The sequence below is a fragment of the Lolium rigidum genome, chromosome 5, assembly GCF_022539505.1.
Source record: "Lolium rigidum isolate FL_2022 chromosome 5, APGP_CSIRO_Lrig_0.1, whole genome shotgun sequence".
Taxonomy (NCBI): Eukaryota; Viridiplantae; Streptophyta; class Magnoliopsida; order Poales; family Poaceae; genus Lolium; species Lolium rigidum.
This window is the reverse complement of record NC_061512.1, coordinates 233,353,019-233,425,107: the sequence shown is the minus strand read 5'-3', so window position 1 is coordinate 233,425,107 and position 72,089 is coordinate 233,353,019. Positions and strand designations below refer to the sequence as shown.

The window sequence follows — 72,089 nt, the reverse complement described above, 5'->3', positions numbered from 1 at the left end:
GCTTTTCTTTAAAGTGTGTATCAAGTATTATCAAGAGATGAAGCATCAACATCATAATTTGTTCTAATAATAGAATCATAAGGTACCTTTATTCTCTTTCTAGGGAAGTGTTCCATACCTTTCTTGAGAGGAAATTGATATTTTATATTGCCTTCCCTCATATCAATAATAGCACCAACAGTTCGAAGAAAAGGTCTTCCCAATATAATGGGACCAGATGCATTGCATTCAATATCCAAGACAACAAAATCAACGGGAACAAGATTATTGTTAACGGTAATGCGAACATTATCAACTTTACCCAAAGGTTTCTTTGTAGAATGATCAGCAAGATTAACATCCAAATAACAATTTTTCAGCGGTGGCAAGTCAAGCATATTATAAATTTTCTTAGGCATAACGAAATACTTGCACCAAGATCACATAAAGCATTACAATCAAAATCTTTAACCTTCATCTTAATGATGGGCTCCCAACCATCTTCTAGCTTTTTAGGAATAGAGGCTTCGCGCTCTAGTTTCTCTTCTCTAGCTTTTATGAGAGCATTTGTAATATGATGCGTGAAAGCCAAATTTATAGCACTAGTATTAGGACTCTTAGCAAGTTTTTGCAAGAACTTTATAACTTCAGAGATGTGGCAATCATCAAAATTCAAATCATTATAATCTAAAGCAATGGGATCATCATCCCCAATGTTGGAAAAAATTTCAGCAGCTTTATCAAAGGCAGTTTCAGCAGTTTTAGCAGTTTCGAGCAGTTTTTCGCGCTTTGCATTAGAAGTGGAAACATTGCTAACACCAATTCTTTTATTAGTATGAGTAGGAGGTGCAGCAACATGTGTAGCATTAGCATTACTAGTGGTGGTAATAGTCCAAACTTTAGCTATATTCTTCTCTTTAGCTAGTTTTTCATTTTCTTCTCTATCCCACCTAGCACGCTAGTTCAGCCATTAATCTTATATTCTCATTAATTCTAACTTGAATGGCATTTGCTGTAGTAGCAATTTTATCATCTAAATCCTCAGGTTTAGCAGCCATTTTATTGATTAAAGAAGATTGTGATGCGGACATGTATGAGATTCGGGTTTCAGCACTAGCAAGTTTAGTTTGCAACCCCGAGATTTCCCTATTCAGATTTTCAAGTTGATTTCCTATATTCTTCAATAAGATAGATTGCTCATTTATAGTTTTAGTAAACAATTGATTTTGCTCATATTGCGATTGCATAAAGTTTTTAGTGGATCTTTCAATATCTAGCATCCTTCCCTCATATCTACCATAAGTATTACCATTAGCAGGATATGGCCTAGAATTTTGAGCAACTAATGAAGCTAACGGAACATTATTAGGATCAATATTAGTCCTATTATTTACAAGCATAGACATAATAGCATCAATCTTATCATTCAAGGAAGAGGATTCTTCAACAGAATTTACCTTCTTACCTTGTGGAGCTCTTTCCGTGTGCCATTCAGAGTAGTTGATCATCATATTATCAAGAAGCCTTGTTGCTTCACCAAGAGTGATGGACATAAAGGTACCTCCAGCAGCTGAATCCAATAAATTCCGCGAAGAAAAATTTAGTCCTGCATAGAAGGTTTGGATGATCATCCAAGTAGTCGATCCATGGGTTGGGCAATTTTTAACCGAGAGATTTCATTCTTTCCCAAGCTTGAGCAACATGTTCAGTATCTAATTGTTTAAAATTCATTATGCTACTCCTCAAAGATATAATTTTAGCAGGGGGATAATATCTACCAATAAAAGCATCCTTGCATTTAGTCCAGGAATCAATACTATTCTTAGGCAGAGATAGCAACCAATCTTTAGCTCTTCCTCTTAATGAGAAAGGGAACAGTTTTAGTTTAATAATATCACCATCTACATCTTTATATTTTTGCATTTCACATAGTTCAACAAAATTATTAAGATGGGCAGCAAGCATCATCGGAACTAACACCAGTAAAATTGATCTTTCATAACAAGATTCAGTAAAGCAGGTTTAATTTCAAAGAATTCTGCTGTAGTAGCAGGTGGAGCAATAGGTGTGCATAAGAAATCATTATTATTTGTGGTTGTGAAGTCACACAACTTAGTATTTTCAGGGGTAGCCATTTTAGCAATAGTAAATAAAGCAAACTAGATAAAGTAAATGCAAGTAAACTAATTTTTTTGTGTGTTTTCGATATAGCAAACAAGATAACAAGTAAAGTAAAACTAGCAACTAATTTTTTTGTATTTTGATTTAGTGCAGCAAACAAAGTAGTAAATAAAACTAAGCAAGACAAAACCAAAGTAAAGAGATTGAGAAGTGGAGACTCCCCTTGCAGCGTGTCTTGATCTCCCCGGCAACGGCGCCAGAAATTTTATGCTTGATGGCGTGTATTTCACACGTTCGTTGGGCAACCCCAAGAGGAAGGTATGATGCGCACAGCAGCAAGTTTTCCCTCGGAAAGAAACCAAGGTTTATCGAACCAGGAGGAGTCAAGAAGCACGTTGAAGGTTGATGGCGGCGAGATGTAGTGCGGCGCAACACCGGGGATTCCGGCGCCAACGTGGAACCCGCACAACACAACCAAAGTACTTTGCCCCAACGAAACAGCTGAGGTTGTCAATCTCACCGGCTTGCTGTAACAAAGGATTAACCGTATTGTGTGGAAGATGATTGTTTGCGAGAAAACAGTAGAACAAGTATTGCGAGTAGATTGTATTTCGAGTAAAGAGAATTGGACCGGGGTCCACAGTTCACTAGAGGTGTCTCTCCCATAAGACAAGCAGCATGTTGGGTGAACAAATTACAGCTTGGGCAATTGACAAATAAAGAGAGCATGACCATGCACATACATATTATGATGAGTATAGTGAGATTTAATTGGGCATTACGACAAAGTACATAGACCGCCATCCAACCGCATCTATGCCTAAAAAGTCCACCTTCGAGGTTATCATCCGAACCCCTCCGGTATTAAGTTGCTAACAACGGACAATTGCATTAAGTATTGCGCGTAATGTAACTAGTGACTACATCCTTGAACATAGCACTAATGTTTTATCCCTAGTGGCAACAAGCACATCCATAACCTTAGTGGTTCTTGTCACTCCTCCAGATTCACGGAGGCATGAACCCACTATCGAGCATAAATACTCCCTCTTGGAGTTACTAGCATCAACTTGGCCAAAGCATCTACTAATAACGGAGAGCATGCAAGATCATAAACAACACATAGACATAGTCTTGATAATCAACATAACAAGTATTCTCTATTCATCGGATCCCAACAAACGCAACATATAGAATTACGGATAGATGATCTTGATCATGTTAGGCAGCTCACAAGATCCGACAATGATAGCACAATGGGGAGAAGACAACCATCTAGCTACTGCTATGGACCCATAGTCCAGGGGTAGACTACTCACACATCACACCGGAGGCGACCATGGCGGCGTAGAGTCCTCCGGGAGATGATTCCCCTCTCCGGCAGGGTGCCGGAGGCGATCTCCGGGATCCCCCGAGATGGGATCGGCGGCGGCGGCGTCTCAGTAAGGTTTTCCGTATCGTGGCTCTCGGTACTGGGGGTTTCGTCACGGAGGCTTTAAGTAGGCGAAGGGGTAGGTCAAGAGGCGGCACGAGGTGCCCAGACCATAGGGCCGCGCGGCCAAGGGGGGGGCCGCGCCGCCCTAGGGTGTGGCCCCCTCGTGGCCCCTCTTCGTCTCGTCTTCGGTCTTCTGGAAGCTTCGTGAGAAAATAGGCCTCTGGGCTTTTATTTCGTCCAATTCCGAGAATATTTCTTTACTAGGATTTCGAAACCAAAAACAGCAGAAAACAACAATCGGCACTTCGGCATCTTGTTAATAGGTTAGTTCCAGAAAATGCACGAATATGACATAAAGTGTGCATAAAACATGTAGATAACATCAATAATGTGGCATGGAACACAAGAAATTATCGATACGTTGGAGACGTATCAAAGGCCCATGGGCCAGCACCCGCTATCCAGGAGGTTTCCTCTTTTAGAGACTTCTCGTCTTTCCTCTACGAGAAAAAATCTATTCCTTCCTTTGTCGCTTCTGCCTCCTCGCATTCACCGCTCTCGACATCTCCGAAACCGCCTCCGCCATTACAAGCAGTTGCAGAGCAGTCGGAGGTACGCCCTCCGACAATGGCCAACATCCCCATTGATCCAAGGCCTTTTGTGCCCCAGGGATACCAGATTCAGCACATCACGGGGAGGGTAGGCGTCAAACGAGTGGTGGTTCCTCGGCGCCCCAAGGAGCATGAACAGTATGCAATCGCCACCATTGAGTCGTTCCCCGAAGGTTTGGTTCCTTTCCAGAATGTTCGAGATGTTCTCCAAGAGTATTTTACAGAATTTGCTAGAGTGGGCTTTGTTAGTTTCCATTCTTGCCCGTTTGGTGCCGCGTATGTGCAGTTCAGAAATGTCAGTGATAGGGACAGACTCATTGCTTCTAGCCCTAATCAGTTTGGGGATGTCAATATTTCCTTTGTTAAACATGATGAGGGAATTAATTGGAGAGGTGTTACTTTCAATAGAGATGTCTGGTTGCTTCTTGTTGGCCCACCTCTAGATCACATGACTACTGAAGATCTTAATGCATGTTTTGCTGATTTTGGTTCTGTGTTACTCTGGGAAAAAGATCCAAACAGAAAAGGAAGAGTTCTTGTTAAAGTTAGGGTCACTGACCTTATGGACATTCCCAAGAGCATTAGGATGACTGAGAGTTCCAGGCCAGAGGCACAGTCCTGGACTTTTCTTGTTGAAATTCTGTTAGATAACCTGCTTGGTGGTGGGCCTGCAGCTGAAGATCCTCTGCCAGATGATGGTGTGGACCCACACCCTCTCCCTGGGCATGATTTACCTGTGCCTCAATTTAATCCTGCTCCTGTGATTCCAGCTGCTCAAGATGACCAAGATAACAATGAGGGATGGGGTCACTGGGCTATGGGGGTACAACAAGACCAACCCCAACCAATGGAGATAGAGCAACAGCAACCATATCAGCAGGAAGAAATGGCTATGGAAGATCAGCAACTTGGACCTCCTCTTCTTGATATAGACAGCATGGTTAATGTTTCATCATCTAGTTCTGAGAACTCTGCTACTATTGATCCCTCTACTGCTGTTGGTCAGTCTGGTGGCTCTATTGATCAAGCACAATCTGCAACCTCTGAACAACAGATGGATCAGCCTTCCTTGTCTTTGGGAGAGGGATTATTAAATATCCTTCAAGCTTATTCTGCTCAGGAAGATTCTGTGCCTAATGCTCCAGAGGAGGTTGCTGGACCCTCTTCTCTTGATCAGAATACACAAACCTTGTCTACTGTAGATGATGGTTTTTTTCTTCCTTCTGATGTCAACATTGCCTCACCAAATGAAGCTCATTTACAGTTAACCTTGGGCAGAGTGCACACTTTTTTCTCCCCTGTTCCTGAGGAGCATGATCTGTCAAAAAGGATTTCTGCTGAAGGCATGGCCTTATGGGAAAAATACTTTGCCCCAAAATCTGATGATATTGCACATAATGATAGTTCATCACTGGTAGACATCCCTGCTAGTTGGTTCAATTTCATAACTCTTATGCTTGTTACCCCTGAAAAATTTGATTGGGCTAAAGGCTTTCTGTCATCACAGCTTTGGGATATCATGAAGGAGCCTATGCACAAGGAAACATCTATTAAATTTGCAATCCCTGATAAATGTGTTACCTCAAAAGCTCCTACATGCTTTTCTCTCACTGAATTGGTGGAGGAGCCCCCTGTGTCTTCTGTGGGTACTCCCAGCACTCCTAAAAGGAAAAGAAGGGATAGTAAGATTGCTCTTGTTGAGTCTGAGGTAAGAAGGAGTCCCAGACTTGTTCTGCTAAATGATGGATATAAAAATCATGACAATTGCTCTGACAAGTATTGTCTCAACTGTAATGCTGCTCCTCCTATTACCAACACCAAAGTGGTTAAGAATTTAGCCATGTCTTTTTGTAAGGTCTCTGAAGATGCTGTGGAAAAAAGAATCCTGAAGAAAGGAAAGAGCACCTTAGAGGAGAGCAAGGCAGCTGCACCCCATGGAGTGATTGGAAGCAAGAAGAGCAAGGCCCCTCCCTCAAGTTCTCTGAAAATCAATGAAAAGGGGCAACAAAAGGCTGTTGTCCTTACACAGCAGGCCAAGAAAAAATCCTCCAACTAGTTCCTAATGTATTCACATATATGTACTTTTGGCTCCTTTGGGGCTTGCTTGATTCCACTGGGGTTCCAAGACTTGTTAAGTTATGACCTTGTCATGTGGCTATTGTACTCTGTGAATCTTTTGAGTTTCTATGTTAATGTTGGAGTCATGACAATTGTGTTGATCTTCCTGATGCCTAAAGTACCTCTTTACTTTGGGAAATTTATAATCCTATCACCTGGTTTTTATGGATAATTAGAAATCTTGGAAAATTATGAACTGGAATTTAAGAGGCATTAATTCAGAGAAAAAATGGGTAGCTTTATCCAATAAAATTGAAGAATCAGGCTGTGATATCATTTGCCTACAAGAAACAAAGAGGGAGTCCTTTGATCTATCATACATTAAAAAATTTTGCCCCAAGAAATTCACAAGGTTTGAATTTGTGCCATCTGTGGGGGCCTCTGGTGGTCTGATTATTATTTGGAATGGCTCTCTTTTCAAAGGGGAATTGGCATTTCATAATGAATTCTCCCTTTCTGTGAACTTTCAATGTAACTTATCCAATGATTCCTGGATTGTAACTAATATCTATGGACCATGTCAATCTGAGAAAAAAGCTGCGTTTATAGACTGGTTTGCCAATATTGACATGCCTCAAGATTCTGATTGGTTAATCATGGGGGATTTCAACTTCATTAGAAGTCCATCAGATAGAAACAAACCTGGAGGTGATTTAAATGACATGCTGCTTTTTAATGAGGCAATTAGTAACCTTGGCATTGTGGAGCTGCCACTAAAAGGAAGAAAATTTACTTGGAGTAACATGCAGAAAGACCCCCTGCTTGAAAAATTGGATTGGTTCTTCACTTCTGCCTCTTGGACCCTTTCATACCCTGCAACATTTGCTTATCCTCTGGTGAAACCCACCTCAGATCATGTCCCATGTGTTGTGGTGTTTAATACAAAAATTCCCAAGGCCAAAGTCTTCAGAATTGAAAATCACTGGATGCAGCACAGTGAATTTAAACAGATTGTTGAGGCTGCTTGGAACATTCCAGTCAATTACAAGGATAGTGCCAAAAACATCAATGCAAAGTTCAAAAATCTGAGAAGTGGCTTGAAGTTATGGGCAAAAAATCTTCCCTGTCTAAAGAATCTGATCAACAAGGTAAATGAAGTGATATCTTTGGTGGATACTGTAGAAGAATTTAGAACTTTGACAGTGTCTGAATGGGATTTAAGAGATGTCCTCAAAGCACACCTCCTCACACTCGTTGCAAAATCAAAAATCTTATTGGCAACAAAGAGGAAAAATTAAGTGGGTCAAACTCGGGAGATGCAAATACTAGGTTCTTCCACTCAAAAGCCACCATAAACTACAGACACAATTACATCTCTATGCCACAGAATTCAGATCAAGCAGAAATTCATGATCATGAAGGAAAGGCTGCTATTTTATGGCATGCTTTTAAGGAAAGGATGGGAAATTCTGATAACCCTGATATGCAGTTTAATCTTGAGGGCATTCTGGAATCCAATGTCACTGAAGAAATGAACAATACTCTACAAGCACCTTTTTCAGATAAAGAAATAGAAGATGTTATCAAAAATTTGCCAAATGATAAATCACCTGGACCTGATGGCTTCAATAATGAGTTTGTCAAGTGTTGTTGGTCAATTATTGCCCCAGATGTCAAAAAACTGATTAGTGATTTTCATGCTGGAAACATTTCTTTGGAAAGTATCAATTCCTCCTATATTACATTAATTCCAAAAACAGATAATCCTATGACTCCTGGTGATTTTAGACCCATCTCCTTACTGAACTGTGTCCTTAAGATCATCACCAAACTGCTGGCTAACAGATTACAAGACATCATTCTCTCTCTTGTGCACAAAAATCAATATGGATTCCTCAAGAAAAGATCCATACAAGACTGTCTTGGTTGGGCATTTGAATATCTTTATCAATGTCATCAATCAAAAGAGGAAATTTTAATCTTGAAGCTGGATTTTGAAAAAGCTTTTGACAAAATTGAACACTCAACAATTCTTCATATCCTTAAAGCAAAAGGATTTGGTGACAAATGGTTGCAATGGATATCTATGATCCTTAGCTCTGGGACATCTGCAGTCATGTTGAATGGGGTTCCTGGAAAGAAATTTTATTGCAAGAGAGGAGTGAGACAAGGGGATCCTCTATCACCTCTGATTTTTGTGTTAGCAGCAGATTTCTTACAATCTGTTTTGAACAAAGCTATGGAGATGAACCTAATGACAAGACCTATTCCTTGTGCATCATGTCCAGACTTTCCTGTGATTCAGTATGCAGATGATACCCTTCTTATTATGAAAGCAGATGCAAATCAATTACTCTGCCTTAAAGCTATTCTACACTCTTTTGCTGCATCCACTGGTCTCAAAGTAAACTATCTGAAATCAAATATGATGCCAATTAATATGTCTGCAGAAAGGTTGGCCCACTTTGCTGCTACTTTAAATTGCAAAATTGGATCACTCCCTTTCACATACCTAGGGCTTCCTCTTGGGATCACAAAACCATCTCTGGAATTCTTCCTTCCCATGGTTCATAGAGTGCAAACAAGACTTGGTGGAATTGCAGACTTTCTCAATTATGGAGGAAAATTACAAATGGTGAAATCAGTACTAGCTTCCCTTCCAATCTTCTATATGTGCTGCCTGGATGTACCAGTGACAATCAAGGATCAGGTTATTAAATACATGAGGCATTGCCTTTGGAGAAAGAAAAACAATGATGTGCAGGCAAAAGGGAATGCTCTTGTCTCTTGGAAAAAAATCTGCAGACCAAAAGAACAGGGAGGTTTGGGAGTTCTTAACTTGGAGATTCAGAATAAGACTTTGCTACTCAAGAATTTAGATAAATTCTTCAATAATCTTGACATTCCTTGGGTGAATCTCATAAGGGACACATACTATGATGAAGACAATATACCAGGAATTAAAATGCAAGGATCATTCTGGTGGAAATCACATTTGAAACTCATTGATACTTATAAAGCCCTAGCAAGATGTAACTTGGGCAATGGAAAAACTGCTTTTTTCTGGACAGATTTGTGGGGAGATTATTGTCTGCATCAGAAATTCCCTCATCTCGTCTCATTTGCTAAGAAAACTGATATCTCTGTAAATAAAGTGATGCAAATGGAATTTCTCCAGGACTTGTTTCATCTTCCTCTTTCTCAACAAGCATTTGCTGAGTTTGAACAGTTGGAAGAATTATGTGACTCTATACAGATCAATCTGCTTCAACCTGATTCATGGAGTTATATTTGGGGTTCAAACAAGTATTCTACTGGGCAAGCTTACAAAGTTTTAATTGGAACTCAGCATTCTCCTAAATTTTTCACCTGGTTATGGGAATCCTCCTGTCAGCCAAAACACAAATTCTTCTTCTGGCTGCTGTTACATGATAGACTCAACACAAGGAATCTACTCCGGAGGAAAAACTGTAATTTACAAACTTATAACTGTGCAACATTACAATGTAACCAGGAAGAAACTTTAGCTCATCTTTTCTGGAGTTGCCCATTTGCATAGCAATGCTGGTCTTCTATCTGCCCACACATTTCGAATCAGCAATCAATCATGGAAGCCCTATATGATGTCAAGGACAAGCTGAACTTACCATTTGCAGTGGAAATTATTATGATTGCTTCATGGTCCATCTGGATAATCAGAAACAGGAAAATCTTTGAAGGACAAACACCATCTTTACAAGCCTGGAAGGCAGTATTCAAACAAGAGATCTTTTTGCTTTCGTTCAGAATGAAGAAAAAGTGGGACAATCATTTCAAGACTTGGCTTCATAGCTTCATGAGTTCTTAGCTTTCTTTCTTTCTTTCTTTCTTTCTTTCTTTCTTTTTTTCTTCTGTACACCTTGTACACATGTAACTTCTTAAATTATTAATAAAAATTGCAGTGGGGGCTTTTTTCCCCACTGTTGACCCTTCAAAAAAAATATGAGCAGTAGTAACAGCGCCAGAAAAGTGCTTGCTGACGTGCAGTTGATGGTAGTAATATTGCAGGAAGTAAACATGCAGTAGAACAGTAAACAAGCGGTGTTTGCAGTATTGGAAACAAAGCCTAGGGATCATACTTTCACTAGTGGACACTCTCAACATTGATCACATAAATAAATATGTTCTCTTCCTTTGTGCTACATATACTCTTGTTTGATAATGAACACCATTCGTTGCGTAGGGCTACTAGAGCACCTCAATGCCGGAGTTAACAAGCTCCACAACATTCGATATTCATGTTTAAGTAACCTTAGAGCATAATAGATCTTTGCAATCTAAACCGAGTACTAACATAGCATACACACTCGTCACCTTTACACTATGAAGGGGGAATAAATCACATCAATACTATCATAGTAATAATTAACTCCATAACCTACCGGAGATTATGATCATAACCTATGCCAAGTACTACACGATGCACACACTCGTCACCATTACACCGTGAAGGAGGAATAGACTACTTTAATAACATCACATGAGTAGCACATAGACTAATAGCGATACAAAGCTCATCATATGGATCTCAATCATGCAAAGCAATTCCTGAGATCATTGTATTGGGGTACACAGAGAGAGATTAACCACATAGCTACCGGTACAGCCCTTAGCCTCGATGGAGAACTACTCCCTCCTCATGGGAGACAGCAGCGGTGATGAAGATGGCGGTGGTGTTGATGGAGGAGCCTTCCGAGGGCACTTCCCCGTCCCGGTGGCGTGCCGGAACAGAGACTCCTGTCCCCCAGATCTTGGCTTCGCGATGGCGGCGGCTCTGGAAGGTTTCTCGTATCGTGGCTTTTCCGTCTCGAAGATTTAGGTCAGGGACCTTTAAATAGGCGAAGAGGCGGAGTCGGAGGGCTGACGAGGCGGTGACACAATAGGGGGTGCGGCCCAGGCCCTGGCCGCGCCGCCCTGTCATCTGGTGGCCCTGTGGCCCCCCTCTGCCGGCTCTCGGGTGTTCTGGAAGCTTCGTGGAAAAATAGGATGCTGGGCATTGATTTCGTCCAATTCCGAGAATATTTTCTTACTAGGATTTCTGAAACCAAAAACAGCAGAAAACAGGAACTGGCACTTCGGCATCTCGTCAATAGGTTAGTGCCGGAAAACGCATCAAAACGATATAAAGTGTGAACAAAACATGTAGGTATTGTCATAAAACTAGCATGGAACATAAGAAATTATAGATACGTTTGAGACGTATCACATACCATGTAATGTTGTAGTTGCAAATGCAAAAACGTTGGAGCTTGACATTGACTGCAAAGTGCAGCCATTATCAGATAACAGAATTGGGTCAGAAGGAGAATAGGCACGATCATGTGTAAGATCATTCAGTGAATTGGGCTTGCTACATATTGTTGCATGCCAAAACCCACCGGCGAGCAGTGGTTAAGCAACACGAAGAGCCGGGAGACTCCCAAGACTGCTAAGTGGGCCCTGGTGCCTCGCGTCGTCCCGCAAAGTCCCAACACACGTCCTGGCGGTTGCAAGGGCGTGCCACCTGACCTATACCTGATCAGGAAGGTGTTGGATTGCTTCGATTAGTCTCCTGCATGGTAGACACGTAAACATTAAATACGAGCCCTATCGGCTCTCAGGTTGCCCTGTGGATCGGCTCAAAGAGCCGATCGCCCCATAGATCACGTTGGATTTACGATGACATGGGGATCCTGCTTGATCAAAACAAAGCTAAACCAATCTACGACAGTTTAGGGTTTTCACCGCATAATCGAAACATCCTACGCGTAGTTGGGCCTAGCAGATATGATGATGGAAACTATTCCTAAAAGAGGCCTAAAAACCAACATTAAGTCAATTCCCGGAACATCCCTTGTAGGAACGGTAAAACAACACCTCACGCACTACCGGATCATCCAACCCCAGCATAAGGCCTAATCATGCAGATATTAAACTAATCCTTGAAGAACAAGGAACGACTATAACGGATCGGATCTACTAAGTAACGAACAAGCAGGGTGCTGCCCAGCATTGCTAAGCAAATATGCGTAAGAAAAGCATCAATGCAAGCCCCAAGACATCTATGATAAGTAGTGCTACTCGCCATCAACAACGCTTCAGCACGAGTAACACCAGGTAACAAATAAACGTATACTGCCTAGATCGCAAGATGCGATCTAGGCAGCATGATGCTTACCCAGAAGAAACCCTCAAAATAAGGGGTGGCGATGCGCCTGGTTTGTGTTTGTTGTGAACGTGATTGTCCTACTTTCTCAATAACCCTAGGTACATATTTATAGTCCAAGGGACTTTCTAAATCAGAAGTACACCTAACCGTGTACGAGCTAAACTCTATCTTTCAATTCTAACCGACACGATCTAATAATTTACAGATACACGGGCAATTCAGCCCAAACTCTTCGTGCAAGGCCGCTTCAGAGACGCTCCACGTGTACATCCTTCAAGCCCATCTCAATCACGGCCCATATCCTGATTTGGCTAAAATCTGGTGATAACACATGCCCCCCTGGTTTTGGCAATGATAATTTCAAAACCACTCTATTTTTCCTTCGAAGGGTCATGTCGTGGCAGAGCAGAACCGTTGCAGTATCCTTTGTCATGATACCCTGTCTTCTCAACTTCTGCACGATTGATAATTTTGGCACCGCTTCCTCGGAAATCACCACAGCATTAAATTTCCATTATATCCCCCTTTACTTAACCACATCGAGCAGTTCGCTTCTTCATCCTCTTGCCCCATACTAGCCATCAAAAAACCCTCCTCCACCATGGACTCATCCTCCTCCTCTGCTACATCGGCTCTCTCCTTCCAATCTTCCTCCTCAGACGAGCCGATGCCAGGGCCCGACCAATGGGATGAGCCGGAGTGGGACTTCGACTATGTGCCGGATGGCCCACCCGAGGCCCTCGTCGGGTCAGATGGCGACCTGCCCCTGACCGATGGGGAGGACGACCTCCGGTTCCTCATCGACGGGGAACTGGTGGCGGAGAGCGAGGATGACTTCCTCTCCTGGGGTAGCTTTGCCCCCTCCGACGAAGACGAAGAAGAAGAGGATGAGGAGGACGACGCCTCCTCCAACGAGGAGGAAGAGGATGGCGACACCTCCTCCGACGAGCCGCCAGCGAAGTGCTTCCGCGGCTGGGCCTGGTCGGATGACGACGAAGACGACGATGATGAGGAGGATGAAACCCCCATTGAGGACTACGACAGTAGCGACGAGGAGCCCGCCAGCAGCAGCACCGGCGGCGGCTACAGTGGTGACGACGAGGCCAGCGAGGATTAGTAATGTAGGATTAGTAGTTCCTGAGCAATCGGCTCTTCTTTTGTTCTTCCCCCTTGAGCAATCGGCTCCTCATTGTAAAAAACCCCTCTTATTAATGAAGAAGTGCTTCCAGTTAATTTTGCCGATAGTCAAAGTCAAACAATCCCCAAAAGAGCCGATGGTATCGCATCGGCCTCTACCATAAAACACGAGTAAGGCCAACCTAATTGCCCCTCCAAACGGTAACCTGCAACCTCCATATGAGAAAGCAAACTCAGATCCCCAAAATCGCCGCCCAAGCAGCTCCACGAATCTCAGATCTCAACCGCGCCGTCCCAACTCCACAGCGCATTGATACGTCCCCGACGTATCCATAATTTCTGTCGTTCCATGCTTGTTTTATGACAATACTTACATGTTTTGCTTGCACTTTATGATGATTTCATGCATTTTCCGGAACTAACCTATTAACAAGATGCCACAGTGCCAGTTCCTGTTTTCTGCTGTTTTTGGTTCCAGAAAGGCTGTTCGGGCAATATTCTTGGAATTCGACGAAACGAAGACTAAACATCCTATTTTTCCCGGGAGGCTCCAGAACACCGAAGAAGAGTCGGATAGGGGCCAGAGGGCCACCAGACCATAGGGCGGCGCGGCCTGGCCTGGGCCCGCGCCGGCCTATGGTGTGGCGCCCCCAGGTGCCCCCTCGCGCCGCCTCTTCGCCTATAAAATCCCTTTCGACCTAAAAACACCGTACCACTTGACGAAACTCCAGTAAAGACTCCGGGGCGCCGCCACCATCGCGAAACTCCAATTCGGGGACAGAAGTCTCGTCCCGGCACTCTGCCGGACGGGGAAGTGCCCCGGAAGCCATCTCCATCAACGCCATCGCCTCCATCATGCTCCGTGAGTAGTTCCCCCATGGACTACGGGTTCTAGCTGTAGCTAGTTGGTATTCTCTCCCCATGTACTTCAATACAATGATCTCATGAGCTGCCTTACATGATTGAGATTCATCTGATGTAATCGGTGTTGTGTTTGTCGGGATCCGATGGATTGTTACATTATGATTTTCTATCTACAAAGTTTATGAAGTTATTGTTGCTGCAATCTTGTTATGCTTAATGCTTGTCACTAGGGCCCGAGTGGCATGATCTTAGATTTGAGCTTTATAATTATTGCTTAGATTGTATCTACAAGTTGTATGCACATGTCACTCGTCCGGAACCAATGGCCCCGAAGTGACGTAAATCGGGACAACCGGAGGGGATGGCGGTGATGTGAGGGACACATGTTTTCACGGAGTGTTAATGCTTTGCTCCGGTGCTCTATTAAAAGGAGTACCTTAATATACAGTAGTTTCCCTTGAGGCCCGGCTGCCACCGGCTGGTAGGACAAAAGATGTTGTGCAAGTTTCTCATTGCGAGCACGTACGACTATTATTGGAAAACATGCCTACATGATTAATGATCTTGATATTCTGTCTTCATGCTATTTCAATCCTATCAATTGCCCGACTGTAATTTGTTCACCCAACACTTGTTATTGGAGAGTTACCACTAGTGTAGATAGCTGGGAACCCCGGTCCATCTTTCATCATCATATACTCGTTCTATATGTCAACTGTTTTCTGGTGGCATTGCTCTCATACTATTATTACTCGTCGCTGTGTTACTCGTTACTATCGCTCTCATATCACCGCTACTTTCACATCACCCATGTTGCTAGTGCTTTTCCAGGTGCAGCTGAATTGACAACTCAGCTTGTTAAGGCTTATAAGTATTCTTTACCTCCCCTTGTGTCGAATCAATAAATTTGGGTTTTACTTCCTCGAAGACTATCGCGATCCCCTATACTTGTGGGTCATCAAGATCGTTTCTCGGCGCCGTTGCCGGGAGGCATAGCTCTACTCATAAGTTCACCTGGGGAGTACACTCTACATCTCTCTCTGTTTTATTTTATTTTGTTTTGCTTAGTTTACTTTTGTCTAGTTTATTTCAGTTTTGTTTTACTTTCCTCATATACCCAAAAATCCATAAAAATTTGAAAAATCGAAAAATTAAAAACTGCTGTTATGGGAGAACCAACAACCTACTTGGAGCTTATAGAATGTTATAATAATTATAGAGAATCAAGAACTGGTAAAGTGATGAGTGCTATGATAGAAAAATTGAATACAATTGCTAAGATCTTGTTTGAATGCCATGATATAAACTGTTGCTCTCAACATGATACTAAACATCTTAAATTTCAATGTGGCTTTAGTGAGGAATTTTTAATTAAGAACTATAATCGGAATTGCTATATTCATTATGGGTTCGAAGAGCTAGAACAATTTGTCTTATTTATGGGAGCCTCCGAGATAGAATCCTTCATGGTTGAGAATTATGAAACTTGTGTTGTTTGTAAGGGCCTTAAAGATTATGTCTCTACTATCCTTAATTCTTGCATAGAATGCTACAGTAGGAATCCTTATATCCGTGATTATAAAGAGAGACACATTAATGCACAAGAATGCACTCACAATTTGCAGGAACCGGTGGAAGAAGAAATTGATGAACCTGAAAGCTCATTGGATGAAAAAGAGGAGGAAATTGATGAACCTGAAAGCTCATTGGATGAAAAAGAAGAGGAGAGCGACGAACAAAAGGAGAAAGAATGGATTAGCTACCCATGTCAATCTTCTAATGAGAGTAACTCTTTATCTCTTACACTATTTGATTGTCCTCCATGCTTACCGGAAGAGGTTGAATGTTATGTTCCTGTGGATTCTCTTGAAATAGTACCTATGAGTAATACTTGTGAGAATGAAAATGCTACTGTTATCTATGATAATCCATGCTACTTTGATAAATCTTATGATAATGCTTTGTTTGTGCCTGATGTCGAAATGCATGGTACTAAAGAATTTTGTTTGGCAAATGTCTATGATAAAGCTCTAGATGATGGTCCTATGTTACTTGATAATATTAATTGTACTACTAATGAAAATGGGATTGGAGAGTTCTTGACTTATTCTATGAGTCCCATATCTATTGAGATTGATCAACTACCTTGTTATATTATTAATAAAAGTAAGTTTGAAAGTTTTAATTCCACTATTCTTGAACTTGATAAAAATTATGTGTTTGGAAATCATAAAAGTATGCTGCATGTGATAGTTATATTGTTGAGTTTGTTCATGAAGCTACTGAAAATTATTATGAGAGAGGAAAATATGGTGGTAGAAATTTTCATGGTACTAATACACCTCTCTATGTGCTTAAAATTTTGAAGTTACGCTTGTTCTATCTTCCTATGCTTGTTACTTTGCTTTTCATGAACTTGTTTATTTACAAGATTCCTATGCATAGGAAGCATGTTAGACTTAAATGTGTTTTGAATTTGCCTCTTGATGCTCTCTTTTGCTTCAAATACTATTTCTTGCGAGTGCATCATTAAAACTGCTGAGCCCATCTTAACGGCTATAAAGAAAGCAACTTCTTGGGAGATAACCCATGTGTTATTTTGCTACAGTACTTTGTTTTATATTTGTGTCTTGGAAGTTGTTTACTACTGTAGCAACCTCTCCTTATCTTAGTTTTTTTCTATTGTTATGCCAAGTGAAGCCTCTAATCGAAGGTTGATACTAGATTTGGATTTCTGCGCAGAAACAGATTTCTATCTGTCACGAATCTGGGTCTAATTCTCTGTAGGTAACTCAGAAAATTATGCCAATTTACGTGCGTGTTCCTCAGATATGTACGCAATTTTCATTAGTTTTGAGTTTTCTGATTTGAGCAACGGAAGTATTTTATTAAAATTTATCTTTACTGGCTGTTCTGTTCTGCAGATTCTGTCTCGTTTTTTTGCATTGTCTCTTGTGGACTTTAAGCGAGGTTTTCTAGACGTAGAGGGCTGTAGCTAATGTTTTATTGAGTTCTTGCAATGTGCCACTACAGGACCAAGGTGGATTCAAATTTTTTGAGTACTAACCCCTCTAATGAAGTTTGTGAGAAGTTTGGTGTGAAGGAAGTTTTCAAGGGTCAAGAGAGGAGGATGATATATGATCGAGAAGAGTGAAAAGTCTAAGCTTGGGGATGCCCCCGTGGTTCATCCCTGCATATTTCAAGAAGACTCAAGCATCTAAGCTTGGGGATGCCCAAGGCATCCCCTTCTTCATCAACTTATCAGGTTCCTCCCCTGAAACTATATTTTTATTCGGTCACATCATATGTGTTTTACTTGAAGCGTCTGTGTGCTTTTATTTTTGTTTATGTTTGAATAAATTCGGATCCTAGAAATCCTTGTGTGGGAGAGATACACGCTCCTCTTTTTCATATGAACACTCGTGTTCTTCGTTTTACTTTTAATGTTCAATGATAAAAGTTGGAAGCTATTGCACTTATTTATATTTGGTTGAAAACAGAAAATGCCTCATCATGTCTTGGGTAATTTGACACTTGGCAATTGTTTTGAACTCTCAAGTAGATCATGATTAAGTTTTTTCATGTAGTCTAAGCCTATTAATGGAGAACTACTGTAGAGCTTGTTGAAATTGGTTTGCACAATTGATCTCTCTTAAGGTCTAGATATTTTCTGGTAAAAGTGTTTGAGCAACAAGGAAGACAGTGTAGAGTATTATAATGCTTGCAATATGTTCTTATGTAAGTTTTGCTGTACTAGTTCATACTTGTGTTTGCTTCAAACAACCTTGCTAGCCTAAGCCTTGTACTGAGAGGGAATACTTCTCGTGCATCCAAAACCTTAAGCCAAAAACTATGCCATCTGTGTCCACCATACCTACCTACTATGTGGTATTTCCTGCCATTCCAAAGTAAATTGCTTGAGTGCTACCTTTAAACAATTCAAAATTTATTACCTCTGATTTGTGTCAATGTTTTATAGCTCATGAGGAAGTATGTGGTGTTTTATCTTTCAACCTTGTCATTTACTCTTGACAGACTCTCACCAATGGACTAGTGGCTTCATCCGCTTATCCAATAATTTTGCAAAAAGAGCTGGCAATGGGGTTCCTAGCCCCAATTAATTAACTTGCATTAATAATTCTCTTCACGTGTTTTGCCCTGATCTATCAATAAGCAACTTAATTTTGCAAATAGACACTCCTCCATGGTATGTGAATGTTGGAAGGCACCCGAGGATTCGGTTAGCCATGGCTTGTGTAAGCAAAAGGTTGGGAGGAGTGTCATCCATAAATAATGAAACTAAAATACATGTGTAAACAAAAGAGAAGAGGGATGATCTACCTTGCTCGGTAGAGATAACGTCCTTCATGGGAGCCGCTCTTGAAAGTCTGGTTGATGAGGTAGTTAGAGTGCCCACTACCATTCGTTGACAACAACAAACACCTCTCAAAATTTTACTTTTATGCTCTCTTTATGTTTTCAAAACCAAAGCTCTAGCACAAATATAGCAATCGATGCTTTCCTCTTTGAAGGGCCATTCTTTTACTTTATGTTGAGTCGGTTTACCTACTTCCTTCCACCTTAGAAGCAAACACTTGTGTCAACCGTGCATTGATTCTTACATACTTGCATATTTGTATTCATCATATTACTTTATGTTGACAATTATCCATGAGATATGCATGTTGAAAGTTGAAAGCAATCGCTGAAACTTATATCTTCCTTTGTGTTGCTTCGATGCCTTTACTTTGAACTTATTGCTTTATGAGTTAACTCTTATGCAAGACTTTTGATACTTGTCTTGAAGGTATTATTCATGAAAAGTTTTGCTATATGTTATCTACTTGTTAGCAACTATAGATCATTGCCTTGAGTCACTTCATTCATTTCATATGCTTTGTAATAGTATGATCAAGGTTATGTAAGTAGCATGTCACTACAGAAATTATTCTTTTTATCGTTTACCTGCTCGGGACGAGCAGGAACTAAGCTTGGGGATGCTAATACGTCCCCGACGTATCCATAATTTCTGTCGTTCCATGCTTGTTTTATGACAATACTTACATGTTTTGCTTGCACTTTATGATGATTTCATGCATTTTCCGGAACTAACCTATTAACAAGATGCCACGGTGCGGTTCCTCGTTTTCTGCTGTTTTTGGTTCCGGAAAGGCTGTTCGGGCAATATTCTCGGAATTCGACGAAACGAAGACCAAACATCCTATTTTTCCCGGAGGCTCCGGAACACCGAAGAAGAGTCGGAGAGGGGCCGGAGGGCCACCGCACCATAGGGCGGTGCGGCCTGGCCCGGGCCCGCGCCGGCCTATGGTGTGGCGCCCCTGTGTGCCCCCTCGCGCCGCCTCTTCGCCTATAAAATCCCTTTCGACCTAAAAACACCGTACCACTTGACGAAACTCCGGAAAGACTCCGGGGCGCCGCCACCATCGCGAAACTCCAATTCGGGGGACGAAGTCTCTGTCCCGGCACCTGCCGGACGGGGAAGTGCCCCGGAAGCCATCTCCATCAACGCCATCGCCTCCATCATGCTCCGTGAGTAGTTCCCCCATGGACTACGGGTTCTAGCTGTAGCTAGTTGGTATTCTCTCCCCATGTACTTCAATACAATGATCTCATGAGCTGCCTTACATGATTGAGATTCATCCGATGTAATCGGTGTTGTGTTTGTCGGGATCCGATGGATTGTTACATTATGATTGTCTATCTACAAAGTTTATGAAGTTATTGTTGCTGCAATCTTGTTATGCTTAATGCTTGTCACTAGGGCCCGAGTGGCATGATCTTAGATTTGAGCTTTATAATTATTGCTTAGATTGTATCTACAAGTTGTATGCACATGTCACTGTCCGGAACCAATGGCCCCGAAGTGACGAAATCGGGACAACCGGAGGGATGGCGGTGATGTGAGGGACACATGTTTTCACGGAGTGTTAATGCTTTGCTCCGGTGCTTTATTAAAAGGAGTACCTTAATATACGATAGTTTCCTTGAGGCCTGGCTGCCACCGGCTGGTAGGACAAAAGATGTTGTGCAAGTTTCTCATTGCGAGCACGTACGACTATTATTGAAAAACATGCCTACATGATTAATGATCTTGATATTCCGTCTTAATGCTATTTCAATCCTATCAATTGCCCGACCGTAATTTGTTCACCCAACACTTGTTATTGGAGAGTTACCACTAGTGTAGATAGCCGGGAACCCCGGTCCATCTTTCATCATCATATACTCGTTCTATATGTCAACTCGATTTTACGGTGGCATTGCTCTCATACTATTATTACTGTCTGTGTTATTCACGTTACTATCTGCTCTCATATCAACCGCTACTTTCACATCACCCTCGTTGCTAGTGCTTTTCTAGTTGCAGCTGAATTGACAACTCAGTTGTTAAGGCTTATAAGTATTCTTTACCTCCCCTTGTGTCGAATCAATAAATTTGGGTTTTACTTCCCTCGAAGACTATCGCGATCCCCTATACTTGTGGGTCATCACACATCAAATGGCGGGATCATCCAACGCCAACGCCATGGTCTCCGGTCTGAAGGTAATCCTTAACCGCCTCTTCGCCACTCGAATCAATGTTAGGATTAAACAGCAAACACCTGAATTAATGTCCTATTATGTTATTAATTTTAGGTTTCAGACATCCTGCTGCCGCATCCTTCTCTCCCAAATTCTATGTGTCTTGGCCCCCATTCTTCCGAGAGTCCCGCTCACTTAATCTCATGTGAGGCCAATAGAATCCCCTTTGTGAACCAGAACTTAGATCTGACTTCCTGGGCCGACTGCCTGGGAGCCTGGCCTAATCCTCCTGAAGGTTGGGTGGCATGGTACAGTAGAGTGTCTAAAACCCATTATGCCACCTGGGAAATGATAGGGATAGCCGATGCTTTGTCATTATCATTGTCCCCTCTTGGAAAGAATGAGAACATTCTGAAAACCATCGGCTACTTTTGGTCGGATGCAGTGAATTGCTTTATGTTCGGCCATGGCCCTATGCCACCACTCTGCTGGACGTGGCCATGATCACAGGCCTGGAAATTGCATCCTCAAGCCCCTCTGCTTTTAAGTTGCCAAAGGTCCCTTTCACCCTTTCCTCTAAAACAGAGTGTACAAGCTGGGGCGCCTACCTCAGGCGTTATATGAAAACCAAAGGCCCTGCGACAGAAAAAGAGCACACGGCCTTCTTGAACTTCTGGCTGGAGCACTTCATATTCTGTGGTCCTTCACTCGCCCCAACCAAGAATTACCTTTCCCTGGCCTATGAACTCGCCAAAGGCACTCAACTTGGCCTTGGCAAACTGTTCCTTGGAGAGGTCTATCGATCTCTTCAACTGATGTCTGTCAAGCCGCTCTCCCAAAGACAGCTTAAAACAGGAGGCCCCCGGTGGTTTATTCGGCTATGGGCTCACTGTACTTTCAGAACCAGATCCCAAACTTCCCACCTTTGGCCACCTGTACCTTCCCAGATGTTAATGGGAAGGAGATCCGATGCACTAGCTATGGCCAAGCTCTGTATAGCCTCCCAGGCAGCAGGCTGACCCCTAAGGAAGCAGCAGAGTGGTTCAAGATTTTCTTCCAAGGCCTGGGCACCCCCTGTTCTTCCCTTATACTGAATCGGAGAACTTTGAGAATCCAGTCTCCTTCCGGTTAGACAGTTTTGCCGATGACGCTAGCACCCGACACTTGTACTCTATCATGATCCGTCCTTGCTTTCTCCCAGTTGGCATGAGTACCTCTAACAGGATCATCAAGCCTGGTTATGAGTCTTACCAACCGGTGGTAGTAGCCCGGCAGCTTGGTCTCGGGCAAGCGCCCCCCACTTCTTTCTCCACCACCTCGGCGTAGCTGAACTGCCCGACATCCTTATCGGCCAAAGGTGCTATACCTTCTTTGACGCTCCGGCCATTCCAATTCCTCACAACCTCTCGTTTCACCACCACTACCGATGGTTTCGAGACTTGGTGGTCCATGTGGAAGACCCACGCCTTCGAAGAGCTTCTAGGACCGTTGCTCGAAGCAACTTGATGCCGAATATGACGTTCTCGCACACCAGGTATCATTACATATAAATTTATTGCAATGGCTCATGATGATTGTCCGAAACCCGGCTCTATCTTTGGCGAAGCAACAAGATGGCCCGAGCCCGTGGAAGCCGATGGCTCCCCCTTCAAATTCCTTCCACCAGCCCCGGTGGTTCTCTTCTCGCGAGCTCCCCACCCCCGAAGAAGGTCATAATGCAGGAGCGCCGATTTCACCGCAATCGGCTCCCAAGAGTAAAGCATCCTCGGGGCCGGTTGCCCCCGAGCCTCAACCTGTGCGAGGAAGGCAGAAGGAAAGTAGCTCGCCGAGAAGACCCGAAGCGCAAAGCTCCTGTCCAAGAAAGCTTGCATGTAAGCTGACTCGTGCCTTGACTACATTTATCTGTCCTCCCAGCCTTTTGCAACATGCTTGTACTTCTTTTACAGACTTCCACCGAAGAGAACTCCAGCGGGGAGGCACAGTCCAGCCAAGGGGACTCGAACCCGGGCAACTCCGGGAGATCCACCACACAGAGTCAGACGGACTCGCCAGCGTCGGCTTCTAGGAAAAGGTCGACTCCCGAGCCTGTTGCTCCTCAAGCTCCGATCAAAATAGGGTCACGCGTGAAGCGTCGATGCGTTAAAAGGGCTCGCAAAGACCCACGAGTTTCCTCGCCAAGCCAGGAGGTTTCAAATGTGATTACTTCACCAGTTCATCCTTCATGCCGTCCCATTGCTACTTGGATCGGCTCACCATTTCTTTTGCAGACTACTGAGCCCTCTAGCGGGGACGTTGAAGAGGTACTGATGCCATCCGCCACGCTAGACCTAGCCACCTCGACGAGCGTGGCTGACCAAGTGGCTAACCTAGCGAAGTCCACAGAAAAGCCGATTATCACAACATCGGCTGCTCCTCCTACTTTGGGAGAGGTACCCCACTCCCTTGGCTCTACCCTTTCCTTTGTTGTATACTAATACTGCTTTTGTTCGTCTGTCAGGGTTGCGATCTTTCAAGCTTGCTGACGTTCGATCCTGAATCCATCGAACCAGCTACTTCCAAGGCAGGTGAAGAGCCAAGTCCTAGCACGGTCCATGGTCCACTCCAGCGTCTCAAGGCTTTGCTCTCCTCCTCAGCTGAGACCCCGGTTGAAAACCCCGAGGCGATCAAGGGCATCCTTGAAGACATCCAGACCTCATCTCCCGGTGACACTGCAGGTGAAGCTTTGGCCAGCTGTGACTCTGTCGGTCTTCATGTCAAGGGTGCGATCGGCTCGTCAAAGAATTACCCTTCGTCACGCCCAGCTTCCGTTGAGAGCCGATATTGCGTATAAGTGTCAACGGCTCAACGAGAAAAAGGCTGCTTTAGACGCCAAACCGACACCTCGCCAATAGTGCCGAACTCGAGACCCTGCGTAAGGAACTCGGAGAACCTTGAAGAGAGGGTCGGGGTGACCAAGCAGACTTATCCAAGACAAGGAAACCCTCATTTCCTGCTCTCAAGAGGAAGCAAAGGCCTCACAGCCCGATCCGAAGACCGATCTGGCTGAAATTCGTGCCCTGAGCAGTCAGCTGGTGACGGGCAAAGACGAGGACGACGAGGCTGAGATCGCCGAGGTGGATCGTATCCGTGCTGACGCCCTCCATGCCCTTGAGGCATTCCTCCAGTAGAGCCTCTCCATGTACCTTGATAACTGCTCAATTGAGCTTGTACCTCTGCTTATAACAGTTTTATTCTAGAGTCGATGTCTGTACATCGGCTGTGCTTAAAAATTTATATTTTTTACAGCCGATTTATTTATGCATCGGCCCCCGTATTCCAATGTCCATCATCCTCGAGGAATATATCTTGAGCTGCTGGCCATTGACAGCCACTTCGTACTTAGTAGCCTCGTATCTTATCTGTTTAAGTGCCCCTGAGCCGATTTTTTCAAAGGGATTGAAGATATCGGCTCTTCGCTCATCCTCTCTTAGATCAATGCCGCACACAGTGCAAAATGCATGTCGAGGATAATTTTGGCCGATTGCTAGAATCGGCCTCCTTTTTCATTGCAATGCTTGATGAGGGTTTACAACTTCTTGGTCTTCTACTATGGCTACGTGACATGCTCGAGATGAAATTCGTGCTTTTTATTTTTTGGGGCCGATTGCAGGGATCGGCCTTGCCACGTACGTCTACTGATTTAGATCTTGCTACTCTGTCAGGCCAGTGGATAAGACCAGCCTCACCCCATTTTTTGAAGCTTCGATGCGCTCACGCGCCGTCCAAACCGATTCCAGAGAGCGGCTCTTGGTCGTCTGCATCCCAAATATTCATGGCAGCTAGTGAGATCTCGATTGAGTCATCTGCCTGAACGACCTCCACTTCATCTCCATCCCACTGTATGATGCATTGGTGCATTGTGGATGGGATGCAACAGTTAGCGTGAATCCAATCCCTTCCTAGCAAGACAGCGTAATTGCTTTTGCTGTCGACGATGAAGAACGAGGTAGGTATGGTTTTTCGGCCTACGGTCAGATCTACATTCAGAACACCTTTTGCTTCTGATGCTTGGCCGTTGAAATCGCTTAACGTGACGTTGGTCTTGATCAGATCGTCATTGGAGTGTCCCAAACGTCTTAGCATGGAATACGGCATTATGTTGACTGCCGCTCCCGTGTCAACTAACATCTTGTCGACAGAGCTGCCCATTGATATAACCTCTCGGGTATAGGGCTTTCAAATGCCCGTAGCTCCTCTCTCGTGGCTTCTCAAAGATCACTGGCCGTGGACCGCAATCAAATTGTGCCACCGATACTTCCTCGTCTTTTGGAGCACAAAACTCTGACGGGAGTATAAACACCATGTTTGTATCAGCCGATGCCTCTGCATCGGCTTTTGTCTGTTTAGGGCACCACACTTTCTTTGGCGGGCGCATCTCTGTCTCCAACGTTTGCTGAATTCTCACGGCCAGATCGGGCCGTGCCTTCCTCAACGTGTACAGGTACTGTGCTTCGGCTTCCTCCAGGTTTCGTAGCCGCTGCACCCTACGCTTCTGAGAATGGCTGAGTCCATCAGGGCACCACCTTGGCCGGTGGTACCTATCCTCTTCTTCAGCTGACTCCTCGAAGCCTTCATCTTGAGACGACTCAGCTCGTTTGTCCTGAGGTGGGAGAGGCCCGAGACGCTTGAACACTGAAACTTCATTTGTTCCCTTCCTCTGCTGTCTACACTCTGGGCAGTTCTCGATTGTAGGTAATCGGCTCATTCCTGAGTCCCACAGTGTTTAAAGAAAGGACAGTTCCAATGCCTATCCATGTCTTCTTGCTCTCTTGACTTCCCTCTAGCGTGGCGCTCGTACCCTTCATCGTCTCTATCATATCGACGATACCTCCCGTCATCTCGCATCGGACCGACAATATCTTTCGTCATCCACGTCGTAGCGCCGACGTCGGTCATACTGCTGCTCATATTTGTTAAGGAGATGCGCGGAGAGTGGTCGTTGATACCGCACGCTTCTCACTTCTTCTTCTTGTGTCAGGTACCGTCTGTTATCATGTTGGGGCCGGTCGCGTGGATCGGCCTCCCCTTTCTCCTTGCCACGGAGTGACTCGCTTCGCTTTATCTTTGCCATGGCGGCTCCCAAGCCCTGCCATGTTGACACCAAAGAGAAACCCGGCTCGTATCTTAGGGAGTGACTCGAGATCCACCTCGTTGACGCCGAGAAACGGATGTGTGTCTACTTTCATGGCAAATTGTCCGAAGATTAATCGGCCCGACTCTATCGCCATTTGAATGCGTGCGCGCAACACTTTGCGCTCGTTGGTGGCGTGGGTAAACGTGTGATGCCATTTGCGGTATGGCCTACCGTTCATCTCTTGTGACGTAGGAATTTTGTGGCCTTCGGTAACTTCGATTGTTTCTCCTTCAGCGACGAAATCAAAAATCTGCTCAGTTTTGCTTAAGTCAAAGTCAAACCCTTTTGGAGGCCCTGGTTGTTTCACCCATTTGCAGGACACGGGAACTACCGTCCGAGTCCATTCAGCCACTGCGACTTCCTGATCTTCCGCAGGGTCTTCATCCTCTTCAGCGTCGACCAGGCCTACCGTGCGCTTGAACTTGTCTTGGTACAATTCTGGGTGGCGCTGCTCATACAATGTCAGTTCTCGGACCATGTATGCCAACGAATTGTACTCCACTTGGAACGTCGGATCCTTGAGTGGCGCTGCGAGGCCTCGCCACGGCCAGCTCTCTCGCTTCTTTCTCGGATAAATGAACCGAATAACATCGGTTCTTGGACGGTTCCGAAACATTGAATGTACTCGGACACCGTCTCTCCTCGCCTTTGCCGAACCGCGTCGGATCGGCAATGCCGGCCTTCGGTAGCTTCCGAATGATATTGTATGTGAAACTCGCTCTTCCAGACCGCTTCCATGTCCGAACCGAATGCGGGGTAACGAGGTGTACCACCCAAAGGCTGGACCCGTGAGAGATGGGGCAAAGAACCTCACACGTAGCGGTTCTGATGCTGAAACCATGCCCAGCTGTGCCAAGTATCGGCTCACGTGCTCGATGGAGCTAGACCCTTCTGATCCACTGAATTTTGTGAAGTCAGGGAGCCGATATTTAGGCGGCAATGGGATCAGGTCATACTCGTTGGGGTACGGCTTGGAATAGCCGATTGTTCTCTTCTTCGGCAGGATGCCGAACTGATCTCTCAAGATTGCGCTGATCTGATCTACAGTAGGAGCTGTAGGGGTTGAGCTTTCATGACTCGTGGCAGTGGCATATTTAGTTAGCCACACTTGTTTCTCAGCATCTGCTCCAGAACTCCCCGCGGCTCCAGCAATCCCTCCTGCCGTAACAATCGCTCCTGTTCCGGCAATTCCTCCTGCTGAAGTCTGGATCGCGTGCGTCCAGTTGTTGCAGTCCGGCACGTATGTGCACACGTATCCATGTGGAATCTCCTTGGGTGGCTCATACAAGAATTGGTAGTCGCCAGGATCACCTCCAGCCTTGTAGACAACGTATGCCGGTGAACCTTGTTGCTGTGGAGCTGCCATCGCGAATGGCAGTGGTGGCCTAGTGTGGAATGGTATCTCTCCCTGGTGAGTCCCTAGAGCAGGTCCTGATGGAGAATACTGATGTTTCATGATTTCTTGCAACACACGAAGCGCAACCCGCTCAAGAGTATTCACCAGGCTCTCAGAATGCCGATGTAGAGAATGAGCCACAGCATAGTTAATATCCTGGCGCAGGGCTCTGGTACGTTCTTCCGAAGGGAGAGACAGATCTAATCCCTCGAACGCGCCTTCGGGTGTGAATCCTTTGATCCTGATGCCGTGCGAATGAGTCTTCTCAAAAGAGCCGATGAGATCGGCTTCAAAGATGGCCTTCAGCTCATCGTATTTCTTCTTATGCTCTGCAGGTAGATCCTCGTACTTGATCAGTTCGTCCGACATCTTGGCTGCCGATGTTGACGTGGTTGTTGCAGAAAGTGTCCCACCGGGCGTGCCAGAATGTGTTGCCTGCCAAAACTCACCGGCGAGCAGTGGTTAAACAACACGAAGAGCCGGGAGACTCCCAAGACCGCTAAGTGGGCCCTGGTGCCTCGCGTCGTCCCGCAAAGTCCCAGCACACGTCCTGGCGGTTGCAAGGGCGTGCCACCTGACCTATACCTGATCAGGAAGGTGTTGGATTGCTTCGATTAGTCTCCCGCATGGTAGGCACGTAAACATTAAATACGAGCCCTATCGGCTCTCGGGTTGCTCCTCGTGGATCGGCTCAAAGAGCCGATCGCCCCATAGATCACGTTGGATTTACGATGACATGGGGATCCTGCTTGATCAAAACAAAGCTAAACCAATCTACGACGCTTTAGGGTTTTCACCGCATAATCGGAACATCCTACGCGTAGTTGGGCCTAGCGAATACTGAAAGATGATGGAAACTATTCCTAAAAGAGGCCTAAAAACCAACATTAAGTCAATTCCCGGAACATCCCTTGTAAGAACGGTAAAACAACACCTCACGCACTACCGGATCATCCAACCCCAGCATAAGGCCTAATCATGCAGATATTAAACTAATCCTGGAAGAACAAGGAACGACTATAACGGACCGGATCTACTAAGTAACGAACAAGCAGGGTGCTGCCCTTACACCTAGATAGGTGTAAGGGCAGCTAGATATCGAGGGACAGCATTGCTAAGCAAATATGCGTAAGAAAAGCATCAATGCAAGCCCCAAGACATCTATGATAAGTAGTGCTACTCGCTATCAACAACGCTTCAGCACGAGTAACACCAGGTAACGAATAAACGTATCTCGCCTAGATCGCAAGATGCGATCTAGGCAGCATGATGCTTACCCGGAAGAAACCCTCGAAATAAGGGGTGGCGATGCGCCTGGTTTGTGTTTGTTGTGAACGTGATTGTCCTACTTTCTCAATAACCCTAGGTACATATTTATAGTCCAAGGGACTTTCTAAATCAGAAGTACACCTAACCGTGTACGAGCTAAACTCTATCTTTCAATTCTAACCGACACGATCTAATAATTTACAGATACACGGGCAATCCAGCCCAAACTCTTCGTGCAAGGCCATTTCAGAGACGCTCCACGTGTACATCCTTCAAGCCCATCTCAATCACGGCCCATATCCTGATTTGGCTAAAATCTGGTGATAACACATATATACACTGTTATCCCCATTTTTCTTTTCATTCAATTTGATTGATCTGTGTTACTGATTGAACAGCCTCTATCTGTTCTCATAGTTCTTGCCGCTAGATTGCTCTTATGTTATTGCCGTTGGTGCATGAAGGTCTTAATTGCTAGAAGTTGTGACTCCATCTGCATTCAGTCAAGCGATACAAGCTGGCCTTCGGTTAAAATCTTTGGTGATATGTGTTCCTTATCTGCTGGGAGTTTATCTTGTAGTATTAAACAACAGATAAAGGGTTTGGCCTAATATCAATTCTTCTATTGGGAACGATAGCCATCAGTCAGCAGAGCTTATTTGTTTCCCTGAAGAGTTAGTATCAGATAGAGATGTATCAGCAATTCATTAGAGATGGAATGGCCAGCAAGTCTTCATGCAACAGGGACTACTACAATACCAGAATAATGTGTTATGTCAAATTGTGAATATTTTTCTTGATATTTTTGTCCAGTATCTTAGCAAGCGCTCTGCAAATATGTCGAGGGATGAAATGGATACTTTTCTCAATACTTTTTTGTCCATTCTTGATTTTGTCAATACCTCTCTCCGAAAAAGTTCACGAGTTTACTTTTACAAGCTTTGTTGAGCATTTTATCTGTGAAATTAGTGGCCTTGAGAAGGAATCACTTTATTTATGTTGTGCTCTTTGGATGTCCGCTGCTAGACAAGGAAGCACTTCTTTTAATGTTGTTATATCAAGATTATATGTTCATTGTGTGGTTGCTGACTCTTGGTTATACTGATGCTATGAGTGGATGTTTCATGCCGTTAGTATTGGTCAGGATAACAATAAAAATCAAGATAAAAGGTAACGATGCAAAGCTCTATATGTACTCCAGGTGAACTTCTTTCTAGGTACTCAGTTACTGAGTAAAGTAGTGTGTGTGATAGATTAAGATTTTTTTAACGGGAATGATAGAGTAATTGTTTTTCACTTGATTGGGTGAGCGTATACCTTTTGAGAATGTATACCACTGTGTCCTACACTATACCATGATGCTAAAAACTGCTTTGATAATCAGCGATGGTTATAGAAAAAAACTTATATAGATTTGTTAACTATACTCAGTGGGGTTGAGACTAGAATTTAGGTGGTTATGAGACACAACTGCATGTTACAGCTATTGAAAATACATCTTGCTATCTATTTTTCCTATGCAATGTGTTCCTTGTTATCCATACCGAATGAGTTTTCTGTTTTCACTTGGGGTATGTTTACATGTGAGAAAATAAACTTAAGGACCGTAACAACGCACGGGCATTCAACAAGTAATTACATCATATTGGAGCTCCTCCTGGGTCCATAGAGGTTTACTCCTAGGTTCTAGGTGAACCCTACTCAACTTATACAATATAGGTCATAGCAGGTTTAACATTATCCGACTCGAGCAGTTAATTATTGTAGAGTTCGTACTGCTCGATTACTACAACTACTTTCGTTGCCTAAACTTGTTCTCCTTCAGGAACCTCTCCGGTTCCGTACACGATCAGATAGTCGACCCCCTCTACTCCTCCAGAGAGGTCTGGTTCTTTGTAGCAGATCTTATTTGCTCCGTCTTGTCCTTCGTTGGCCTCCTCAAGGTGATTCAGACAATCTAAGCAGGGGATTATAAGAGGTATGAGTACGAGCGTACTCAACAAGTTCATTATAGGAAAGAGGTGTTTAATGCACTAGCTACAGTATTAGTCTATTAGACCAGAAAGTCTAATACCAATGCAGGTTTATATAATCATTTCTTCAAAAGATTGCTTTTATTCAGAAGAACTATGTCCGTCAGCCTTCACTGGTTTACTAGAACTTCATGGAGTTCCTTTCCGGCAGCGTTCGGAGTTCCAAATCCCGGAACAAGGAGTGGCAGGTCACGATTCATTACACTCTGCAGAGGTGTGTTGCTTTCCATGAGAGATCTTAACCTTGGTGCCAACCGGGCAGCTTTCCCGTCCACACTTCCGTGGTGTGAGGCCCGGTATAATTAAGGTCCTAGTCAATGTTATATTCCTCCGAGACCTCGCACACCCATCCTTTGTTGCAATTCCGACCTTGGGTCCTCGACGGCCAGCGTATCACTTGGATACCATCCGACCTCGAATACTATCAGGTTTCCTGACCCGATACCTTCGTCGGGGTTGCAACCCATCATGGACCGCATTGCGTGGGGACTTAGGGCTCCCCAACCACTCCGGTTGTCCCTCGGTATTCAACTGACTACATTAAGCGCATCCGTTGATGTACGAGAGGAAGGAACACACTTGACTACTCCGTCCCACTCCAGATCTTATGGTTAACACGGGTATTACGACACAAGAATCACTGGACGACATTTGTTGTTTAATACTAGATGGATACAAACCCTTGCAATGGAACCTCCACCATACTCATACCATGGTTCCATTTCCCACCACATAGTCATATTCCTAGTTACGAAATTAGCATCTTTGCTTTTCATGCAAGAGTGATAAGTATAGTACTTTGCAACTAATTTGATAAAAATACTCAAAGTAACATGAGCAAGCGATGAACTTGCATGGCGACTGCAATGTAGTGCAGTTGGATTGTTTGGACTGACCCTGGTCCTCTGTTTCTGAAAGATAGCATCATTGTCCGATAAGGGCAATGGTTAAAGATTCAAATATGCATGCATTTGAATTTTAAGGTTTGGTTCTCCCCTTCCCGATGCTTAGTTATTTAATGTCGGAGGTGGTGAATAAGAATAATTTAAGGGTACTCCTTAAGAGTGAAAATATTATCTTGGAGTGTTTCCAAGTTTTTTTAAGTCCAAAATAATTTATGGACTTATTTAATCATTAAAAATATGGGGTTATTTTTAATGATCTTTTATTAAATCATTATTCTTTAAATTTAATAATGGTTCACATCTATTTGTCTCAAAAATTCTATTTCATATTTAATTATGATAGAGAATTTTATTTTGAGTGGTTTTCATATTTTTCTCTATTTTTAGAGCTATTTTCAATTTATGGTATTAATTCAAAATTCTTATTTTAATTGAATTTGTGAAATGCCCAAATTGCCCTTGGGCCCACATGTCAGGGTCAACCTGAGTGGGTTGGGCTAAACCCACCTGGCCCGGTCCGACCCACTCGGTCGCACCACTCCTTCTCCACTCCCCCTCGTCTAACCCTAGCCTCCTCGCTCTCGCGACGCCATGGTCGCCTTCGTCGTCGCCGCTTTACCCCGGCCGTCTCTGGCCGCCTCCGCTGTCATCATGGGGCGCGTTCGACGCATCTTGCGATGGCGCGTCGAACCGTCTGCGTCGATCTGACGCTCGCCTCTCCGTTCGGTCGTCCTCGACCCTGCCCGAGGCGTTTAGGGTTTCGGCTCCCGCCGCCGCTGCTCGTCGGCGATGCAGTGGTCTCGTCCTGGTGCTGATCAGGATGTGACGTGCCGCGGTGGGGTGCTGTGGTGGCCATCGTGGCATGGCTCGGCCTGGCCTGGCGCCACCGTGTGCCTGGCGTGTATCGCCGTGGCCGCCATGGCTGTGTCGGCTGTCTGCCTCCTGATACGTCTCCGACGTATCGATAATTTCTTGTGTTCCATGCCACATTATTGATGTTATCTACATGTTATATGCACACTTTATGTCATATTCGTGCATTTTCCGGAACTAACCTATTAACAAGATGCCGAAGTGCCGGTTCTCGTTTTCCGCTGTTTTTGGTTTCGAAATCGTAGTAACGAAATATTCTCGGAATCGGACGAAATCAACGCCAAAGATCTTAGAATCCCGGAAGCATCCAGAACACACCAGAGAGGTCAGAGGGGGGCCACAGGCCCACCAAACCATAGGCTGGCGCGGCCAGAGGGGGGGCCGCGCCGCCCTAGGGTTTGGGCCCCCCAGAAGCCCTCCTGCGCCGCCTCTCCGCCTATATAAAGCCCCTGACCTAAAAACCTCGGGGCGTTCGACGAAAACCACAGAAACCTTCCGCAGCCGCCGCCATCGCGAAGCCAAGATCCGGGGGACAGGAGTCTCTGTTCCGGCACCCTGCCGGAGCGGGGAAGTGCCCCGGAAGGCTTCTCCATCGACACCGCTGCCATCTCCACCGCCATCTTCATCACCGCTGCTGCTCCCATGAGGAGGGAGTAGTTCTCCATCGAGGCTCGGGGCTGTACCGGTAGCTATGTGGTTCATCTCTCTCCTATGTGCTTCAATACAATAATCTCATGAGCTGCCTTACATGATTGAGATTCATATGATGATGCTTGTAATCTAGATGTCATTATGCTAGTCAAGTGAGTTTTACTTATGTGATCTCCGGAGACTCCTCGTCCCACGTGTGTAAAGGTGACAATGTGTGCACCGTGTGGGTCTCTTAGGCCATATTTCACAGAATACTTATTCACTGTTGAAGAGCATAGTGAGGTGCTTATTTATATCTCTTTATGATTGCAATGTGTTTGTATCACAATTTATCTATGTGCTACTCTAGTGATGTGTTATTAAAGTAGTTTTATTCCTCCTGCACGTGTGCAAAGGTGACAGTGTGTGCACCGTGTTAGTACTTGGTTTATGCTATGATTATAATCTCTTGTAGATTGCGAAGTTAACTATTGCTATGATAATATTGATGTGATCTATTCCTCCTACATATGCATGAAGGTGACAGTGTGCATGCTATGCTAGTACTTGGTTTAGTCTCGTTGATCTATCTTACACTAAAGGTTACTAAAATATGAGCATTATTGTGGAGCTTGTTAACTCCGGCATTGAGGGTTCGTGTAATCCTACGCAATGTGTTCATCATCCAACAAAAGTGTAGAGTATGCATTTATCTATTCTGTCATGTGATCAATGTTGAGAGTGTCCACTAGTGAAAGTGTAATCCCTAGGCCTTGTTCCTAAATATCGCTATCGCTGCTTGTTTACTCGTTTCTATCGTGTTACTACTGCTGCATTACTACTCGCTTGTTTACTCGTTCGGGCAAAGCACTTTTCCGGTGTCGTTGCCGTTGCTACTCGCTTATTCATACCACCTGTATTTCACTATCTCTTCGCCGAACTAGTGCACCTATTAGGTGTGTTGGGGACACAAGAGACTTCTTGCTTTGTGGTTGCGGGGTTGCATGAGAGGGATATCTTTGACCTTTTCCTCCCCGAGTTCGATAAACCTTGGGTATCCACTTAAGGGAAACTTGCTCGCTGTTCTACAAACCTCTGCTCTTGGAGGCCCAACACCGTCTACAAGAATAGAAGCTCCCGTAGACATCAAGCACTTTTCCGGCGCCGTTGTCGGGGAGGAAAGGTAAAAAGGCACTCATACTACGGTCCCGGGTAAAGTATTTTTCCGGCGCCGTTGTGTGTGTGCTCAAAGCTATTTCCTTTAGATCCTGCAATTGCATCTTGTTGTTTCTTGTTTACACTAGTTTGGCATAATGTACAAGAGTGAGCTTCTTATTCTATTTCCTGATTTAAAACATGGATTGTTTGATGCGAAAATTAAAAAACCTATGAAATCTTATTTGCATGCTGGTAGTAATATTAGTATGAACGCTTTGAACACCATTGTTGATAATGATATAGAAAGTTCTAAGCTTGGGGAAGCTGGTTTTCATGATATTTTTAGTCCCCCAAGCATTGAGGAGAAAATTTTCTTTGATGATACTTTGCCTCCTATTTGTGATGATTATAATAGTGGTCTTTTGATGCCACCTACTATGGAGAGTAAATTTTGTTGTGATTATACTATGCCTCCTACACTTGATGAGAATAATAATGATAGCTACTTTGTTGAATTTGCTCCCACTACAACTAATAAAATTGATTATGCTTATGTGGAGAGTAATAATTTTATGCATGAGACTCATGATAAGAATGCTTTATGTGATAGTTATATTGTTGAGTTTGCTCATGTTGCTACTGAAAGTTATTATGAGAGAGGAAAATATGGTTGTAGAAATTTTCATGTTACTAAAATGCCTCTCTATGTGCTGAAATTTTTGAAGCTACACTTGTTTTATCTTCCTATGCTTGTTACTTTGCTCTTCATTAACTTGTTTATTTACAAGATTCCTATGCATAGGAAGCATGTTAGACTTAAATGTGTTTTTAATTTGCCTCTTGATGCTCTCTTTTGCTTCACATACTATCTCTTGCGAGTGCATCATTAAAAGTGCTGAGCCCATCTTAATGGCTATAAAGAAAAGAACTTCTTGGGAGATAACCCATGTGTTATTTTGCTACAGTACTTTGTTTTATATTTGTGTCTTGGAAGTTGTTTACTACTGTAGCAACCTCTCCTTATCTTAGTTTTGTGTTTTGTTGTGCCAAGTAAAGTCTTTGATAGTAAAGTAAGTACTAGATTTGGATTACTGCGCAGAAACAGATTTCTTTGCTGTCACGAATCTGGGTCTAATTCTCTGTAGGTAACTCAGAAAATTATGCCAATTTACGTGAGTGATCCTCAGATATGTACGCAACTTTCATTCAATTTGAGCATTTTCGTTTGAGCAATTCTGGTGGCCTAATAAAATCCATCTTTACGGACTGTTCTGTTTTGACAGATTCTGCCTTTTATTTCGCATTGCCTCTTTTGCTATGTTGGATGAATTTCTTTGATCCATTAATGTCCAGTAGCTTTATGCAATGTCCAGAAGTGTTAAGAATGATTGTGTCACCTCTGAACATGTTAATTTTTATTGTCCACTAACCCTCTAATGAGTTGTTTCGAGTTTGGTGTGGAGGAAGTTTTCAAGGGTCAAGAGAGGAGGATGATATACTACGATCAAGAAGAGTGAAAAGTCTAAGCTTGGGGATGCCCCGGTGGTTCATCCCTGCATATATCAAGAAGACTCAAGCGTCTAAGCTTGGGGATGCCCAAGGCATCCCCTTCTTCATCGATAAATTATCGGGTTCCTTCTCTTGAAACTATATTTTTATTCGGTCACATCTTATGTGCTTTACTTGGAGCGTCTCGTGTGCTTTTGTTTTTGTTTTTGTTTGAATAAATTGGATTACATCATGCTTGTGTGGGAGAGAGACACGCTCCGCTGGTTCATATGAACATATGTGTTCTTAGTTCATAATATTCATGGCGAAGTTTCCTCTTCGTTAAATTGTTATATGGTTGGAATTGGAAAATGATACATGTAGTAATTGCTATAATGTCTTGGGTAATGTGATACTTGGCAATTGTTGTGCTCATGTTTAAGCTCTTGCATCATATACTTTTCACCCATTAATGAAGAAATACATAGAGCATGCTAAAATTTGGTTTGCATAATTGGTCTCTCTAAGGTCTAGATAATTTCTAGTATTGAGTTTGAACAACAAAGAAGACGGTGTAGAGTCTTATAATGTTTACAATATGTCTTTTATGTGAGTTTTGCTGCACCGGTTCATCCTTGTGTTTGTTTCAAATAAGCCTTGCTAGCCTAAACCTTGTATCGAGAGGGAATACTTCTCATGCATCCAAAATACTTGAGCCAACCACTATGCCATTTGTGTCCACCATACCTACCTATACTACATGGTATTTTCCCGCCATTCCAAAGTAAATTGCTTGAGTGCTACCTTTAAAATTCCATCATTTACCTTTGCAATATATAGCTCATGGGACAAATATCTTAAAAACTATTGTGGTATTGAATATGTAATTATGCACTTTATCTCTTATTAAGTTGCTTGTTGTGCGATAACCATGTTTACTGGGGAACGTCATCAACTCATTGTTGAATTTCATGTGAGTTGCGATGCATGTTCGTCTTGTCTGAAGTAAGGGCGATCTACACTGAGTTGAATGGTTTGAGCATGCATATTGTGAGAGAAGAACATTGGGCCGCTAACTAAAGCCATGATTCATGGTGGAAGTTTCAGTTTTGGACAAATATCCTCAAATCTCTAATGAGAAAAGAATTAATTGTTGTCAAATGCTTAAAGCATTAAAAGAGGAGTCCATTATCTGTTGTCTATGTTGTCCCGGTATGGATGTCTAAGTTGAGAATAATCAAAAGCGAGAAATCCAAATGCGAGCTTTCTCCTTAGACCTTTGTACGGGCGGCATAGAGGTACCCCTTTGTGAAACTTGGTTAAAGCATATGTATTGCGGTGATAATCCAGGTAGTCCAAGCTAATTAGGACAAGGTGCGGGCACTATTGGTACACTATGCATGAGGCTTGCAACTTATACGATATAATTTACATGATGCATATGCTTTATTACTACCGTTGACAAAATTATTTCATGTTTTCAAAATCAAAGCTCTAGCACAAATATAGCAATCGATGCTTTTCCTCTATGAGGACCATTCTTTTACTTTCAATGTTGAGTCAGTTCACCTATTTCTCTCCATCTCAAGAAGCAAACACTTGTGTGAACTGTGCATTGATTCTTACATATTTGCATATTGCATTTGTTATATTGCTTTGCATTGACAATATCCATGAGATATACATGTTACAAGTTGAAAGCAACCGCTGAAACTTAATCTTCTTTTGTGTTGCTTCAATACCTTTACTTTGAATTATTGCTTTATGAGTTAACTCTTATGCAAGACTTATTGATGCTTGTCTTGAAGTGCTATTCATGAAAAGTCTTTGCTTTATGATTCACTTGTTTATTCATGTCATACACATTGTTTTGATCGCTGCATTCACTACATATGCTTTACAAATAGTATGATCAAGATTATGATGGCATGTCACTCCGAAATTATCCGTGTTATCGTTTTACCTGCTCGGGACGAGCAGAACTAAGCTTGGGGATGATGATACGTCTCCGACGTATCGATAATTTCTTGTGTTCCATGCCACATTATTGATGTTATCTACATGTTATATGCACACTTTATGTCATATTCGTGCATTTTCCGGAACTAACCTATTAACAAGATGCCGAAGTGCCGGTTCTCGTTTTCGCTGTTTTTGGTTTCAGAAATCCTAGTAACGAAATATTTTCGGAATCGGACGAAATCAACGCCAAAGATCTTAGAATCCCCGGAAGCATCCAGAACACACTAGAGAGGTCGGAGGGGGCCACGAGCCCACCAAACCATAGGCTGGCGCGGCCGAGAGGGGCCGCGCCGCCCTAGGGTTTGGGCCCCCGTCGGCCCTCCTGCGCCGCCTCTCCGCCTATATAAAGCCCCCGACCTAAAAACCTCGGGGCGTTCGACGAAAACCACAGAAACCTTCCGAGCCGCCGCCATCGCGAAGCCAAGATCCGGGGACGGGAGTCTCTGTTCCGGCACCTGCCGGAGCGGGGAAGTGCCCCGGAAGGCTTCTCCATCGACACCGCTGCCATCTCCACCGCCATCTTCATCACCGCTCGTTGCTCCCATGAGGAGGAGTAGTTCTCCATCGAGGCTCGGGGTCTGTACCGGTAGCTATGTGGTTCATCTCTCTCCTATGTGCTTCAATACAATAATCTCATGAGCTGCCTTACATGATTGAGATTCATATGATGATGCTTGTAATCTAGATGTTATTATGCTAGTCAAGTGAGTTTTACTTATGTGATCTCCGGAGACTCCTCGTCCCACGTGTGTAAAGGTGACAGTGTGTGCACCGTGTGGGTCTCTTAGGCCATATTTCACGTGAATACTTATTCACTCGTTGAAGAGCATAGTGAGGTGCTTATTTATATCTCTTTATGATTGCAATGTGTTTGTATCACAATTTATCTATGTGCTACTCTAGTTATGTGTTATTAAAGTAGTTTTATTCCTCCCGCACGTGTGCAAAGGTGACAAGTGTGTGCACCGTGTTAGTACTTGGTTTATGCTATGATCATAATCTCTTGTAGATTGCGAAGTTAACTATTGCTATGATAATATTGATGTGATCTATTCCTCCTACATATGCATGAAGGTGACGAGTGTGCATGCTATGCTAGTACTTGGTTTAGTCTGTTGATCTATCTTACACTAAAGGTTACTAAAATATGAGCATTATTGTGGAGCTTGTTAACTCCAGGCATTGAGGGTTCGTGTAATCCTACGCAATGTGTTCATCATCCAACAAAAGTGTAGAGTATGCATTTATCTATTCTCGTCATGTGATCAATGTTGAGAGTGTCCACTAGTGAAAGTGTAATCCCTAGGCCTTGTTCCTAAATATCGCTATCGTCTGCTTGTTTACTTGTTTTACTTGTGTTACTACTCGCTGCATTACTATCGCTTGTTTATCGTTCCGGGCAAAGCACTTTTCGGGTGTCGTTGCCGTTGCTACTCGCTTATTCATACCACCTGTATTTCACTATCTCTTCGCCGAACTAGTGCACCTATTAGGTGTGTTGGGGACACAAGAGACTTCTTGCTTTGTGGTTGCGGGGTTGCATGAGAGGGATATCTTTGACCTCTTCCTCCCTGAGTTCGATAAACCTTGGGTATCCACTTAAGGGAAACTTGCTGCTGTTCTACAAACCTCTGCTCTTGGAGGCCCAACACTGTCTACAAGAATAGAAGCTCCCGTAGACATCACCTCCCCAGGTGTGTCCTCATCCTTTCTCTTCCTCTTGCTCTCCTTTGTCTTCCTCCTCTAGATGCCTTGGCATCCCTGGCCATGCTGTACTGGGCTTGCCAGTACACCAGCAATGGTGCTACTGCTGCTGCTGCTGGGCTGTGCTGGCTACTGCTGTGCTCTCTGCTGCTATTGTGCGTGTGCTAGCTGCTGCTGCTGCTCTACTTGCCATGTATTAAGGCCATGTTGTTGCTTGTTGTATGCCCTGGATTACTACTGTTGTTCATCCTTGTTACTGTCTATGCTAATTGCCATTCAATTGCTTGCTATATATGGCACTGGTTGTGGCTATGGCTTTGCTATATATGCATGCTATCTATTTGTGCATCTCTGGCCTACTGTTGTTCGCAGTTCTTGCATATGCAAGTGCCAGTGGTGCTTGTTTATGCTGCTGTGCAGCCCCTGCTCATGCCCATGAGCATGCTGTGATGCTCATGGCTTGCCATGGTGGTCCAGCTGCTGTTATGCCACTGTCTGGTTTGTGCAATCCTGTAATCCATCCCTGGCTTGGTTGCCTTGAGCAATCCTTGCTTGAGCAAGGGCCAGTGGTGTGTGTTGTGTGCTATTCTTGTGTAAATTGATCCAGTGGTACATCATTTTCTTGATGTGCTTCTGGATACAATTATAAAGTCATATATGCAATTTCTGTTTATTTAGTTATGGACTATGTGTAATTCTTCAGTGACTGGCTAAATTATTGATGGTATGCTAGTCTCTAGCAGGTTTGAGCAAGTCCTGGTGATCATTTGATCATCAGTTGCTTGTTGTTTGCTTGCTATGCTTCTATTTGTGCCTTACTGATGATTATACCTATGTCTGTATATATAGCTCCATACCATATACTGGTATATGCTAATGCTTGTTAAAGCATACACTGATGCTTGCAGTGATCCTCTGGATCATTTGCAAGTGCTTTAGTTACTTGTTGCTTGTATAATTCATTTACCTGTAAAGCTTGTCATGATTTAAGAGATAAATGAGATGAACTGTGGTGTAGTGATGATTCTTATAAATGATTTGTCTGAGCTAGAGGGATGCCAACCATTGTTGGGAACCCTAGCTCACTTTGAACCCATCTGGGTGATGGTATCAAATGTTTGGCTAACTATCTGGATGGTTTAGTGTGGTTGAGTGGGCCTTAACAGCACTTGGCTGTTGTTATGGTATCTCCCACCATGTATGCTTGTTGTGCTAGGACAAGTGCTTGCTGGGTGTTTCCTTTTTGGATTTCCAGCAGTCTTTGGTGTTGAAATTCAAATAGGCAATATACTGTCTATATTTCTGATGGTTTAATAGACCACTAGATGCTAGGTGAGTTGGGCTAGGCTAGTGGTGTATCAAATCCTTGCTGGATCCTTTGGTTTGATGTAGTGGTGATACACACTTTAGCCAATCTTCCCTAGGATTAAACTCTACTGGCTTTTCCCATATTTTGCCAGCATCAAATGGTTTCTGCCAAATGATGATGCAACCTGGGTAATCATACCCCCTGGCTTGTGTGTGTGTGATGCACATGCTTATTTATGAGCAAAACCAGTGTTTGCTCATGGATTTATGTATACCTCACTCCAGCTCCTAGAAATTGTGTTGTTGTAGAGGTTTTTGGCTTCTGTGATGTGTTGATGCTTGCCCTGCTCCTCCTGGATAGCTGGTGCTTGGATTACTTCACCATTTCTTGATCAACAACAAATAATTCTTGGTGGAGTTGTTGATGAATGGTTTTGGTGTTCTTCCTGTTCTATCTGTTCTTGATGTTCTTACCCTGGTGAAGCTCCGTCGATGAGCAGCTAGGGTTTGGCTTGAAAAGGTTTTATACCCCCTCTCTGGTTGCTCCTTTGGTCGACAGCAAGGCTGTGTGTGTGGTGACTCCTCGATGTGCATGTGTGCCGTTGAACATGCATCTCACCTAGTGAGCTGCTTCCCTGTTCATGGTTGGTACTTGTGTATTGTGGATCAGCTCGGCAGGGTTGCTATTATCCTTCCTATTTTCACTTTTCTTGACTAACTTGCCAAGTGGCTTTGCCACTTGGCCTAATGTGCTTTTCTTCTTTGATGTTTGTATTTGCAGGGATCAAGAGATGATCAGGGATCTCTCCATGTTGATCAAGAATTCAAGATGATCATGTAACTTAGTTCAGCAAGTTCTTAGTCTATGTAATTTTCCTTTTTCTTTTTCATTTTCAATTTCTGGAATGTGTTATGTAAAATATAATTCATTTGAATATTGTAAAGACAATGTAAATTGCGTGATGATTAATAAATCTCAAATTTTTCTAATGAGCTATTTGTGATGAATTTATATTCATTTCTTATTTGTATTATCATATTATAATATTCTTATTTAAATTGTTGATTGTTTGAATAAACAATTGTTTGAAATTTGAATTGAACTTGGTTATGTTGGAGTTTGAGTTTCAACTCAATTCAATCATGCAACCTAATATAAGAGATGCAATGGTTCTCCCCTCTTCACAAAACCCTAGTTCAAAAGAGTTCATGCCCAAGTTTGTCGCACTCTCGAAACCCTAACCCTAGCTGGTGTCGAGAGAGAAATTTGTTCCCTTTTAGGTTTTATGCAATTAAGCGTGAAATTTCCCCTAGTTTTGCGATGCAATGCACATCCCTTTTCTAATTCTACACCGCAATCGTCTCGAATCCTGGGATATTACAAGGGTCTAGTTTGAACCGGTTGTAATTTTATTTTCTGTGTGGTCCTTTCTGTAAGATCTCAGCTCTATTAATATCAATCCTCTTTCCCATAAAATAATAATAATTTTGTGCTCGTTGTTTTTACGAAAACGCTTCCGTTCGGTCGATCGAACGAAGCCAGAAAATATGTCCCTTGCTCGCGCACACCGGCACCTCCTTCGCTCGCCCGAAAATCATCTGGCCCATTAGCTGGCACTGCCAAGCCTCTTTTGCTAAAAGAAAGAAGCTAGGTACAAACTGCAACGCTGCTTCTTAGTTTTTGGTAGCTTCTTTATTTTTGCTGAAAACACATGATTTTATTGTGTTAATCGTTTGCTACTTTTGTTAAAATAGATTATTATTTTTGTTGTAAATCAACCTGGAGCACAAAAAATGTTGCTACAAACATATGGTTTTTTGTTGTTTTTGTTTATGATTTTTATTAACATATTTGGTGATTTTTGTTGTAAATCAATCTCAAACAAAAAATATATTTTTTAAATAATCTTGTTTGTTGGGGGGATAACCCCCGGTATGCCAAAGGCATGCCATACCGGATGGTTTGAGCCGTCAAGATACCGGTTTAATGTTCTTACCGGAAGCAAGGTAGGAATTTAGGATAAGTGAGGCTAAGCCGGTATCCCCAAAGGGGTATGCCGGAGCCCGGTAAAGAAGATACCGGAAGGGAGGGCCTGTCGGCAGGACTGGTCAAAGATTCTCCTCAGAGCAAGAAGACAAGGATGAGCTAAGCAAAGTGACTTTAATCAGAGCCCTGGCGCCAAAGAGAGAGAGATGACGCTGAAAGAAGCCGGAGGACATCAGCATTTCTGATTAAAGAGGACTCCGGCGTCACCTATGATTAAAGTAGCTTTGTAAAGTAGCTTTGTAAAGTAGTTTGTCCAGTCAAAGATGCCATTAGGGTTTGTTCCAATGTAAGCCACCCTCTCCCCTATATAAGGAGAGGGGGTACTGCCTCTTACAGGAGCGAGACCACAGAGAGATCAGTGAATAGAACTTGTAACCATGTTGAGATCAATGAAGCTAGCGATCTAGTAAAGAGTTCTTCCTCTTGTCTCTCTTCTTGTTACCGACCTTTGGTTGTGTTCTTGAGGAAAGCATCCGGAAGTTCTTCCCATCTAATCGCAAACCCTCCCCCGAATCCTCTAGCGTCCATTCGGCCCCAATCTAAGCCATCCTATGGCATCTGTCTGTTCACCACGACGACAGTTGGCGCCCACCGTGGGGAATGAAGTGGCGCTTGAAGGAGTTCACATTCGGGCGGGCATCCTCGAGGTCGCCGGCGAGCGTACGGTGTCCGCGCTCGTGCAGCGCATCTACGCCATGGACTTCATCAACGACAACGCGGGCTGCTTCGCCAACGGCGGCGTCTTCCCCAAGAACGGCCGCATCATCGAGTTCGGCAGCCACCGCGTCTACTTCGGCACTGTCCCTGCGCGCCAGCGCCTCTCGCCGGTGCTGGTGGCACCTGACCCACCAAGATGGCTCTGTGCTGGTCGCATCGCCGGCAGCGTCGAGGTAATGATGACCGGTGTGGCTGGTGCAGGAAAGGAGGCTGTAGGTGAAGGTGCTGGTCGCGCGGTTTCGACCCGCGCGGCTAAGCCACCGCTGGAGCGCGACGCAGGCGCAGCGGGAGCATCATCCGCGCCACCGGAGACACCGCTCCAAGCGGCGATGAACGTCCTCGCCACCCCCATCGCGCAGAACGTCGATCCGGCAGCGGCTCAGGCGGAGCTGGAGGCGCAGCGGCAGAAGGTGCTCGAAAGCGGCAAGGACATCGTCCGGGCGCAGCGTGAGCTGAACCTAACCCTACGTGAGTACAACGCTGCCCATGGCTTTGCTTCTGGTAGCGCGCATGCTGCCAGGATGCCGGAAAACCGGCTAAAAGCTCGCAACCTAGATCAAGATTTGCGCAAAGATATTCTTACCGGCAAGAGTGCCTCTGCATCTGTTAGCATCGTGGAAAAACCTAAATACAGTAGCCCGGATAAAACTATAAAAGCTGCTAAGGCTGCAGTAGAACTATGCGAGTCGCTTTCCGGAGATGCTTTGGTAAAACAGCAAGAGCGTGTTAGAGAGCTGCTGGAAACTATTGAGCAGGAGAACGCTGAGCAGCTGGCTAAGCTGAACAAGGCAGCGGCCTCAAAATCCGCGCGTTCAACAAAGAATGCCGGTAGCAAGTCCCATGGGCAGGCTTCGTCCCCCCATCCGGACAGAAGAAGAGAAAAAGAGGTGAATGCGCGACAGATGACTGTGTATGATCCGGTTCTTGCCGGAAAGCAACAAGCCGGACAACATGATGCCGGTAGGAAAAGCCAAGGGGCAGAGCGAGGCTACGCCAGAGGAGGCTATGCCGGAAACAATCATGCCGGTAGATATGAGACCGGGCAAAATTATTGAGCTGCAAGGGCAGCGTACGATGAGGAGGAAATAGACCCCCCGAGGTACCGGCAGGCAAGGGCCGTGGTACCGGAATGTTATGATGAAGCTGATTCTGCAAGACCGGCAGCATACCGGAACCCATTGGGAGAACGCTTGGGAGAGATACTTACCGGAACGGGATGCGAGGCACCGTCTGGATAGAGTGTACTTGTCGGAAATGATCGAGGAAGAAGGTCCTCCAGGTCCAAAGTGCTTTGGCCCAAGGATCATGAGAGAAAAACCACCAGTACGCAACTTTACGTTGCCCCGTGACACAAAAACATACTATGGCACTACGAAGCCGGAAGATTGGCTCGCGGATTACGTGACCGCGGTATACGTCGCAGGCGGTGGAGGAACCGTAGCAGGAGGAGGAAAGAGGTGTTGGGCCGTGAGAGTCATACCATCGTTTTTGGTTGGACCGGCAAGAATTTGGCTAAACAACTTGCCGGCGGGAAGCATAAATGGCTGGCTGGATTTTGAGGAGGCTTTTGTGAGCAATTTCAGCAGCACCTATCAGAGGCCAAACAGGCCGCAGCAACTTGCTCTGTGCATACAGCGCCCGAACAAAACAGACCGGGATTATCTGGCCCGGTGGAACACTACAAGGAACTCCTGTGAAGGGGTAATCGAAGCACAGGCCATTGCTTGGTTTAGCAGTGGGTGCAGAAGAGGTTCACCGTTGTGGCAAAGGCTGCAGCGGAACATGCCGACGACGTTGGCAGAGATGATACGTGTGGCGGATAGCTATGCGTTGGGAGACCCAACGCAGCCGGCAGTACAACCTGAGCCGGAACAGCTACGCCAAGAGCAACACCAGGACAACCGGAATAACAAAAGAAGAGAAGATTTTCCGGATCGAAGGTACGGTCCGCAGCAAGTTGCTGCTGTGCAGGAAAACTCTGAGGCCAGCGGCAGTCAGAGGCAAAGAACCGGATCGCAGCCGTGGGCGGGTCCTAAGAAACAATGGGTGGAAAAGAAACCCCGGGTCCGTAAAAGAAACTGGCAGGAACCCGCAAAATACACCATGGAAGCTGCCATGGACCAACCATGCCGGTGGCACACACCGAACCCGGCACACCCGTCAAACCACTTGACGAAGGATTGTACCTGGACGAAATACTTGATGCAGAAGGGAGCGGTAAAAGATGCGCAACCGCCACAAGACATGCCGCGACAACAACAACTACCGCCACCACCGCCGCTTACCGGGGCAAACGCCTTACCGGTGCAGCCAAACCGGCAGCAGTACCAACAAGTTAACCGGGTGGAGCAAAACGATAACCAACCACCTCCACCGGCACCTTTAGGCCGGAACGTTTACGAAGACCCGCATCTGTGCTGTGTTGTCTTTGTCACTGAGCCAATGGATAGGCAAAGTGTGCATCGCCGCTCCATGGAGGTAAACGCCGTGATGCCGGCAGTTCCCAAATACATGCTATGGTCAGATCAGGAGATCACCTGGTCGTTCAAGGATCACCCCAAAATCATGCCGAATCCGGGTGGATATGCTCTGGTTGTGGACCCGATCATGAAAGGGCCGCAAGCGCGAGTGAAGTGTACAAGAGAAGCGTTACCGGTGTCCTTCAAAGATGTGTGGAACCGGAAGAAGGGAAAGAAATGCTTGAGGAAATTCACCAAGGAGAGTGTGGGCATCATGCCTCATCAAGGGCGCTGGTAGCAAAAGTATTCCGGCATGGGTTTTACTGGCCCACTGCTTTGGAAAACGCTGAGGATTTGGTAAGAAAATGCAACGGGTGCCAGAGGTACGCCAAGCAAAATCATACCCCGGCGTCCGGTTTAAAAACAATACCATTAACATGGCCGTTCGCCGTTTGGTGCCTTGACATGGTTGGCCCATTCAAGACCGCAAGAAGCAGCAGATGACCCACATCTTGGTTATGGTGGATAAATTCACCAAGTGGGTAGAAGTGAAACCTATCGCAAAATGTGATGGGCACACAGCAGTGAAGTTCTTAAAAGATGTCATTTTGCGGTATAGATACCCGCACAGCATCATCACTGACAATGGAACCAACTTTGCTCAAGGTGAGTTCAAAAGGTTTTGTGACGACAAGAATATCCGGTTGGATTTGTGCTCAGTGGCACACCCACAAGGCAATGGCCAGGTGGAAAGAATGAATGCTTTGGTACTTTCCGGTATCAAACCTAGACTCATTGATGCAGTGGAAAAATCACCGGGATGTTGGCTTGATGAGATACCATCAGTGCTGTGGAGTATAAGAACAACTCCAAACCGGTCTACCGGATACACTCCGTTCTTCATGGTTTATGGAGCGGAAGCGGTCATACCAACCGACATCATCCATGATTCACCAAGAGTACAGACTCTATACTGAGCAAGAGGTCAAAGAGGCCAGAGAAAATGATGTGGACTTGCTAGAAGAAGCAAGAGAGCTGGCTTTGGCAAGAACAACCATTTACCAGCAGAACCTCAGACGCTATCATGACCGGAAAGTTAATCCAAGAGTTTTCCGGGAAGGAGATCTTGTGCTTCGCCTAGTGCAGCGCACTGAAGGCCGGCATAAGCTCTTGCCACCATGGGAAGGTCCCTTCATTGTAAGCAAGGTGCTTCACAATGATGCATACTACTTGATTGATGCACAGGAGTGGAAAAAAGAAAAGGCGGACAAGTCCGGAGAGGAGAGCAAGCGTCCATGGAACGTAGCTCTGTTGCGTCCTTTCTACTCTTGAAGTGGTGGTGTAAGAAGTTCCTTTTTGTACCTTATATGCTATGAATAAAAGATGCCGGAACATTGAATGAATCTCGGGGACTACCCCAATAAGATTGCATGTAACTTGTCTATTTTTTCAGTTTACCGGTTGCTTATTGAACGTTTTTTCTTTCCGGTTTAGTAGTGTGCTAAACCCTACCGGAGTCTTCGACTCTGCTGCTGTCCGCAACCCGGCTTCATGGCAAGCAAGATAAACCGGTAGGGGATAAGCACATGAACTGCGGAGAGGGAGAGCAGGAAAGAACAATCCGGAAAATTTAACTAACCCCGGTTAATCCGATTTTTTGCAAAGTTTCGAAGTTATTTCTAAGTTCAAGAAAATGCTTGTTTGGTGAAAAAACCTTGTGCTCATACGCCAAAGAACGCCCAAAGAAGGCAGGCAGAGCCAAGGCAAAAGAACCAAGTGTGCATCGAATTGGATGCAGAAACAATTTGGAAATCTTTGCAGTGCAGGATAAAAGCAGAACCAAACGCAAAAATGCTAAGGCAAACTCAAGATAATTAGCTACCGGTATAACTTACCGGCATAAAATGTTGTACGGCAACCACAAGCAGACTTAAGTTTTACATCATAAGCCCCCGGCATACCGGGGCAGAATTTAACAAAACATTGTTTTAAGCCACGCAGGGCCAAACAGCACGGCAAGGTAAATTGTAAGACAGGTAATCAGGCAGCAGGGGCTTCCGGAGGAGCGTTGCCGATACCAAGCATCATCTAGAGGCTCCTCCTCGGCTTCATCCTCCTCCTCATCAAGATAATCTTCGACGTCGGAGGGGGAGGGATGAATGTGCGCATTTCGGCGTACTCCGCGATATGGTACGCACGATCCCACGCGCTTCGCGGTGAGAATCGGGTCCGGATCGGTTTCCGCGCCTTCGCGCACTCCGGTGAGGGCATCCAGGTCAAGCTCCGGGTACCAGGAACAAGCAACGCGGAGGGCGGGAATCCGCTCCAGCCGCGGGCAGCAGAGCACTGCCACTCGCGGATCCTCCTGCCGGCGCCCTTGAGACGGTCGCTGATAAGGGAGAAAGTATCCGGCACCTCCTCGCCAGGCCAAAGGGTCCTGAAGAGCTGGGTAGCTACATCAGGAATATCAGACAGATTGCGGTCTATGGCGCGCATGTGAGACACCCGCGCGTTAAGCGCGACCAGGTGGTCATTGGGCGTCCATGGCACAGCAAGATTCGCTTGGCCCTGGGCAGTGCGGCGCGCGTCAACCTTCTTGACAGCGTACGTCTGAGAGTCCGGAAAGAGGCCTGTGCAAAGAAAGAAAAAGGCTAAGGAAAAGAATCCGGGAGAAAAAGAGACCGGAATGAAAAGAATCCGGGAGAAAAAGGCACCGGAATGAAAAGAATCCGGAAGAAAAAGAGACAGGAAGGAAACATAACGAAAAGAAAATAGGGTTGGAGGAAAAAAGGCTCGTATGCAGTAGTCAAAATATATAAAGGAAAAGGACTCACGGTAGGCAAGAGCGTCAGTTTGCAGGATCAGCTGGTTGCACTCCTTGTGCTCCTCCTCCAAACGCGCGGCTTTCTCCGCGGCACCTTTCCGGGCCTTGGCCAGCTCCTCCAGCTCAGCTCGCAACACCACGGTGGCATTGCCGGCGTCCTCCAGAGCCTCGTCCATCTTGGCCGCCGCATCGGCTTCAGCCGGCTTTGAGGGCCTTGGCATGGTCAAGCCCCGCCTGAATGAGCTGGGACTTGAGCTCCTGGTGGCTGGTCTTGTAGGCGCTCAGCTCCTCCTTATGCTGCCGGATGAGCTGGTCCTTCTCCCCTGCAACCCGGAAAAGAAGATGTTAACAAGATTATGCTAGTAAACATGAGAAGAAAATCAAGTTAACAGGAGAAAGGGGGAAAGTTATACGTTGAGCGGTGGCGAGCTGCTCCTTGAGAGCGTTAATGGAAGCTTCCGGATCACCGTTAGCAGTAAATTGCGAATGTTAGGAGGAAAAAGGTTTCCGGTAAGAAAGATGCCGGTAGAACAAGAACTTACCTTGGCACTTATCGTGTGCCTCAGCGAGCTCCCGATGCTCCCATAAGAGCTCCTCAAAGAGGGCCTTCCGAGCGTCAGCCGTGAGCTGTTCAAGAAAAAGAGGTTAGTTGAGTTTTGCGCTAAGAACAAAGTTCTTAAACCGAAACTCGGGGACTGGCAGTGCCGGTTTCGCGCGTTTCTAAGATAAATTTTGCGCTAAGAACAAAGTTCTTAACCCGAAACTCGGGGACTGGCAGTGCCGGTTTCGCGCGTTTCTAAGATAAGTTTTGCGCTAAGAACAAAGTTCTTAACCCGAAACTCGGGGACTGGCAGTGCCGGTTTCGCGCGTTTCTAAGATAAGTTTTTAAGTTAAGTTTTGCGCTAAAAGCTGCGCTCTCACCACAAAACTCGGGGACTGGGAAGATAGACAAGAGCAGAAAGTTACCGGCAAAAACAACCCTAATTGCATAATCCCTTACTTCTTGGGTCGGAGGGTTAGTAGTGTTGAAGGGAAGGAGGCCCCATTCCCAGTTAAATGGCATAGCAGTTTGGCAAATCTGCTTAGCCTTGAGGACAACGTCTTTCTTGCTAAGGGGATGGCCTGTGATCTTGGTAGGATCGCCAGGGCCATACATCTCGCTCATCCTATGCGCACGGCGCTTCAAAGGAAGCACCCGGCGAGAAACGAAGGTGCGGACGATATCGTCAGAGCAGATGTTGGTGTCCTTCATCCGCTGCTTCATGAAGCGTATAATCCGGTTAGTCTCGTTGTGAGACTCCTTCGGATTGTAGCCCCAATTGGCCTTCGTGGGCGGCGCCGGATCAAAAAGAGGCAGATCAATAAGATTCGCGGCGCCGTTGTTCTTCACGTAAAAGAAAGTCCCTTGCCACAACCGGCAAGATTCGAGGCCGGAAAACTTAAAAAAGGGGCTCCCTTGCCGGGAGCCGATTATGCAAGACCCGCATTGCACGGGAGGTTTAGGTTTGGGGATATCTAAGCCCTGAACGGAGTTAATCCGAAGGGCAAAGAAGCGGGCAAAAGTCTCACAGGTGGGACGAATGTCGATATAGGCCTCCATGAAGGTGGCATAACAAGAAAGGTAAAAGATGGCATTGCCAGGAAGGTGGTGAGGTTGGACTTTATAGAAATCTAGAAACTCCCGGAAAAAAGGGGAGGCAGGAAGGCCGAAGCCACGCTCAAAGTGAGCAAGAAAAACAACATATTCGTCGGGCTCGGGGTCCGGTTCAATTTCATCATCAGGAATCCGGCAAGTGACTCCTGCCGGAATCCTGCGGGACCGGTACAACCAATCGATCTCATATTCACTGACATTGGAGCCCATCCAAGCTCCGCGGGTGACTGGGGAAGGCTCTGCGCCGGAAGATTGGCTAGAGCTGCTAGAGGCTCGGCCAGAGCTACTCGCTTCTTGGCTACCGGAAGCTTGGCTAAAGCTACCGGATTCTAGATGGCGACCGGATTCTTGATGGCTACCGGATCCCTGCTGGTTGCCGGAATCGGTCTCCATCGGATCTGGAGCGGTGGATTCACCGGGAGATTGATCACGGTGTCCAACAGAAAGGGAAGAAGAAGATGCGGAGGAAGATTCCTCGTCAGACATTGGAAGGGAAGGTAAAAGAACAGAAATCCCACACTTGGACCCCGCGTGAAGATCTACGAGTAAGAAGAAAACCAAAGAAAAAGAGGAAATAAGAACACCGTAGACCCAAGATCTGAAAAGCAAGCAAATAGCGAGCAAAGCAAGATTGGTACCAACCTTGAGCGGCGCAGTCGCTGAGGAAGGTGTTCGCCGGTGGTGGAGCGGACCTGCGGTCGCCGACGGGCACCGTCGACGGCGAGGCGGAGAAGCTCGCGAAGGAGCGAGAATGCAGCGGGCGCGGTGGAGCTGCTGCTAGAGATTCCCGCACAGCGAGGTCCGGCGGAAGCACGGCGTGGGTTCGCCGGGCGCCGGAGCTGGAGCAAGCGACGGCGGACGGAGAACGGCGGAAGTACAAAGGCAAGGAGCACTGTGCGCGAAGGATGAGGAATGCGAAGAAGAGGAAGAATAAGGAGCAGTTGTGCTTATAAAGGAGAGAGAGGATGGGCTGAAAACCGCTGGGCCGCGGCGGTTCGCCTCGCGGTCCGCGACGGTTCGCGCCGCGGGCCGCCACGTGGCAAAGAGGTACACGCGAGAAAAGAGGAGGCCACACGGAGGCGCACACGGGATCCAAAGCGGTTAGTGGGATCCGCCGTGGTGCATTAAATGGGCGCGCGGGAGTCGGAGCGAAGTGACAACTGACACTGGCGCGACAGTTACAGTGCGCATGTCACTGACAGGCGCGGGGCCCAAAATATTCTCGACTTCGCCGAGGAGGAAATAAATGCGAATGGTACCGGAGAAAAAAGGTGCCGGAACGTGCCTTGTGAAGAGAGGAGAATGAAGAAGAGTAAAAGGTGCTGGAACCGAGCTTAAGCCTAAGGGATTAAACCGGTATCCTAAAAACTCCGGAAACCTGGCATAGTCTGTGGGATAGAATCCTCCAGACTGTACCAGCTTCGGGGACTAATGTTGGGGGGATAACCCCCGGTATGCCAAAGGCATGCCAGACCGGATGGTTTGAGCCGTCAAGATACCGGTTTAATGTTCTTACCGGAAGCAAGGTAGGAATTTAGGATAAGTGAGGCTAAGCCGGTATCCCCAAAGGGGTATGCCGGAGCCCGGTAAAGAAGATACCGGAAGGGAGGGCCTGTCGGCAGGACTGGTCAAAGATTCTCCTCAGAGCAAGAAGACAAGGATGAGCTAAGCAAAGTGACTTTAATCGGAGCCCTGGCGCCAAAGAGAGAGGTGACGCTGAAAGAAGCCGGAGGACATCAGCATTTCTGATTAAAGAGGACTCCGGCGTCACCTGTGATTAAAGTAGCTTTGTAAAGTAGCTTTGTAAAGTAATTTGTCCAGTCAAAGATGCCATTAGGGTTTCTTCCAATGTAAGCCACCCTCTCCCCTATATAAGGAGAGGGGGTACTGCCTCTTACAGGCGCGAGACCACAGAGAGATCAGTGAATAGAACTTGTAACCATGTTGAGATCAATGAAGCTAGCGATCTAGTAAAGAGTTCTTCCTCTTGTCTCTCTTCTTGTTACCGACCTTTGGTTGTGTTCTTGAGGAAAGCATCCGGGAAGATTTTGTTGTGAAGGAACCTAGAGCAAAAAATATTGTTAACCACTCTTATTTGTAGCATTAAGTTTTTAAAAATATTGGAATGATTTTTGTTGTAATGGGGCAATATTTTGGTACGCGGGGTGAGAATTTTTGTTGTAATAGACTCTTTTTTTACGTGTTGTAATAGATTCTGTTATAGGCTAATATCTTGACGGTGACATATTTAATGTAAATATTGGGATGGTCAAGGCCGAAGTAGTATAGACCGCGGGTTGATTTCAGAAAATAAGAGGGGTAAATGCAAACATCGTTCCGGCTGTTTTTTGAACGTTGGATCTAAATCCAATGACACGGAGGGCAACCCGATTTTCCACCCAGATCGGGCGACCGAGGCCTAGCGCTACCCTAAAGAAAAGGAAGTAAAATGAGCTGATTGATACGGAGATCCATCCATGAATTAACGAGAGAAAATCACCCGATACTATAGAAAAGAAGCGAGCGAAAACAAAGGGTCAGCGACAACTAGCGAGGGATTAACGCGAGATTAGCTAGCTCTCCTCCTTCTACGTCGCTCTCGCACCAAGCTACGCGCCGCTACGGATCCATCTGGTTTTCAAACCTACGGATCGGTATCATCTGGTTCAGCCCCTCTATGGCCGCCACGTGCACCGCCCAGTACTAACGCTAACACTGCTCTCTTGCTCGGGAAACGCCTGTCTCCCCTCCCCCTCCCCTTGCGGCGATGGGGGGCTCCATGGCTGCTCTTATGGCGGCGGCGGCGGCGGTGTCGCTGCTGATGCTGCTGGTGTCTTTGGCGGCCACGGACAGATACGATCAGGAGACCCGTCGGATCTTCGTGGAGTGGAAGGGCAAGTACGGACAGTCCTATAAGGACGTCGGCGAGGAGGAGTGCCGGTACGCGGTGTTCAAGGACACCCGCCGCATTGTCGACCGGCACAACGCCGCCAGGATAACCTCATCCGGCCTCAACGGTCTCAGCGCCCGCAGCAGAGAGGAGATTCTTCGCGGGAAAGGTTTCCGGATGGGGGAGGTATCCTACGAGCAGGAGACCCGCCTCATGTTCGTGGGGTGGAAGGCCAAGTACGGGAAGACCTACAAAGACGCCGGCGAGGAGGAGTGCCGGTACAAGTTGTTCAAGGGCAATCGCCGCCTCGTCGTCCAGCTCAACGACGCCGCCGGGGAAACCGCATACGGCCTCAACCAATTGGGCGACCTCACCAACGAGGAGGTCCGCGCATGCTGCTACGGGCGTGGGGAGTTCCGGAACAACCCGGAGATAGATGGAAAGCTGAGCGCCAGGTGCCAGGCCGCTGCCGCCGACCTTGTGGACACCGTCGAAGGGAGGCTGAGGTCCCAGGTTATCATCTTGCTGTTTTTAGTTTCCATATTAATAATATTGCATTTCCTTAATTTAGTACTTTCTTCCTTTTAATTGCTGTGTAAAAAGTCTACTAGAATCTTGTATTTCCGTTAAGCGAATCTCTACTACTTAAAAAGACTAAAGTGGTTCCTTATTCTGCCACGATACGTTTGGTCGTCCTTGGTCGTTCGTCGTCCCGCAAACCGTGCCTCCCGAAAAAACCGCTTCGTCAAAACCATCGCTTCTCTCAACCCACCCACGACCGCACATCGGCCGCCGTCCATCTCCCTGTCTCCCATCTGCACGCCACGCCCGACCCAACCGCCAACGTTCCCACACCGCCGCTCGAGCCCTAGGACGCCGCCACACCGTCTACCATGAGTGGCTGGCTTGTTCCCGCCCGGCGACCTGCAGCCTGAGGACCACTCCGTCGCCTCGCCGCCGCCGCCCGCCGCCCGCCCGCAGCCTCTCCGATTGGATTCCTCCGCAGAATCACCCCCACACCCGAGGTGAGAACTCGTGGCCCTCCTCCGCCCCCCTGGTTTTCTTCGTCATTGTTAGCCTCGATTCGATTTGTTCGGAGCCGATCGCTTTGGTAGGTAGGAGGATCCGATCTGGATGTGCTCGCGCTCCTGGGCGTCGATTTGGTTAGCTCGCCGCTCGTTTTTGTGGACGCGGCGTGAACTAGGGTTTGGGTTAATCTGTGCTCGACATTAGGGCTCGGTTCTCTATTAGGATTCCGTGGTGTTGTTGACTTGTTGTTTCAGTTCGGTCAAAAAATCGTGGCACTGTGCGTATCGGTTGAATTAGACTACCTCTCCTTAGTGATGGAATGTTTGATTAGATTTGATGATCTCGTCGGATGGTAGTTCTGAGTATAATTCAGTGCTGTCCGTTTTGATTAGTAGCGTGTGGCCAGATTAGATGAAGGGGCGGCCCTTGCATGAATGTCTTGTGTCATTATTTCGTTTATTTTGTTGCCAGCTAATAAGCCAGTTGCGTCGGCACTCCCAGAGATTGCCCTCGTCACATGCTCATTATTTTGTTGGTGAGCTTAGCTGTAGAGCCAACCAGTAAAGTAGATTGTTCTGGCCATGATACACCATGTGTACTGATTTCTTCAATATAAATCGAATGAAATGTAATAATGGGGATGCTTTTGGTTGAGCCATTTGTGTATGAACATAGATGGGAGGTGCGTGCATAGCTGCATAGAACCCCCCATCTGCTGCAATGAGTCATCTTCGGCAAGCGGAAGACCCAATTTGGTTTGCATCTCTCCTCCTCCTCCTCTTAATTAGATTGCAATATCTATACAAGAACAGTCCTGTCAGAGGATTTCTGGCAAGATATGTGTATTTATGTTTGGAATTTTGATCGATTTGGTCTGAAATTTTGAGGCGCGCTGCTCGAATTGAGGATTCCAGCTCTGTGATTCTAGCACGGTTTTGTTTGTTTGTGTTTAGGTGATGCTGAAACAAAGATTGCCTTGCTCGTAGCAGATGGCGAGGACCCAGGGAGGAAGGAAACCATGTTGTTCCCGCATGGCGCCGGTAATTTGGGTGGCGTGCAGGATGCAGCTTCCCCTAACGCTACTAGGTATTGTTGGAACAAGCTAGCTTTCCTAGGCAAACATCGATGGTCCAAGTACAATTTATGCCAATCAGTGGTTCATGTGACATTAGCTAAACTCTATTTTGATGTTACTTTTGGTACCACTCCGATTGCTCATGTTGTCAAGGCTATTTAGTATTTAATGTTCTGATTTTGTCTCTTCTCTCATTTGTCCTTACACCTACATAATTCAGTTTTCTTGTTCAGTGTTCGCCTCATTTGAAAACGTATGCTTGCAATATCTGGCCAATAGATGGTTCTCTATGCAATTTGATTTGATATGATATGATATATGATGCTGCAGTGCGCCTCATACGCTCGTCATCAAGAATATCCCCATTTGGTATAGGTTGGTTCAGATGTTGCCCAATATTCCTTTATAAATCTATGTTGTCTTGTGTCTTATTTTTTATGTATACCAACACCGGTATTTAGTTATCTAATTTGTGTCCTTATGGGTGCAGTAATTTGGTGTTGTTCAAACAAGAAAGTTTAAGACGCCCAAGACTGAAGGTGATGGTTTTTGCAGATCAAGTGGTGGCCACTTTGTGGAGGGATGTGGTTCAGTCCATGGAAGACGTGAGGATGTGAGTCTTGCTGTGACTACATGCACTGCATCAGTATGCTTCTGTAACTAAAGCTGCCGCTATATTTTTTAGTCTTTTCACTGGTCATTTTGGGCTTGTGTTTTTAGTGGGACACAAACGATGATTTCAATGGGGTGATGTATTGCAATTGATTCTCCTTTCCATAGAAAATTTTCCAAGGTAGATCGGGACAGAATTTTTCATGCCGTATTTCTCCTCGAATCGGCATTTTGCGTGCTATTGGCAACTATTGCGGGCGTGCATCCTACCCAGTAGTTTTCATGTGGTATGGGAATACAAAACTTAGAAAGACATTATTTTTTTGGTACAATTGTTTGGTGAAGAAATATGTCCTTTATATACTCACCCAATTTTGGCTGGCGATGGTAAGCTTGTATTCCAGGAAGCGGCAAAGCGAAGCTAATCATGTTGGTTCACTGACCTTGACTTTTGGTACTAATGTGAATTGATCACTCCCAATGCATCAGATCTCTTGTTTTACAGCCAGATTGTGCTGCATTTTTTCATTCCCTTTGAAGAACTCTCATTTAGATCTTTACTTAATTGCTAGAAAAATACCATATTGATCTTGAACCACTTATTTCCCTTTTCCTAACATTTTTAAGTCTACAACTTTGTTCTGGCAGTTTGCTTGGTTAAAAATTGACAAGGTTTTGTTATTTCAAATATTATTTTTGCAGTTTTCACTCTGGCATTTTTAGAAGTTACTTTTTATTTATCTTATATGCATGAATTTATATGACCTCGCTGCATTTCATATTCTAGCTATAGTATAATCCATAGACTAAATATGAGAACGTGCTTTAGAATAGGTTAGTACTTTATTTGGAACGTATGGAGTACTTATTATTGAATGCTGATGCTGAATTCTAAATATGGTTGACCTATAGGATTATCTGATCCATATATCTTGCCTGCACCTTTTGTTACGTATGAGAATGAGATGCAAATTATCCCTTAGAACTATTGTATTGTGTCATCTTTCTTCAGAATTATCTAAACATATGTATCCATTTGATTCTATAAGGTTTCCTCTAAATCATCGCTTATGCATTCATATCAAAGGAATTATGCATGATGAAGTTATTTTGCTTTGCAGGATCAACCACCTATTTATTCACAACTTGAAGTGTCAACTATACATATAGAGTTAGTGTTCGCTGCTGGTAGTTAAATTTAAAGTTGTTTCTTGATACAACCTACAAATATAAAACATAACATCTTTCGAGTCATAGAGGCTACATTTTGGCCTCATTACTTCTAATTATCCTCATTGATACCAACTTGAACATGAGATAGAATTCCACGATTAGTATTCTGTGGCATTGTTCTTTTGTTAGGGCATATGCTGCATTGATCTCTGCTTGTACTTCTGTGCCACAAGATATTTCTGGGATCCAACTATACTTGATATTGGTACACATCCAACTGGTAATGGTTATCATTAGGACAGAAAAAAGCATAGCCCAGCTTCCCTTGATTTTTTTCAGCATAAGTTACTTCTTTATAGATGAAAGGACAAATCCACATCCCTAGGATAATTTTATAAATTAAACTTGAGTTAAAAGAATTACTTTGGATAGGAAAATATATCAAAAAACCAACTTTGTACTGAAGAATGTTCAATACATTGTCTACCCAAGCAATTATATGAATACTCATGTGTACATTTTTGTCAGCCCCATTTCTTTATTTTCCTAGGCATATGTTACGCATTTACTTGCATTATCCTACTACTGCGGTCTTAGGATCACATTTATGTCTTGTAAGCTCTGTCTGAAGAGTATGAAATATCAAATATTCATGTGACAATTAATTAGATTAGAGAATTACACCATTTCATACAAAACAAAAAGGAGAAGGATATTGTCTCTATGTTTATGTATCCTAGGAATCTTTTTTTTTCACAAGTTCAATGTTGTAAATCCAGGGAGTGAATAATCAAGAAAAAATGTCTGTATGTACAATCCAATCAATGGTTATTTGTTCCTATAGTTTACTGTTAAAAAGAATTGGACTACAAATATCCATTGTATAAAAGTCTTAAATTAGCATGGAAAGATGGCTAACAAATTTCACTCAAACTTTAGTTTAACCGTAAAGCCTCGCATTGATACCGCCAAAACCGTAAATGTCTGCAGATCGTCCTTCCAGTCATAATTGGGCTCTTGGCATTTCAATTTAATAATTTATGAGCTAATAAAGAGGATTAGTATCCTTTAGGATCTTCTTTGGAGGGTTGTCTGTTTGTAGCTTGCTAGACATACAATATCTTTCCTATCGATTTGTACAAGATGTAGAATCATATAGCTATATTGAAAATGTGCTATGCCACTCGACTTGGTATTTATAGGAGTATATGGACTGAAGTTGTCGTAAAACAACCCATGCTCATCCTCCATCTTTGCCCTGGATTCGTCTATTTGATTTGTGACCTTGCCATCTTCTTCCCGCAGGCTCTCATGTAGTACCAAGGGGCAGCTGCACGACAAAGAGTTGGGAGCAGGGACGCGAGCTGGTGCATGAGAGGCGGAAGTTCAGACGGTGAGCCTTCTCCATCTCAGCATTTGGTTTCCCTTCTATTTTCTACTTTGTAGATAATAGAACATTTAGATTTTGTTTCCATTCTATATTACCCAATTCGTAATTATCAGGGTAACTTTCTGTCATATAGGATGAGCTGCGTGATGATGTGTTGCTTGTATTTGCAAACAAACAAGATATTCCTAATGTCATGAATGCAGCTGAAATAGTTGACAAACATTGTCTGCACTCCCAACCTTCCAAATGTCTACCATCCAACTTAAACCACCGATATTGGTTTCAGCAAAAGTGCAGCATCCTCTCGTTATAATGTAGCTCTTTTGTAGCATATTTTGGAGAAAGGAAATGAAAGGAGCCAAATTATCAAGTACGTTGGCTAGGCAGGTTCCGTCCATGAGCCAATGATTTATGGTTTAGTTATCAAATGTGTCTTGAGCTGAATTTTAAAACGCCTGTAGGTGCTAGACTAATCATATCTGAGATAATTGTTGGTATCATTGTTTGCCCTTTTGGATTCATAAGGTGCACATGCTGGTGCTAAAATAAATTATTTTGTGGGGTGCAGGTTCATTCAGAGCATATACGACTTCTGTATCTTTTCTAAAGAAGAACTTCGGCATATTCCTGTTTGGGGAAGAGGTTTATATTGGAGACAATGCTTGCTCAACATACGTACTTTACCGGTTCTTCTTTGGATATGGATGTTCTAGAAAATTAATTCACCGACACTTTTTTGATGAACAAAAAAGTATTGTTATGTTCGTGTATTATTCCAGAACCATGAAATATTGTAGGAACTAACTCAAGGGCCATGGTAGTTTGTTGATAGTTTACTTCATCTTTGTTGTGCGATTTTGTACATTTTGTCTATTCAGTTCACATGTTAGATAATTTGGAAATGCAACTTTGGCAATCTGTACCAAATGTTAGGTAATAGATCGATCATTAATATTATTTATTCCCTCTCACATTATTCATTTATAAATCATATTTTCAAACACGTTTCAATCCATCACATAATTAAGCAATATGTTGTTTCTTTAATATACTCGTAACAAAGAGTTTTACTATCACTCTTTGGGCAATAAAACTGTAAAAATGGTTCTCGTGAACCAATTAGAAACATTATTTGAAAATAATTTAAATACTTATTTGTTTCCAAATATTACATGGGTTGATTATTTATTTATCCCCCAATTTGTTCTTGTGTTCATTTATTATTCACCAATGAATTCAATGTATTATTTATTATATACCGTTCATTTACTGGTAACTTCATAATTTCTATTGTAGATCTTACTCCCTCTTTGACACAGAAAAATATCCCTTTGCCTCCGTTTGCTTGGGCGTATTTGGTGGTTCTGTTGGAGATCACCCTATGGACAATTTGACTTCGCTCTATCTCAATGCACCCTATTATTCGGTCCAGCTTGTCTTCCACTGGTCCTAACTTGGGAACCGCCGCACCTGAAATGATGTCTACATGTTTTTGATAGGTTAATTTTTTTTGTGTGGTGTGTGTTGTGATAAGAAACTATTCCATCACCTTGATCTTTATGTGTCTTTGGATGGTCATTAACCAATGATCCACGATTTGGTATATGTGTGAGTTGTCTTTTCATGTATCTGAATAATAATTTATTGTAATTTTATTTATCTAAATGTCTATGAATGATCTATGCATATCACTACATCTTTGTGTAAAGTTGGAACAATATAATTTATTTTCTGGCTTTTTCATATTGCCTGAACTTTTTCTGATGTGATTGACACAAAGTAGAGTTGACTAATACAGATCGGACCAAGTATACAAATATTACATTTTAAAATTATGTTTCCAAGTACGATGATGATATAAACTTGAGGCATATACTAAAGGGATTATAGGAAAATGGAAGCAAGTTTAACACAGTTAAGCAATCATTTGAACACACATAAATTAGGACACATGCTTCAGTTTATTATCTACTAAAATTTCCTATCCCGTGGCAACGCACGGGCATTTGTCCTAGTAATAGAAAAGGGGCTAGCCCGGTTGGAAAAGAATAATTATCATTGTTTCTTTTTTTTTTGTAAAGAACGAAATTATCTTTTTAACATGTGGTTGATTGTACACATACCATTTGCATCGAATAAAAACGTAACTAGTCCTGTAATTCTGAATTTTGTTTGGTCATCTGCAGTAGTTTTGATATCAATATGAACACAAAGGATATCTCCTGCTCTCCTGCCTGCAGGTCAAACGGCAAATTGCTGCAGTTTCGAGCCCATATTTCATTGGGGAACATATTGTCTAATGGCTTCGTGTGTACAAAGAACCATGTGTCATTATGAGATTCTGCGTAGTGCCTTGGTGGGTAGATAGGGGAACAATTATGGGTCCCTGCTTCATATATAAACGAACAAAGAGAAACTTAAAAAATTTGTTATAGGACTTGTTAGCTGATTGTACAATATTCTAGAGTTAACGACAAGTATGTGAAGAATTTTATTAACCTCTGGATATGGTTAGCCTAGAAGTTCATTTAGTATAGTACATATGGTAACCGGGATACCTTCTATTCCTACATGGTTTTACTGGAACTTGTGTGACTGGAGTACAGTATGAAAGAGAATCAAGGGTTTGGTTTTATGGTCAATGAGTGTTATAGAAAAAAAAATCATTGAGTATGTTCATCCTGGACATGAAAGTTTCTCAGCATTTGGACCGAGATAAGCTTAGCTGAAGACGGCAAAAAATTATAGTGTGCTAATGGTTGATAAGCTAGTGGATCCATAAGCCGTTTTTTTCTAGTGGATGTGATCTCACCATCTGCTGTGGTCTTGGAAACATCTTATATCTGAATCATGTGTGGATGTTTCACAATCCTATTGGTAGCAGCATATACTCGTTGCCATCACTGGCATAAAACCTCCTCATAGTTTTATTCATGTACAAACACTTCAATGTATTGATTCTCATTCGTTACTTTTTACTTGCTTTATATAGGTTTGCCAGTGCATTGCCATGGAACTGGAACAAAGTACAGAGTCTGGCGGTAGCGCCATTCCTGGAGATAGAGCACACATGTGAATCTGAAAGTCACTTCTGTTTGTTGCAGGAAAATTTAAGAATAAAAATGTTGCTAATGTAATATGATAAATTTGTGATGAAAATATATGCATTTCCAACCTATGATAAAGATTGTTTCTCATGTGTGTTTTTTGGCTATTTGCTATGTCAAACTTGCGAGCATCCTAGGCCAGCCATGCCATCCATTTTTAGATTGTACATATTGTATCTATCTAGGACCTAACTGTAATTGTACCTAAACCCTAATTGGCCTATATATAAACACAGGAACCCCACGGTCTTTACCGTGCGAGGCTTCCCCCCAATACCGTTCTACATGGTATCAGCCTAAAAACCCTAAAACACCGATCCTTCTCCACCGAGCCGCCGCCGCCGGGTCTAACCCTAGCCGCCGTCGCCGCTCTTCCTTCCGCTGCCACCGATGGCCACCTACCTGAGTTCCTTCTCCCCGGCCTCTAGCGCCATCGTCTCCGCCAACAACAGCGCCCCCGCCCCCTACCCTCCGGTAGTGCCCCGCGCCACGTCGGCCCCGTTGTCCTCTCCTTCGACGTCGGGAACTACACCAAGTGGGTGATCTACATGCGCGCCTCTCTCGGTCGCACCGGGCTCATCGGCCACGTCGACGACACTACTGCGGCCGCCCCCACTAACGCCGAGTGGGCCTCCGTGGACTACACCGTCCTCAACGTGCCGCATGCCGCCATCGACGAGGACGTCGCCGACATGGTCCTCTCCCGCAACCAGACTGCGCGCCAGCTGTGGCTCGCCATCCTCGAGCTCTTCTCCGCAAACAAGGCCAGCAAAGCCATCTACTTCGACTTTCGTCAGCTGGTCCAGGGCGCCTCCTCCATCACCGAGTACTGCCGGAGCCAGAAGAACATCGCCGATGCCGTCTCCGAGAACAACTCCCATGTGTCGGATCGCGCGCTCATCCTCAATACCATGCACGGTCTCGCGCCCCGCTTCTCCTCCGCGACCACGATGATCTCCATGATGGACCCGCTGCCCACCTTCCTCCGCGTCCGGAGCATGCTCCTTATGGAGGAGATGCAGCGGGCTAACGCCGCCACCACCGCCGCTTCCACCGCCCTTGTCGCCCAAGCCCGCCCCCAACAGGTGGCATGCACCAGCCCAGGCTGCCACGGCGACTCCAATGCCGGCAAGCCCAAGACCGCCACCAAGCCCAAGGGCAAAACCGGCGGCAAGCAAGGCGGTGCTCAAAGGGCAGCGACGCGTGCCCCCACTGGACCGTGGGTGTGCTTCTCCCCGGGGGCTGTGCCCTGCGTGCATCCTCCGGCCCTGTCATCGTCGGCCCTCGGCCCCAGGTGCACTTCACCACGGTGCCCACGGCCACGCCCGTCTACCAGTCCGCACTGTGTCCTCCTCCTCGCCAACCTGGGACAACGCAGGGCAGATCGCCGCCCTCAACAGCCTCTACGAGCAGGGTGGCTGGGTCATGGACTCCGGCGCCACCTCCCACATGACCAACGACGAGGGTAACATCCTATTTTCCGCACCACTCTCCACTCCACATTTTTTTACTGTCGGCAACGGCTCGTCCGTCCCGATATCTTCCTTGGGTTACACTTCCTTTAGGTCTCCTTCAGGAAAAATCTTCAAACTCAATCATGTGCTTCTTGTTCCTCACTTAATTTGCAATCTTTTGTCTATTCGCAAATTTACTCGAGACAATTCAAGTTCTGTTGAGTTTGACGCTCTTGGTTTTTCTATGAAGGATCTGAAGACTCGTCGCCGTGATCCTTCGCTGCAATAGTGAAGGGGATCTCTACACGTTTCCTGGCCGTCCGCGTCATGCTCCACCCACCGCCATCGCCATGCTAGCCTCCGCCTCCGCTGACCTCTGGCACCAACGACTTGGACATCCCGGTCAGGATGCTATGTCGACACTGCAGAAATTATCTTTCATTCAGTGTCATAAAGTTAGGCTCACGTCCGTTTGCCACACATGTCAACTTGGCAAACCAATGCGTCTGCCGTTTAGTTCGTCAACTACAGCATCTAGTGCCAAGCTTGATTTGATACATTGTGATTTGTGGACATGGCCAATTATAAGTAATTCTGGTTTTCGCTATTATCTTGTCATTGTCGATGATTACTCTCACTTTTATTGGTCTTTTACGTTGCATAAAAAATCTTGTGCTACTCGCACCTTGGAAACTTTTTTCGCATATGCTGGCACTCAATTTGGCACCTCCATACGCTCTCTCCAAACCGACAACGGTACCGAGTTCCTCAACAAACGTGTTGATACTCTTCTCTGTACACACGGTACGACACTCCAAACGTGTTCATATACCTCTCAATAGAACGGCAAGGCGGAGCATGTGTTTTGCACCATCAACGTGCACACGCTCATGTTCCATGCTAGTTTTTCGGAGTCGTTTTGGGTAGAAATTTTGGCTACGGCCACGTTTCTCCTCAATTGCCGACCATGCAAAGCCATCGGCTCGTCCATTCTGTTCACGCGTCTCCATGGTCGTCCTCCTCCATACCAGACTCTCCGGGTCCTTGGTTGCCTTTGTTATCCCAATGTTGCATCCACGACTCGTCACAAGCTTCGGCCTCGTTCCAAGCCTTGTGTCTTCCTCGGCTACCCCTCTCAACACCGTGTATACCGCTGTTACAACATCTCCTCAGGAAAAATAATCATCTCCCGCCATGTTGTTTTCAATGAGGGTGTTTTTCCGTTTCAGCATACTCCGGCACGGTCTGCGACATCGCTGCCATATCAACGACGCCTGAACTTCCTCTTCGCCGACCTTCAGGCTCTGTCGACATTGGCTGCCCCGCGGCAGCCTCCAGTGGCCTTGTCCGCGTCCTCCGACACCGAGGCTCCCTCTGCCAGGGCTGCTGCCACGCCCCTCCGCCCGCTGCCACCACCCCGGACGTGGCTCCCGAGGTGACCCGCAGCCGTGCTCCCGTGCGTGGTGGCGCTCGCACACCACGTGTGCCGTCCACGCCGCCCGCCGTCATCACCACCCGTTCCGGCTGGTCCGTTCGCCCTAAGGACCGGCTGAACCTCTGCGCCTCGGACTCCGTCGACAAGGTGCCCACTACGGCTCGGCAAGCTCTCCAGGATCCTATCTGGCGTGCTGCTATGGCGGCTGAGCACCAGGCCCTCATCGACAACAGCACCTGGTCTCTCGTGCCCCGGCCTCCTCGTGCTAACATGGTCACGGGCAAGTGGATCTTTCGGCACAAGTTCCACTCCGATGGCTCCCTTGCTCGGCGCAAGGCGCGCTGGGTCGTCCGTGGTTACTCCCAGCGCCCCGGCATAGACTACGACGAGACTTTCAGTCTCGTCGTCATGCCCGCCACCATTCGCCTCGTTCTCCACCTCGCCGTTTCCAGCTCTTGGCCTATCACTAGTAGGAAAAGCCTCATCAGTGGCGCACGAAAATTTGATTCTGTGGCGCACCGGTGGTGCGCCACAGAAATGTCGCCACAAAAATAAGCTTTCTGTGGCGCACCTGGTCGTGCGCCACAGAAATAAGGTTTCTGTGGCGCACTTGTTCTTAGGTGCGCCACAGAAAAGCGTGCGCCACAGAATTGCTTCTTAGTGCGCCACATAATTTGCTTGTATTATACACGATTTTGTGCTGCCTGCTATACATATGCAGTTTATACACAGCAATACAGATACACAATACAGCATTCAGATATAATATAAATATCATGTACATTGCACAGATATAACATAGACATCATCATCACATTACTTAGAGCCCGATCGAGATACATATATAGTGGCAAGTGTCAAATGTTTTGCATACAACTCTTAATTCATACAAAATTCACAATTTCGAGATACAAAGTAGTCTTCATCCGGTTCCTCCTTTGCTCCGTCATCTCTACCCACCAGGCTCGCTTGCATCGGGGTCCTTCCATCCAGTTCCTACTATGATGAAAATGGAAGAAAGTGAGACCAACAAGTATCCGATGCACAAGAGAAATGGAATAAATGCCTCATACATTGTTGGTCAACAAAAATATTAACATTCAGGGACGGTGTAAGTGAGACCAAGTCCGATGCACAAGAGATTGATATTTGTGCTATCTTACCAGTGCTCACTTACGCCGCCCCGAGTGTACGGTGACCAAACATTTTAATCATCGGCATTTTGAAAATGTCAAAGCAAATGGAATGACAAAATGGAATAAGTGCCTCATACATTGTTGGTCAACACAAATATTAACATTTAGGGATGGCGTAAGTGAGACCAAGTCCGATGCACAAGAGATTGATATTTGTGCTATCTTACCAGGCTCACTTACGCCACCCCCAAGTGTACGGTGACCAAGCATTTTAATCATCGGCATTTTGAAAATCTCAAAGCAAATGGAATGACAAAATGGAATAAGTGCCTCATACATTGTTGGTCAACACAAATATTAACATTTAGGGATGGGGTAAGCGAGGCCAGGTAGGATGCACAAGAGATTGATATTTGTGCTATCTTACCAGGCTCACTTACGCCACCCCCAAGTGTACGGTGACCAAGCATTTTAATCATCGGCATTTTGAAAATCTCAAAGCAAATGGAATGACAAAATAGAATATGTGCCTCATACATTGTTGGTCAACACAAATACTTTGCGAAGGGCCCCTTTCCCTGGTCGGCGTTCCGTCAACGGGTGCTTGACGACACAACAACGCCGATCTGCATCTCCGGCGCGTGAACCACGCCGGTCCTCGCTGTCCAGCTGAACGAGTCCTTGATGCAACGACCGTGCCGGCTCTGCCCAGCATTATGCCGGGCCGTGTTGCCGCGCTTCAAGCCGTGTGTCCCGCGCCCGCATCGTTCGCCTTCTTGCCCGGTGAACCAATAGGCTGATCGTTGGAATAAGGAAACCGATGACAGCCGGTCGCAAGATTAAATTGCGATCGGCCGTCATCGGCTTCGTTATTCCAACGATTAGTCTATTCGTTCACCGGGCAAGAAGGCGAAGAGTGCAGGGCGCATGATCGACACGGCTCCGAAGCGCGACAACAGGGGTCGGCATGATGCTAGGGAGGCTGGCACCGTCTTGGCATTAAGGACTCGTTCACGCACCGGACGGCGAGAGAAGAAAAGTGGTGCTGCGCCGGAGAGGCATGTCGGCGTTGTTGTCTCATCAAGGACTCGTTCACCGAACGGCGGCCGGGAAAGGGGGGCTCGTCTACAAAGTATATTGCGGCGTATAGGTGACCAAACATTCTAATCATCGGCACTAAAATGGAAGAAAGGCCAATGCAATTAAGAAGTAGCTAGTATGAACTAAATGGAATGCCTCATACTTTGTTGGTCGAAATAAATATGAACATCCCGGGATGGCGTAAGTGAGGCCAGGTAGGATGCACAAGATATTGATATTTGTGCCATCACACCAAGCCTCACTTGCTCCACCCCCGAGTGTACGAGTGATCGACCAACCATCTAATCATCGACAAGTAAATCACTTGGGGTAATGTTAAAATGTTTGTCTCCATATTTGGGAGACATTTTTAATATTGGAGTCTAGCTAATGGAAATCAAGAACTAGTCTTGATCTCCAAATGGTGATTAGAGGGAATTTATTCATCTTAAGCAACATTAGGGACAAATGGGATCATATATGCAAGGGACTTGGGTCATTTGGATCATAAGGCATCAATTAAGGAGGCAACCAGGGACAAAGGGAAACATTTGATGATCCATTATCATAGGCAACAAATCAGCAACTTTTTCCCCTCTAATCTAGCTAGAGTCCTTAAAAGAAATCCATCATAAGCATGGTCAAATACACATATATAGCATTTGGAGAGCAAACAAGCAAGTAGCCATATCACTCAATCCAATAATATAGTAATTTGGATCATAAGGCATCAATTAAGGAGGCAACCAGGGACAAATTAAGGGAAACATTTGATGATCCAAGTAAGTGCATGACACTTTGAGCTACCCAAGAATAAAGGCCAACAAGTGGATAAACATCTCGCTCAACCATTTCTTGCACTAGAGGAAAAGTAACCAACATTGAAACTTGAATAGTCAAGTGACACTACAAGCAGCTCACACACACATACAAACACATGTGTTGACAAGAACTAATGGATATCAAGAACTAGTCTTGATCTCCAAATGGTGATTAGAGGGAATTTATTCATCTTAATTAAGCAACATTAGGGACAAATGGGATCATGCAAGGGACTTGGATCATTTGGATCATAAGGCATCAATTAAGGAGGCAACCAGGGACAAAGGGAAACATTTGATGATCCATTATCATAGGGACATAAGTCAAGATGCTCAAACACACATAGCATGCATGGAGCGAGATGCTCCAAAGGGATTATTCATCACTTGGTATATAGACCAAGTGATGCCGGCAAAAGAGAGGCCAATCAAGAACCAAGAAATCAAGTAAGTGATAGATATGCCTAAACAAGCAACAACACATAGCATATCCTAGCCTAACCGGATGAGACAAGTCTTGGTAGCCAACTCGAATCACCTAGCACCACCTAGCCTTTTAAAACCATCGAAATAGATCCTTTTTCTTCAAAGGATACCACGAGTGGCATTCATTTACATGATCCCCTACTGTGGATATCTCTATTTTCATCAAAGCCAACACAAGAAATAGAAATTTATCATTACTCAGTTGAGTTCAAAACAAAGCTAAGACATCACTGGCTGAGCTAAGACATCAAGCTTCTGGCCAGGGAGCATTCTTTATTTTTAGGGAACTATATGAACTATATGCACATGATCCAGTAAGCATCCCCACTAATCAGAGCATTATAAGCATACCATAAGCTCACAAGAATCCATCAAGTAAATCATCGTGGGTCCAAAAACTTGGGGTCCAGAAAACTAATCCCAACAGAGAATTACTTGGGGTCCGTAAAACTAATCCCAGTGCCAACCAAGAGCAACTATAAATATGTATGTATACAAGCCCACCAAGTAGCATTTCATGCATTTAAATTCCTATGAACCAGCTTAACCTCACCGAGCACAACAAGCATTTAAATGAACAAGTAGCATCAAATTCCTATGAACCCATCAAGAAAATTGTTAACAGCTAACCTCACCGAGCACAACAAATGAACCAAGTAGTAATAAGCCATCAAGATTAACGATTAACCTCACCGAGCACAACAAATGAACCAAGTGTAGCATCAAATGAACCAACCGAGCAGCAATGCATCACTAGCAGCAATGCATCCAGAGCCAACAAATGAACCAAGTAGCATCAAGATTAACGACTAAGCATCACTAGCAAGCAATGCATCAAGATTAACGACTAAGCCCACCAGTAGCATCAAGATTAACCAACCGAGCGAGCATTTCGTCGAGCACGTTGTGCTCGCGCGGGGAGGAAGAGGGAGGGGAGGGGAGGGAGCTCACCGACGATTTGGAGAGTCGTGGAGGAGCTCACCGACGACGACGGCAGGGGTGGAGGTCGCGGCGGCTCCTCCACCTTGACGCGGCGGCGGCTCCTCCACCTTGACGCCGCGCCGGCCCTCCTCCTCCACGCCGCAGCGGCTTGTGCTGCTGGTGGCGGGGATGGGTGGAGCGTGGCGGCATCCGGCCCTCGCGGAGGAAGGCGGCGGCGGCGGCGACGAGCGGACGGCAGCGCTCGCCATGGAAGGCGGCGGCGCGGGGAGAGATGGGAGAGAGGGGAGAGGAACTGTCTGGCGAGGGAGGGGTACGGCCTTGATATAGACACGTTATTTCTGTGGCGCATCCAGACAAGTGCGCCACAGAAAACAGTATTTCTGTGGCGCACCGAGGCCAGTGCACCACAGAACACGTTATTTCTGTGGCGCACCAGGTGCAGTGCGCCGTAGAAAAGGTAAGACCAATGGTTGGGCGTGACAGGATGTGGGCCCCACCAAGTTTTTGTGGCGCAGCGTTCCGTAGTGCGCCACAAAATTAAGCTATTTCTGTGGCGCACCCAGTATGGTGCGCCACAAAACAATATTCTGTGGCGCATTTTTAGTGGTGCGCCACAAAACTAAGCTTTGCCTATAAGGGTTTTCCTACTAGTGTATACGTCAGCTTAACGTCAAAAATGCCTTCCTCCATGGCACTCTTGATGAAGTTGTCTACTGCCAACAGCCTCCAGGATTCGTCGACCCTAGCAGGCCTGAGCATGCGTGTTGTTTGCACAAATCCCTCTACGGATTGAAGCAAGCTCCCCGCGCCTGGTACCAGCGGTTTGCTGCCTACATCGCCACCATGGGTTTTGTCGCCCCCATCACCGACACTTCCTTGTTCGTGCTCCGCTCTGGGCATGACACGGCTTACCTGCTCCTCTACGTCGATGATATCATCATCACCGCTTCAACCACGCCTCTTCTTCAGCAGCTGCTCGACATGCTCCACAGTTAGTTCGCCATGACGGATCTCGGTGACCTTCACTACTTCCTTGGGATCGCCATCACGTGCTCCTCCGCTGGGCTGTTCTTGCCTCAGCGACAGTACGCCGCCGATGTTCTTCAGCGTGCTGGCATGGCTGAGTGTCACCCATCCATGACCCCCGTCGACACTCAAGCCAAGCTCTCCGCAAGTGATGGTGACTTTCTTCCAGACGGTACGGAGTATTGCATTCTAGCTGGTACACTTCAGTACCTCACTCTCGCGCGCCCGAACATCTCCTACGCCGTTCAGCAGATATGCCTTCACATGCATGCTCCTCACACGTCTCCCCTCGCATTGGTGAAGCGTGTTCTTCGGTACGTGCGTGGTACCATGGACTTTGTACTGCATCTTCGCGTGTCGTCCTTGACCTCCCTAACTGCTTATTCTGACGCCGACTGGGCTGGTTGTCCGGACTCTCGTCGATCCACGTCGGGCTACTGCATCTACTATGGAGACAGTCTGATCTCTTGGTCCTCTAAGCGCCACACTACTATCTCTCGCTCCAGTGCTGAAGCTGAGTATCGAGCCGTTGCTCATGCAGTGGCTGAATGCTGTTGGCTTCGTCAACTTCTTCAGGAGCTTCATCGCCCCCTCGCCACAACCACGCTTGTCTACTGCGACAATGTCTCTGCCATCTACATGTCATCCAATCCAGTGCAACACCGCTGCACCAAGCACATTGAGATTGACATCCACTTTGTCCGAGAGCGTGTCTCTCTTGGTGAAGTTTGGGTCTTGCATGTCCCCTCTGCCCTACAGTTCGCTGATGTCATAACGAAGGGACTACCGAGCCAGCTCTTCCTCTATTTTCGGTCCAGTATCTGCGTTCGAGAACCTCCCGCTGCGACTGCGGGGGGTGTTAGATTGTACATATTGTATCTATCTAGGACCTAACTGTAATTGTACCTAAACCCTAATTGGCTGAGTGCCCAATATATAAACACAGGAACCCCACGGCCTTTACTGTGCGAGGCTTCCCCCAATACCGTTCTACATCCATGTCAATAAAATGACTTTATTATGTGGATAGGGCATATAACTCATACAATTGATAAGATATACTGACCAATCCTGCTCTCTAGAAGTACTAAGTCTGTTTACCGATAACTTTGATTATCACCATCTTTGGAGGGAGTTAGTTATTTACAAAAAGTTTCTATTGACTGTATATATATCTTAAATGTGCATTTTTTTTAAATAGATGTAATCATGTAACACTGTCACATTCATCAGAAACGGGTCAAAATTATGTTGTTGGCAGTGCACCTAGCATTGGAGACAATTGTAAATATTAAATTCAGATATTGGAGAGTACTACAATATTGGGAAAAATTCTGCGATTGACGGATCATATATGTGGACAATGTCATTATTGAAGATTTATGCAAAGTTAGGAATTCCTTAGTTTGTGATGATGTTCATTTAAGAGCAGGTGCTATTGTTGAACCTAGATGCGTACTATCATTTAAGGTAAGTCCCTACACTATTGATATTGCTATCACTACATGAAAGCCACAAGGACCCAACGGCTAGAACCTGTGCCAACGGCGACGACATTTTATCGGGGCCGTCGGCACAGAACCTGGTCCTGGCTGTCCACCAACGGAGCCGTCGTCACATCTTAGCCGTAGACACAGGTTTCTTTGTGTCGTCGGCACAAATTGGACCATCGACACAGGTTCTCGTGCCCCGAGGGTGACCGTCATCACAAATGAACCCATCGGCACAGGGTCATGCGCATGGACCTGGGAGATTGCGCCGTGACGGCGTGGCAACGGATTCAGGCCTATACTCATTTATTTATTACTCTCAATTATTTTAATGTGGTTATATTTTTT

The 72,089-nt window shown here is 45.3% G+C and overlaps 1 protein-coding gene across 1 annotated transcript; it reads left to right on the top strand.

Annotated features, from left to right (window-relative positions):
- Positions 1–53,362: 53,362 nt before the first annotated feature.
- LOC124657244 lies at positions 53,363–59,376 on the top strand. Its single transcript, XM_047195826.1, has 7 exons — positions 53,363–53,991; positions 54,416–54,510; positions 55,468–55,600; positions 55,920–55,964; positions 56,080–56,202; positions 58,680–58,767; positions 59,333–59,376. Exons 1-6 carry the CDS (start codon positions 53,363–53,365, stop codon positions 58,747–58,749), a joined length of 1,095 nt encoding a protein of 364 aa, XP_047051782.1. The 3' UTR covers positions 58,750–58,767; positions 59,333–59,376.
- The last annotated feature ends 12,713 nt before the right edge of the window (positions 59,377–72,089 follow it).

Bases quoted from the DNA above. Each gene is read 5' to 3' on its own strand.
- LOC124657244 (XM_047195826.1), top strand. From the start codon at position 53,363: ATGGGGGGCTCCATGGCTGCTCTTATGGCGGCGGCGGCGGCGGTGTCG. The intron at 54,511-55,467 runs GTGAGAACTCGT...GTTTGTGTTTAG, and splicing joins GAATCACCCCCACACCCGAG to GTGATGCTGAAACAAAGATT. The intron at 55,965-56,079 runs GTTGGTTCAGAT...TTATGGGTGCAG, and splicing joins AATATCCCCATTTGGTATAG to TAATTTGGTGTTGTTCAAAC.